We start from the raw sequence: 69,913 nt of genomic DNA, 5'->3' as shown, positions 1-69,913 counted from the left end.
CCTACCCAGTGACATGAATTCTTTAAGTTCTCATCCTCCAAGTTTCCAGAATCCCGAAGTGCACCAAAGTGCACGGGGATTCTTTTATCTTCAGGGGGCTTTCGAAATCACAATATCATTGGCAGGGATAAATCTTGAGAGTCAATCCATCCGCTCCCAGATGGTGAGAGAGAGCCGATAACGTCTAAGAGGGGTTTCGTTTTACTGTGAACAGGACGAATGGAAAGGAAGGGGAGAGGGGTGGACAGGAGACTGAGAACAGAGAGGAGCCCTCCTCCACCTGCCCTGCCTCTATTTTGCAGCCACAGGGTCCTGCTCAGCTGACAGTAAGAGAAACCAAAGTTCAGCCAGCTGTAGGTCTGAACTCCTAGCAGTCCCTGATTGACAACTGTCATTCAAAATGACCCTCCCACCTCAGAAAAAGATAAAGATGTGTCTGTTCAAAGAAACTGTGTATGAGCTTAGGGAAAGGGTTTCTAGTGGGGAACTCCAGTTTCTAGAAATTTTTACTGTTTTTCTAAGCAGTAGGAAGTCCGCTAGGTCTAATAGTTGCAGAGAATCAGGAGACATCCATCCATCGCCAGTACCCACAGACTAGACACACAGGCCAGGTTTGTGTTTCTGCCCCAAAGTAGAAAACACTGTCTGTCCCCAGTTATCAATTCCCGTTCAGCTTGACCGGGACAGGTATCCCCGACCTCACATCAGGGAGGGGAAGGGCATAGTTACCTTACACCCCCATGGGTGACCTCCTTGGCCAGGCAGATCTCATGTTCACCCGAGAGGAAGAGGCTGACAGACCTCGGGCAGGTGTAGTGGGCAGAGCCACACTGTGGGTCATTGTGCACCTGATTGGGGGTGGACAGAGCAAGGTGTTCAGAGGGACATCTGCAGCAACTGCCACAGGCGACCCTGAGCTTCAGTCCACTAGTGTGGGATGATCGTGTGGCCCCATGTGCTGAACGCTTTTCCTCCATGACCTTTCTCCAACACTGCAGCAGGGGAAGAGCTAGGACTGCCTGCATTTCATGATTGTCTGAGGAACAGAGAGAAGGGGCAATGGTCACATGCTCACAAGACCAGGAGTAGCAAGGATGGGATTCTGACCTAGGTCCAAATGGGTTGGATTGCAGAGCCCTTTCCAGACCACTGAGGCATCTCCAAGTTCCATCAAATCAAAGGACCAGGTGTGCACTCACCTTCTTCCATCACACAGGTGTGCGAATCCAGACACGCCAAGACACATGCTCACAGACACTTTCAGCACACTTACTCTATATCCTACACACTCATGGGATGCAGAAACTAGCCCTGCCCTGCACACGCGTGCACGCGGGCACACACACACACACACACACACACACACACACACACACACACACATCTCCTTTGCTGCTTGTTACATGTGCATCTTCTCTGCCATTCAAGAACTCAGACATTAAGGGCCATAGAGGTTGGGGCAGGTTTCTAATGCTTAGAAAAAATATTTTCAAATGTCACCTGCCAAGAGTGGAAACACTCTCCAGGAGCCAGCTTTCCACTCTATTACCCTTAGACGTGGCGGACCAGGCTGAAGCCCCTTGGACTAGAAGAAGAAATCATGAAAGCCACCTTTGCCCTCAGTTAATGTCTCTCAAGCATTGTTTTTGTTCAAATGGTGTCTTACAATGTAGTCCTGGCTGGCCAGGAACTCACTATGTGGAGCGAGCTAGCCTCAAACTCACAGAGATCTTCCTGCCTCTGTCTATCAACTCCTCTGTTTTGGGATTCAAGGTGTGTGCCACCATACCTCTAACAGTCAAGATCAAGTGTTTCTGACCATGACTCACAGAGAGAAATGCCATATGCAAACAAAACAAAATTCTTCTACATCTTAATATTAATGAGGACCTGTGTGTGTGTGTGTGTGTGTGTGTGTGTGTGTGTGTGTGTTTATTCTCTCCTTTGCTGAGGCAGGGTGTGACTCACTCCATTGATTTCATAACTCACTCATATGGCATCTCATCCAACCATGTAATTGTAACATGTCTGTTGTGAAAATGACACACTGCTCCAAGGAATGAGAGACCAGGGCGTAGGAGGTGGTGACACTAGTCATGGCATCTAGGACATCATGACCTTCACTCTATGCCTGAGGCAGAAGGATCACAGCCAGCCAGGAGAGGTGACCCCGAGTAAGCACTAAATTCCCCAACCCTATCCTCTCCACTGTAACCCATGACTGACCGAGTCACCATCTGTTAGAAGTGCCCACCACATCTGCTGGTCAGAGTCTCACATGGCATTCAGGTGTGCGACACTCATCTAGGTTCAGGGAACAAACCCAAAGACATGGTCTAGCCAAGAGAGGTCCGGGGTGGGAAAGGAATCCCACCAGGAAACAAGCCTTGTTAGACACGTGGTTACCCATAGAATGTCTCCCCTGTGGCTTGGGATGTCAAGAGACATAGGAAAGCCCGCAGAGAAAGGAACTGTTCCAAAGGCCACCCAGGATTCCCATGATCCTCTCTGAGGCACCATACTTTTCTTTAACATGAACGTTCCTCCTTCTCAAATGCCTTCTGTCACCCCACCCCCACGTGCCTTGGCTAGCTCCAATGAGTTTCCCCTTCTATCTCAATAGATATCACCTCCTATGTGAAACCTCTTGTCATCACTGTCCTTCACAATAGGCCACATCAGGTTTCCAGGACACTGCCTTTTAGTCTTTGACATTTTGCCACCTCAGCTCTCTGAGTCGCACTTGAAATAACTCATGTCATTTGCTGTGGTTTCTCTATTAAAACAAAGGTACTGTGGACAAAGACCGGTCTGTGCTGTTGTCCTAAGAGCCTCTGCACTATGAAACAGCGTACTCAGAAAAAGAGCACAGTATGTGCCATAAAAGAAATGGCCAGGGGCAGCAAGGGGCAGCAAGGAGCAGCCAGGAGCAGCCAGGAGCAGTCAGGGACAGTCAGGGGCAGTCAGGGTCAGCCAGGGGCTATCAGGGGCATTCAAGGGCACCCAGGGGCAGTCAGAGGCAGTCAGAGGCAGTCAGGGGGCAGCCAGGGGCAGCCAGGATGACTGGGTAATCAGGGGCTTAGAGACGATGGCTCTTTCTTAGAACACAGTCCTTGAGCAGGAACTGGGGAAAGTGGAAAAGGGAGGTTCCAGGTTCCAGTCCCCGGAGACTCCCAGGTTCTGATGGAGCCTGCATAGACCAGCAGGACAGGAGAGAGGAGGCCTCACCTGGATGGAAAAGCTCTGACCCTCAGGTTCGTGGTGTCCCACCAGCATGTAGCTGCCCTTTCCAGAAAAGTAGTAGTACAGGCCATCAAACGTCTCCACGTGATGCTGCCCCCAGGTCCGGCAGATGCTATCCCGCTCAGGACCTACATTATACACTGAGACAGGGCAAAGTGAGCCTAGATCTGTATGGGCACTGTGCTGTAGGCTGGTGGGTTCCAGATCTTGCAGGGCCAACCCTGTGGTCTTGGTCCTAAAGCTTTTCTGCACCCCCAGTCCCTCCTGGGGCTGGAGAGACCAGACCTACCCAACTGGCAACGGGGTCCAGTGGCATTGAAGCGTCTGCAGTCACAGAGAGCTGGGTGCACACACTCACCCCCATTGAAGCAGGAGAACAAGTCTGCAAGAGAGATGCAGAGATGTTCCCCATGGCACCAGTCCAGCAGAGGCAAGACACACACCTCCTCCCAGAAGGCACCAAGAAGTAAAGGTCTTGCCCTAGACGGACAGCCTGACGTGGGCCACATGGGGTTCATGGGGACACAACACAGTCCCTTTTCTGATGGGGATTCAGGGTGCGGTCTTAGAGCTTCAGTCTTCAGTATGCATGAAGTGGCCCTAAGGGCACTTGACCTGAGACTTCCATTCTGTAAGTTTAGCTCTTGGCTAGCAAGCAAGACAGCTAGACCAAGAATGTGAAGCCTTTGGTGGGTGGGAGGGAAGGGGAGACTGTTTTGAGATACTCAAGCATCCACTGTTCAAGAAGGAGGGACCAAAGTATGAATCGGGATTGGTGTAATAACATAGGTGAGAGAATGAGCAAATGAGAGGACAGAGCGTGGCAAGGGGAGTCACGGACAGGACAGACATGGGACTCTGATGGGGGCCCGCACAGACACAGGACATGGGACTAGATCACAGACAGAAAAGGGGGGATGAGAAGGCCTTAGATCTAAGGGAGGTGAAGAAAGAATTAACCACAGGAATTAGCACACTGAAGGATCATCCCACTGGAAGGAGGAAGCAAGACCAGAAAGAGTATTAGGTCAGGGGAGGAGTCAGCCATCTTGTGAGGCAGCAAACTCACGAATCAGACAATGTGAGCAGGGAGCCGGGACACAAGGATGTGAACAGGGCACAGCAAGGCTATGCAGATCAAGCTGGGGAAGATAGGAAGAGACTCCAGGCACAGGAAGGGACTCACAAGTGGTACCCTGGCAGGTGTTCTGTAGGCCAGACTCTCCTATGCATAGCCACAGAGAGGGCACAACTTACATGATGGTGCACACTTGGCACGGTGGAGCCGTCTTTCCCACGAAGACATGGCCGATGCGTCTAAGGCTTCAGCCTCCTTTTAGAAACAGAGAACAATTAGTTCTGTGCACCGGGCTATCTGGCTCCACATCCTCTTCCCCTACACCTAAACATGCCGAAGATGAAGCCTGGCTCCCAGCAGAGGTCTCACAAGAAAAGGCAGGTCCAGCCAAGCTTGCCACCCCTTCTTGGTACGTGAAGCCTGACTTCTTGCTTGCCAGACCCTCAAACCATCTCCTTCATGAGAAAGCCTTGACCCATTGTTTTTCAGTTTTCTGTGTTCTTGCCCCACTTTGGCCCCTGGATCCTGGGATCTCCCCAGAAATTCTTACCTAGCCCCAGGAATCCCGTGTCCCCATGGGGAATGGGAAGGAGCATGCAGAGAGGACACTTGCCACCCTCCTCCCATGGTCCCTGGACAGCTTCTGATTAAGCTTAGCTTCGTAAATGTACGTATCATGCCACCTCAGATATGGCCCCTGAGACCTTGCTGTGGTCTGAAGACAACCAGAGCTGCAGAGCACCAGAACCATTTTCTGGAAAATTCTTGGTTTTACGGTATTGATATTTAGCCACAGACTTGAGTTCCGGACCCTTCTGCCTCTACTCCCAAGTGTTGCAGCTCTGAGTGTGCACCACCACCCCGGGCTTGAAGAAGTCTTTAAATTCTGTCCAAATAATTAGTCTTCAGGACCAACCAGGGTTTGCAATCATTCTTATGTCATGAACGCCTTTAACAATCTAGCCAAGCCTGTGGTGGCACCTTCTCAGAAAAGCGTTTATAAATACATAAGATGTAAGACTACAATGGAAACTAGTTGTAATGTAAACATGAAAATGTTTTATTTATGTGTGCTTGGGTAAAATTATACTTCTTTAGTAACATATAAAATAAGACCCGTCAGCAAGTCTCTTCACCGACAAGACTGTGTAAGAGCAGCAAACATCAATGACATCTGCTGGTGCTAAGAAACGCCCCTGACTTCCCTCGATGATTGGCACTGCTAATACGCTTGTGGTTATAGTAGCAATAATCGAAAGTATACTGGATCTCACTTGGTGTCTCAAATAACAAGGATATTTTTTTCCTCAGCCTCGTGCATGACCTCCTGGTTACAGTTCTAGTCCTCTGGAGAATACCTGAGCTCTGCAGAGGCAGGGGGATCTCTGTGAGTATATAGTAAGACCTTGTCACAAGGTGGGGGGAGGGAGGGAGGAAGAGAAGGAGGGACGGGAGGGGAGAGGAAGGGAGGGGAGGGGAGGGAAAGTTAGCTTGGCTTCTAGCCTGGGACCTGCCCCCACTTTCTTAGACCAAGCATTCTGGCTAGAAGCCCTCAAAGCATCCACAGTATGTGGGCCTCGGTCTCCCACCAGTCACTGTAAAAGAAGACCACTGTCAGCCCTTTTAACTCTATGGAGTAATGGGTGGTGTCTGCCCATGTCACCTGGTCTAGAGCTCAGGACTTGTGTTGGTTAGTCTTATGTCAACTTGACACAAGCAGGAGTCATGTTGGAAAGAGACTCTCAAGTGAGAAAAATGCCCCCATAAGATTTGCCTGTAGGAAAGCCTGTGGGGGGATTTTTGATTGATGAATGATGTGGGAGTGCCCAGCTCACTGGGGGCAGAGCCACCCTTGGGCAAATGCTCTTGGATGGCATAAAAAAAGCAGACCGAGAAAGCCATGGGCAGCAGCACCCCTCTATGGCTTCTGCATGAGTTCCTGCCTTGACTTCCCTCCGCGCTGGGCTGTGGCCTGAGAATTGTAGATTAAATAAACCCTTACCTCCCAAGTTGCTTTTGGTCTCTTATCTCAACTTTTAGAACCCCAACTAACACAGGACCTTCTCACTGGAAAAGGGCAAGGCTGCCTAACCAGGAAACCAGCAAGGGTGTAAGAGTCTTTCTCTCCATGGAAATGTAGGAATTTCTAGAGTCCTATGGGCAGAAGGGGAGGTCTGGCTCCATCAGCGTGTTGGTCTACCTGCTCCTTATAGGTCCCAGAAAGTCAGCTTCCCTGACTATGCAGAGAATGCCCTTTCACCTTTCCACTCAAACTGAGTAGGACTCTGACCCTGAATCCTGAAGATCAGGACAATGAGAGGAAAGTCAGGCTGGGGGGCTCAGTGGGGAGCATGCTCACTTCCACCCATCCTGGGCTTCTGCACCTAGCTTTGAAGGGCAGATAGCAGGGACATGTTTTTACAGTATAAGTTATCACTCCGAACTCCCTGACACAAGGACTCTCCTGAGCTGATTACCAGGCTGGACACAGCTGAGGCTCAAGCCTCCTGAGAGAACATTGCCAGAGGCCGGCTGGTGTGTAAAGTGTCCGTGGTTGTAGAAGAAAGAAGACAATGTAAGACAGGATTAGAGAGTGAATCTGAGTCATCCAATCCAGAGATCAACAAAGTTTGGCCAATGGAGAAAACGGATTTTCAGTCCCTCTCACAAAAGCAGAGGATCCCAGGAGGGTGGGCCCCAGGGGATGGTCAGGAGTCAGGGGGCCCAAGGGGTGGTCAGGAGTCACTTTGTGTGTGTGTGTGTGTGTGTGTGGATGGGTGGGTGGGTGGGTGTGGGAGTGTGTATGTGTGTGTCTGAGCAAGTATGTGTGTGTGAGTGTCTGAGCATGGATGTGAGTGTGTATTGTGTGTCTGAACAAGTATGTGTGTGTGAGTATGTGTGTGTGTATTGTGTGTCTGAATAAGTATGTGTATGTATGTGTGTGTCTGAGCATGTATGTATGTGTGGGTGTGGGTGTGAGTGTGCATTGTGTGTCTGAACAAGTATGTGTGTGTAAGTGTGAGTGTGAGTGTGTGTGAACATGTATGTATGTGTGAGTGTGTGTGTGAGTATGTATTGTGTGTCTGAGCAAGTATGTGTGTATGAGTGTGTGTGTGAGTGTGTATGTATGAGTGGGTATGTGTGAGTGCATATGTGCATGTGTCTGAGCATATATATCTATGTATCTGAGCATGTGTGTGTGAGAGAGAGAGAGAGTGTGTGTGCATGCGCATGAACGTACGATAGTGTCTGTGTGCACTTGTGAGAGTGTGCAGGTCAGAGGACAATCTCAAGTGCTCTTCCTCAGGCTCCACCCACCACTACCCAGATCTCCCCCTGCCTCTCAGAGTAGCCTTCCTGTGGCAGTGCATAGGGTACAGAAAGGGCCTTTGATAGGATTTCCAGCTTCACAGGTAAGACTGAGAAGAGAACTCCACTCTCCTAAGCCCTCACTTGCCTGCTCTCCTCTGGGCTGGGGAGGACTCAGCTTTCTCCTGAAAGGGGAGATGCCTGTCTCTCCTAAAAAGAAATACTAGGGACCCAAGAGACTAGAAAAATGGGGAAAGAGGGATGTCATGAATTTACACACTCAGACACGCACCAGAGTGTTCGCTCCTCTCCACATGACCCCTGAGAAAATCTTCTATTATCTCAGGCCCAGAGGAAGTCCCTTGCCTGGGGACATGCCCTCCTGCCTCACCCCCACCCCCGGGCATCTCTTACCTGGCCTTCCATAACTGTTGTGACATCCTCCACTGCAAGGGACATCTCCTGGTAGGTGTGGCTAGATGAGAAATGAGCTCGGCATATGTAAGGAGTTAGGAGTGGCCTTGCTTCCACTCACCCCAAAGCCCAACCCTCCCGATACACTAAGTCCCTGGGGTCTTGTGTGCATGAAGGGACTGAGGGTGAGGCAGTGACTTACCTGGGCTCAGGAGCAGGCTCCTGTTGCAGCTCTGCACTGGTTTTCCATGTGAGTGCTGAGGCTGGGGAGGGACCATATTCTCCACACCACGTAAGACCCCATTTGCTGGGGGCTCCCACTGTATTCTCCCACTGGGCACCCACCCCACCCTCACCCCAACCCACCCCCATTTTCTGAAGCTCTTTCTTTCTCCAGCTCCCAGGACCCTTCCAGAGAAGGTCTCCTTCCTTCCACTCCTTGGACCTCAGTTCTCTCTAGTTCTCCATCTCGTGTCTCTTCTCAACTACCTTATCTGGGTCCCAGGCCTGGCTGTCTAGATGTCTTCCTCCCCTCTCACAGGTCTCTGCCCTTTCTCACACACCTTCTTTTGCTTCTCTACAACCCAGCCCAGACCTGTTCGCTTAAATGTTTTCCCAGCCCCAGACTCCCCTGGGTCACAACCCTTCTCACCCTGGTGCTGCACCTCTGCAGTGGACTCAACCCTAAATAGACAAAAGCAAGAGAGAAGAAGCAAGCATCGTCTGGGCATGTGGGCTCCCATCAGGGTGCCAGGCAATCGGAGAGCCTGGCCCAGGGCTCTGCTCCTAGGTGGGTCACACCTCCACTGGTGGCTGCAATCCTGGGCAATCTTGCTCTCTCCCTTAGGCCCTCCTCTCAGGCTCTTCACTCCTCCCCAGGCTAGGGTGACAGGCCTGCCCAGCTCATTACCATAAGTTGAGAACCAGGCTACAGACCAGTCTTTGTCCTTCTATGCCTTTGTAACTACCCTTCCCCAGGGAAGGCCTCTGGGGGAGCAATGAGACAAGCTGGGCAGACTCCAATTCCCTCACCTGGGTCCTAGAAGCCCCTTCCACTGGAGAGCAGACATTCCACTACTTGCTTCTCTCCTTTTACAGAGGGCCACTCCGAGGCCTGGGAAGAGCCACTCAGCAGTTAGAGACTGGGCTCAATCTGCAGAGAGGTTGTCTGTGTGTCCATAGCACCCCCATACCCCCTGGCTTCATCTGGGTCCCAAGTCCCCATCCTCTGTTCAGTAAGAGCTTGGATGGGCAAGGCTGTGCCTTAGTCCACAGGCTTGCAGGGAAATACTGTGTGAAGGACCAAGGTGCTTGGCTGTTCCCATCAAAGCCAGAGTGATGACAAGTTTGGTTTTATGAACAAGAGGTACTTCCAGGAAGGACGGGCTCCTCACAAGCCCCTGGGTAGGGCTAGAACTTGGGATGCACACATTCATTTAGCAGATTTGTTGAGAGTCTGTTTTGTGCCACCTACTGTTCTAAACATATGGTGGGCAAGCTGGCCTCTCGAAGACACTGGCTGAGAGTCAAGGAGAGCGTCCTGCAGAACACAGGGTGGTCTCAGAGTAGACATTTGTGGGAAAGGAACCCACACCCAGTGCCACACCAAAAAAATCAAATGGGAAGTCATTTTTAAAGGATGGCTATGGTGCCAGGAAAGGGGTTGGTGCCAGGAAAGAGGGGTTGAGTGGCTATGGGCTGTGTTCTTCTGGGTAAGGACATTCTCCACCCACCCCCCCCCCCGGTTCTAAATATGAAACCAACAGCCATGTGATATACTTTGGAAATTCAGAAGTGGCTAGAGAAGTGGCTCAGTAGTTAAAAGGACTTGTTGCTCTTGCAGAGGACTGGGGCTCTGTTCCCAGCATTCCCATTGCATACAGCTGTTTATAATTCTAATGCCAGGAACCCTCTTCACAGCCTTCACAGCAGCAGACATACACACAGTGTATGTATATATATATATATATATATATATATATATATATATGTATATATATATGTATATATATATATGCAAGCAAACATTCATATGCAAAAATAAAAATGAACTTCAAAAAAGAGAAGAAAAGGGGTTGGAGAGATGGCTCAGTGGTTAAGAACACCAACTGCTCTTCCAGAGGTCCTGAGTTCAAGTCCCAGCAACCACATGGTGGCTTGCAACCATCTGTAATTGGATCTGACGCCCTCTTCTGGTGTGTCTGAAGAGAGCGACAGTGTACTCACATAAAAGAGAAGAAAAAAGAGAATCAAAGATGTAAATTGAAAGAGGATTGCATCCCATATGGTCTTTTCTGGACCTCAAAATGCCCTATGAGCCTTTCTGTCCAGTTTCTGACTTACTCAGTTAATGACAAAGAATCCTAGTTAGCACTGACTGTCTACTTGACGTGACCTAGAGTCATCTGAGAACAAAGCCTAGGTCTGATTAACCTGTGGACTTGTCCGTGGGGACTGCCTCAAGTATTAATTGATGCAGGAGGCAGTAAAGGACAGAGGCTGGGCTATAGCCTGGCTACTGACTTACAGAAAGCCTATGGTGACCACAGCATCCCTCTACAGGTGGCCCTGAGCTGTATAAGCATGCCAGCTAAGCATGAGCCTGGGAGCAGGAGAGTCAGAGAGTGAGCCAGCAGGACAGGACGCATTCTTCCAGTCTCTGCTTCAGGATCCTGCTTGGGTTCCCGCCTTTGCCTCTGTCAGCAATGGAACAGAACCTGGAAGCCTAAGATGGAATAGAGCTCTCCTTCCCCAAGTCGCTTTTGAGCACAGTATTTTCCACAGCACCAGAGTGGTACTAGATCGGATGCTGAGAATCCGGATCATACTCGCAAGTTATTTCCCCAGGCATACATCTTATATTTATATCTTAGTCTAGGCCATCATTTAGCCACCATGAGAATAGGCTGCTTGCTGGCAAATGGCAGACGGATCTAGAGAAGAGCCTTCTTGTGTCTCTGAAGTTACAATTGTGCCTGCCTCTGCTACACATTCATTTCAAGGCCTGCCTGGGCCACATGAGATGCTCTTTCAGAAAGGAAAAGCAGTCTCAAACTACCCCTGATCCCTACTGCCCTGTGTCTCCTCCATCTTAATGTGTGTGGGGACCACTCTGGAAAACACTGCCAGCCTAACTAAGCCACCATTAGCACATCCACACAATGAGGCTTCTTTTCTTCCAGGGCCGCTGGGCTGAACTTCAGGACAGGTGACCCCGCCTCCGGGCTGTCCTTTCTCCTCCCAGCCCCACCCCTGCTTCTTCCAGGCCCCACCCCTAGCTCTGAGGGAGGCAGGTCCTGTCCTGGCAGCTAACCTGCCAGAGCACCGCAGCAGCCAGGCACCCTAAGAAGTGGACCGAGCTGCAAAGCAATTGGATCAGGCTCAGTCATGGACCGGAAGGTGGCCCGAGAATTCCGACACAAGGTCAGAACTGGGAGGGACAGACAGTGAGGGGGCCACATTGATTCTTCAAAGTCCTCTAAGACCTAATATGTTTTCCAGATTACAGGGTCTGTGGAGGCCACAGAAGGTCACTGAAGGACAGGGGACTCAGTGGTGGCCTCCTAGCAGGCCCCAGATGGGGGTAAAGCCATGTCAACAGCTCATCACAGGTCCTGCCCAAGGAAGGGATCTGTATACACACCCTGCCGCTTGATACCAAGCGGAACCCTTTCAGACTGAAGGGTCTGAGTGCCTAAAGCTCACTCTGGGTGTCCCCTCTCCTCCCTTCCACACAGAGACCCAGAGATGCCCGGAAGCCAGTCACTGTGGAACCACAGAGGCTACAGGGCCAAGAGCTCTGGCCCAATGTCAGGGATCAGCCAATCACTAACTTAAATGTGTCCTGAGCACTTAGCCATTTTGTGTCAGATCCCATCTGCACCCTAGCATGGCTTGCCCAGTGTGGATGGGAGGCAGGCCTTGGGCACAAAGCATTGGGATCGAGGTTCGGTAGGGGCCGCAGGGGTGAGAGCTTCCTAAGCACACGCAGAAATGCTCCTGCCCCCACTCCCAGCCGTGAGAAGTGGCAGAAAATTCAGCAAGGGGGGGGGGCTGTTGAATGTCAAGGGGACCATTTGTGTGATGTGCTTTGAGCCCAGAGATGTGTGTGGAGATGTGTGTGTTTCAGGGTCAGGGCAGGGAGGGGGGAGACAGCTCAGCTGCAGTTAACATTTGCTGAGTGTCGATTTCAGTCAACCCACTTTAAAGGCTCCTGTCTCCTGTCTGAGCTTAAATTTCTCTTTCCTGGCCTCAGGCTGGGAGTAACGTAAAGTCGTAAAGTCGGCTTCTCTTTCAATTTCTTGCAGTGGAGTTACCTACACGTTATCTCTTTGGAGAGGATCACCCCCAGGGTCCCTGATGTCTGACTTAACTGTACATTCACCTCTATTCTTCCTCTCCCGGTTCTAGAGGGCCTCAGGTCTCTGCATTTCCGTGTCTGGGCTCCTCCTCAGAGTCATTACCTATTAATGTTCTCATGTCACAGGCAGGGCAGGCATCCTAGCGAGCAAGGCCTGGGCTGGACTTTGTGCCCTGTAGTCTCAGACATAGCAACAGCCTTCCTCTCTCGTGCTGTGGATCATCCGGGCACTGAGAGGAAAAGTGAGGTTGAGAGGCAGGCGAGCTGGGTGAGATTTACAGCTTTCCAAAGACCCCCTTCCTGAGTGTTTTGGGGGAAATTCTCTCCTAAGCAGAAGTTTACAGTCTAAATCTTTAGTTTCTGGAGGTAGTGTTTAAGGTAATGTGTTGTCATGGCTGATACTGGGTGACCTCTCTGTGACTCAGGTCCCAAATTTGTGAATTGAGCATACTGTTTAATAACATTATCATGAAGACTGAATGAAGGGTGTGTGTGTGTGTGTGTGTCTGAGTGTGTGTTATGTAAATTGAACTCTTGGAGAATCCCAACACTGAGGGTCAACTCTCATTTCTGCCACTAATTGACCTTGAGCAAGCCACTGGATCTCTGAGCTTTTGTTTCCTTCGTTGTGAGGGGGTTGTGCTGTGCTGTGTGTGTGTGTGTGTGTGTGTGTGTGTGTGTGTGTGTGTGAGAGAGACAGGATTAGGTAGGAATTCGAGTGTGGATGCTCAGATCCCCAGTCAAAGTCTGTGTGGGTTACTGTAAATGTTCGCTCCAGTTCTTGGTCTGTTCTGGTTCTAAAGCAGTCAATGGCACCTAAAACACTAACTTTCCTTCCCAGATGGAGGGAGCAGCCTTGAGATGGAAAGGGCCGGGCCAGGATGACCAGGGACTAAGGTCTCTCCCTGGAGCTGTGTGGAGCATCAGCTTTTCAAAGCAGCCTCTTTGTTCCCAGCTGCCATGCTGAAACCTGGTTATTCATTTGCTCAGAAAACATTTATTGCCTCTCCAGCAATCACACATTTATGAGTAGCTCTGGTGTACCCTGCCCTTGGCCAGTCAATCAGGGAGGGGTGGGGTGAATAAGAGCGGAGGAGTCCCTCCCTTCTAGGATTTACTATTCATTAGTTCGTTCGTTCGTCCGTTCATTTGTTCGTGCGTGCGTGCGTGCGTGTGTGTGTGTGTGTGTGTGTGTGTGTGTGTGTGTGTGTGTGTAATAAACACTCTCTGGCCTCCTAATCTATACCAGGCAGAGTTTTGGCACCAAGACCAAAGCCTTGCCAATCATCAGGAGCATGCCCTGGTGGGGAAGACAGTTACCAAGGAAACTAACAGTATCTTATGATTAGGTGAGGGGCTGAATGCTGGGAGAACAGTAACCCTGTGAGGGGAGAGACCAGCAGGTGGTATGCTATGTAGCCAGGAAGGCCTCTCTAAAGAGGTGACATTTGAACCTAGAAAAAGAGGAAGGTGTCACATGGTGGATGAGTAACAGAGAGCAATGGCAGAAGCAGTGAGGGAAACACCTGCCTGCAGTGCGTTAGAATAGCAGGCGGGGCTCTGGGAGGAAATGCAGAGTGGAGAGCGGTGGGTGGGGGTGAGGTGCGGACAGTAGTGACTTGGGGTTTTCTTCAGAGTTCAGAGGACTCAGCTAAGGGAGAATGGTTTACGTTTGAATAGGATTGGTCCTGTGGTTCCTGGAGTGGAAAGAGGACTTTACTCTGGATTTGGGATATGAGCATCTTCCCTATTAATTGAGGCTGGGAGTGGAGCTGTTAGGCTATGGATAATGGCGGGGTTAAGGACAAAGCCAACCTAAGTCCCTTTGGGATGTCTGAAATTTGAGGCACCTTGTATGTAGCTACTGCTGATGGAGAGGACTGTGGGAGACTAGAGGGGAGCATTGTGGAGTTCTTGGGTTAAATGGGGCATAAAGCCCTGGACAGATGTGGTCACCCAGAGGAGTAAAGATGCCGGGAAGGTCCAGGATATCACCAGAGGCCCAGATTGGAGGGGAAAGCAAGAAGGAACACTGGGTCACACAGGGGTACCAGAGGTGCAATGGGAGGCCAGGCCTGGCACTTGAGACCTCACTCCCACTCACCCAGCTGAGCCACACTCAGCCCCTTTCACTTTAGTTTTGTTTTGAGCTGGCCTTGAACTCAAAGCCACTGCCTTGTCAAAGGACAGACCTTCAGCTTCTCTAATCCTTCTTCTATCTCCTAGGTTCTAGGGCTGTAGACACACACGAGGAGGTGTGTATACTTTTTACTTTGAGGCAGAACCTCACTAAGTTGCCTAGGTTGGCCTTGAACTCTCCCTGGCCCACATAGGACTTGAATCTGCAGCTCTGCTGCCTCGGCCCTGTGAGTATCTGGGACGATAGTCCTGCACCACCACCAGGCCCCACTAAGATGAGACTCCAGACAAGATGAAGGCTATGTACATGACCTTGGTGGTGAAGGTCTCACAGGGGTATTATCACCCGCAAACTCTCCTAGTTGTATATATTCAATGTAAACTGTGTTTCACATGTCAACCACACTTCCATAGTTTTGAGGTTTTTTTATTTTTTAATTTTTTTTAAGATGGAAGATGTTCCCTTTTGTTTTCAATGTCAACTTGCCTCAGTCTGAAATCACCTGGGAAGAGTCTCCATTGAGGAACTGAGTGGATGGGATTGCCTATGGGCTTGTCTATGGGGCGTTGTCTTGGTTGTTAATTGAGGTAGGAAGACTTGCCCACTGTGGGTGGCACCATTCCCTGGGCAGGAGGTTCTCCACAGTATCAGAGAGCAAAGACACCACATGAGCATAAGAAAGCAAGCATCGGGGATACATGTATTTTCTCTGCCCTTGACTGTGGGTACGATTTAACTAGCTTCTTTGAGTCCAGCCTTGACTCCCCACCAGTGATGAGATCATGAACCAAATTAACCCTTTCCTCCCTTAAGTTGCTTTTGGTCACTGGGATGTTTTCATCACAGCATCATAAATGAAATTAGAACAGAAGATAATAAAACAAGGGTCAAATAAAGCTGATGTGTTTACTGTGTGGAAGGAAGGCTCAGCCTTCACCCCACCTGCATCTGGAGGGCAAATTGCTGGCAGCTGCAGAGAATGTCAAACTTTCTTCTTCTCTTACCTAGTTTTATTTAATAAACATATGACTGACTGCCTGCTTTTCTAGGAACTAAATTCTTCCTGTATTAACTCACTGAATTAAAGATGAAAACAATCATCCATAATAAGATGAAATCTTTTTTGTTTGATTTTGTTTTGTTTTGTTTTGTTTTTAAGACAGGGTTTCTCTCTGTAGCCCTGGCTGTCCTAGAACTCTCTCTGTAGACCAGGCTGGCTTGAATTCACAGAGATCTGCCTGCCTGTGTCTCCTGAGTGCTGTGATTAAAGGTGTGCACCACCATTCCCCACCGGAAAACCTTTTTTCCCCTTAAAAACGGGGACTGTGTGACTATTTTACACACAGGAAACTGAGGCAGGGAGAGGTGCAGACACAGCCCAGGAGGGCTTTGATGACTGCCCTTCACGCTTACGTTCCAGTCTCTGTGGCTCACACAGGTGTGGAGGACACGAGAGAGTAAAGACAGAAAATCATCCAACTTGAGGGAAGCTAGGGAGAGATGGGCACAAAGAGCACACAGGAACTGATGGAGGGTGTGGCCATTAGGAGGCAACACTGGAGGCGAAGTTTCAGGGTCCAGGCACCATCACTGGAGAGGCTAAGCCCACCTCAGCCAGGGGTGCAGCAGGAGACAAGTAGCTCATGCCCAGCCTGGAGGAACTTGTAGGGAAGGGCAGGTATGTCTGAACAGCTTGGGCTGGTGCAAGTAGCCATCAGGGACCAAGGACACACCCCTCTCTCCTCACATTGCCGGTCTCCAGCTTGTATCTTCTGCCAGCTGAACGCAGCAGTGAGCCAGAAGGCAGGGGAGGCCCTGCAAGGCCCCTAGAACAGGGACTGGGAGGAGGCTGGGCTGGGCTGGGCACAAAAAGGGAAAGGCAGGGCTTGCAGGTGGAAGCCACACCAACTGTTTTACCTGTAGCCCGTTTAATTCCCTCAGCAGCTCAAGGAACATGCAGTGTGCAGTGTGATTATCACCCCTCTCTTCCTCTCCTGAGAGGTTCGCCCATGAAGTGGAATTGTACAAGATCTAATCCAGCCAGCCCCTGTGGACAAGCCCCAGGAGATGAGGCTGAAAGGCCACCAAGGTCAAACCTACATTCTCCTCAGTGTCACAGGCAAAGGGCTTGAGCACAGAGAGGGAGAGGTGCTCAGAGCACAGTAAGGTCTGTGCATCAGAGGGAGACCATTCGTACTAGGGGGGGATGTGGGTGGTAGTGTGGTAGAGACTCCTAACAGCTCCTGTGCACCATGAACTCTGTTTGGGGGTTTCTGCTTCCTACTGCAAGTGGGAGCCTAGGAAAGGATAAATTTACTAAATGTAATTAGAGAAAGAGGATTGGCATCTTGCATACAATAGGTGCTCAATAAATGCATATTGGACTAAGGAACTCAAAGGCATACACAAGAAGTGGATACCATGTGATAGATGGGTTTTTAGAGCCAGCAAGCTTAGGCTAGAGTCTCATCTTTTGGCCTCCGTTTTCTCATCTGCGAAATGGGGTTAATACGTTCTATCTCCTGGGGTTGTTGGCAGGGTAAGCTTGTAGATCAGTGAGCAGAATTAGAATGAGTGAGACAGAAGCCATAGGCTGGGGACTGGGGAGGGGACTTTAGGCTGGACCTCCTAGAGGAGGAGACTCAGCCCTCACCTTGAAGGAAGACAGGGTTCCCATGGGAGGAGGCAGAGCAGGCTGCCTTGGCTGAGTCTGAGACCAGCTCTTCTGCAAGGAGGAGACAGACGCAAGGCTGTTGCAGACACCCGTGTGTGGAGTGTTGCAAGATGGTGTCCCAAGATGACTGCAGCAGGACGGAGGGAGAACTTTAGACACAAGCAGGTGGAGTTCAGCCCTTATTCAGCAGACCCCGGAAGTGGGCATCTTCCTCCTTGGCATGCGCTCTGGGAACCACAGGGAAACAGATCAGAGACACAGAAAGGGGAGGAAATGAACTGTGGAGATCCTACTATGTGCTGGGTACATTTTATGTCCTTAGAATTACTCACAGTGCCTGGAGCAGGGCTTCATAAAGATAACTTTTGGAGTGACGTTAGGGGGAATCCCAGGAGGAGACAGTTCTATCGAATTTGAAAAACATGTTTTTCTTTTTTAATTTAATTTTTATTACGTGTGCATTGGTGTTTTACCTGCATGTATGTATGAGCGTGCCAGATTCCCAGGAACTGGAGTTACAGACAGATGTGAACTGTCACTCAGGTGCTGGGAATTGAACTCAGGACCTCTGGAAGAGCAGCCAGTGCTCTTAACCACCGAAACATCTCTCCAGACCCATAGAAGCATCCTTAGGGGCAGTTTGAGTGATGTTGCACTGTTACCACACAGCCCGACTTCCAGAGACTTCCATATTTCTTTCTCTTGTGCCCTTGAAAGTCTGCAGACTGAGGGAGCAAAGCTGGATTGTCTCCTCAGGTCTCCTTGGAGACATTTCTGGGGTGGGAATGGCCCCTCTATTTATAAAGCCCTCTTCCATTGCCTTCACATTCCTACCTCAGAGCAGTCCAAGCTAAGCCACACTGCCTCCTTGGTGTCTGGTTCTGAAGGGGTGGGTTAGACATTACCAGAGACGCTGTTGCTACCGGGTGATGGTGCACGCCTTTAATCCTAGCACTCTAGAGGCAGCAGCAAGCAGGTGGGTCTCTGTGAGTTCGAGGCCAGCCTGGTCTACAAAGTGAGTTCCAGGACAGCCAGGGCTACATAGCAGAACCTCCCCTCTCTCTAAAAAGAAGAACATAGCAGGGGTGGTGGTGGGTGGGGTGGCATTGGCTGGGAAATGTCTAATGTGTCCAGGGAAATGTTTGTCTAGCTACATCCTGAGATCTACACAGGATATGGAGACGGTCCTGAAGACGTAGATAAATCTGGACAGGGTAGGTGTGAGCTTTCTGTCGATGCAGAATTGGGCCTGCAGGCTCCTTCTGAAGTGGTAACTTATGTGTGGGGGCCCTGAATACAGCACTCATCATTTAAGAGCTGTTCACAAATCCTGGGCCCCAGGAACAGGCTGTTTTCTAGGAAGACCATCTCTGGGTGACTCTAGGAAGGAAGAAAAATAGACTCCTGAACCCTAAAGTTGCCAAGTCCTGTGCGGTTTCCTCCCCCAATGTCCTAGTCTCCCGTCAGTGGGTGTAAATGTCATCCATGAGGATAGCCCCTTGCTGCTTAAACCTAAGCACGTAGCAGATGCAATTCTCCAGAGCTCAGACCCTCTCCTGTCCTTGTCCTCTAGTCCTCAGCCATGGCTAGAATTGGACAAGATGCTCTCTCCAGCTTAAGAGACAGGATGTTATGTTCCCACCAGGGTTCAGAGCATCACTTAAAAGGTGCTCTCTTATTATGGACCAGATGAAGTGGTAGGTGTATGTCATTGAGGCGGGGTTGGCATCTCGGCTATCAAACCTAAAGCCTCATGTATGCTGGCAAGCACTTTACTGCTGAGCTCAGTTCCACACCCCCACCCCAAAGCTTCTATAACAGTGCAGAGAGTCAGGTGAAGTGGTGCACACCTTTAATCCCAGCACCCAGAAAAACAGAGGCAGGCAGATTTCTGAGTTTGGGGCTAGCTCAAACTCAAAATATTGTTTCCAGCCAGCAATGGCTACATAATAAGACCTTGTCTTAATAACATACACACACACACACAGATAGACACACACACACAAACACACACACACAGACACACACACAGATATAGAGAGAGACACACACACACACAGACACACACACAGACACACACACACAGATAGAGAGAGAGACACACACACAAACACACACACACACAACAGTGGAGAGGAGAGGATTAGAGATGCCTCTATGGTAGAGGGTTGGATGTTGCATTCTAAAGGGGACTTGGGTGCTCTTTGTCCTGGAAGGCCAAAGCCCCACTAGACATGGCACAACAGCAAGAAAGTGGTCTTGGCATCAGACCTGAGTTCAGATCCCAGCTCTGCTTGGTGGCTGTGACCTTGAGTCGCCTCTGCCATACTCCTTGATTATGGTATGAGAATAAGGGTCACCCAGGGCTGATGCTTTGAACAAATGTCACCATAGGAGCTCCTGGGAGCACTGAAAGAATTTTGCCATCCCTTCTGACCCCATAGCTCTTATTCCTGTAGGACATGGCCGGACCAAGAGGCAGAGAACTCATCAATCCACTCAAGGCTTATTTATTGGGTATTTACTCTTCCTTAGTCATGAGGACCACAGACCTGAGTTGACCTACTCATGAAGCCAAATTCCAAAAAGTTACAAACCTTAAATTACTGTAATATCCCAGAAGAAGGGATATTTCCCGGAGGTCAGAGTAGGTTGGTTATTAAAGAAAGTCTCTGTGGGAAAGAAGCCAGCCATGCAAGTAAAGGGGGAAGCAAAATATGCTTAAGCCTGGGGCTGGGGGGAGTCTGGCTCAGACATGGAGCTAAAAGGAGATGCACACAGCCAGAGAGTGGCAGCCTAGAACAAGGACTTGAACTAATCGGGAGAAGGGGTTTTGTGGGAGGTTTTTTTCCCCCCAATGATGATGGTTACCTCTAGAGCCTCTTGAGTGACAACTAAGCTCTCTGATACCGAGGTATATTTCCATGCCTTAGCTTTGATTTTACAAGCACCAAGAAGCTATGAAACACTCAACAGGCATGGTTTTATATCTGAAGATTTTTCTGGCGCTGTTCCTAGGTGATCTAGCACCATCTGTGGTGCCCTTTCCCCATCTCTTAGCTGCTGGGAGCTTTGTACAGTAAGGAGCAAAGGTGCAGCTGGGGGACCTTCGAGGGTCACTGTCACACACTCTTCAGGCCCTTGGAGCTCAGCCTGGGGCACAGCCTTCTGGGTTCCTCCTGTCCTCAGTCAAATGCTCATGTAGATATAGGGGGGAGAGGACTTCCAAATTGAAAGTGGGAATCTGCATTGCCTGCCTGGGTTCAAAGTCCCAAGAGCTAGGCCTCATGGTCCTCTACACTGGGACAGACAGACTCTCTGGAGTCTTTCAAAGTCCTTAAGGTACCTGTAGAGAAGGCATGGTCTTGCCCCAAGCTCTAGGCAGGCAGGAGATCACAGCTTCTCCTGTGAAGGGCAGAGACTGGGGCCACAACGATAATGATCCCTGCCTTGCCTTGCTGCCTGGTCTTGGGCTAAAGAGAAAGCCAGGGATGCAGTCCTCAGAGAGTCCCCCTGAACTTTCCCAAAGTACAGAATTTGGGACTCCTAGGTCTCCCATCATCTCCCCATCATCTCCCCATCTCCCCAGGGACAGAGGTGCTAATGAAACAGCTCCTGTACATGACCTCGGAGTCCTAGCTATTGACGTCAGCAAAAGCTGGAATGATGTAACCTAATCCCCCCTGGGGGGACACTAGGGATGGAGGAGTGGCCAGGAGGCTGACTAGTGGACAGAACTCCAGGCCAGGCCAGGGCCAAGTGTATAGGCAGCACAGAGGGATTTAGCGATAGGGTGTCTCTGCTGGGTGGGATGTGTTATCTGATTGAGTGGCCCAAATCCTTCCTCAAAGCCTTTATCCGCCACTACAGCCACCATCAGGTGAGACTGTAGCCTTCTTCCCAACACAGGTGACACAGCCGTGAGTGTGGCAGCAGTCACATGGGAGTATGTCAGTGTTGAATGGGGGTCCATGTGTGCATGTATGTGTTCAACCTGTGTCACCTTGCCTGGGGAGAAGATGTTTCTAGGCTATTCCAGGGTGTTATGTACAGTTCTGCCATGTCAGATAGTTTGTGGCCTGGTTTTCCCCCCTTGTCTTTCCATTCTTAGCCTTGGGAGCTGCTGTGGGCATTTCAGACAGTGATGTCTCCTCCCCAGGTCTGCTGTGGGCACGCTGGGTGTACAAGGGACCTGAAGCTGCAATTTTGCTCTTTGGATTTTTCAGGTGGATTTCCTAATTGAAAATGACGCAGAGAAGGACTATCTTTATGATGTGCTGCGGATGTATCACCAGTAAGTGTGTGTGTCTGTGTCACCAAGCCCAGGCAGGCCCTCTGTGCCACAGGAATTCAGAGTGGGTTATGCCCTAAGACAACATGTACTCCTGAGAACACATGAATAGGTTGTTTTTACTTGCTCACAGACTCAGTGTATGTTCATGAGTAGCTCCTACTTGGCTCTGGACTGGGGTTCAGGGGTATACTGTGAGCAAGAAGGACTGACCTCTGCCCTCAGGATGATTCCAGTCTGATGATTCCAGTAGCTACCCGGATAGGTTCCATAGAATATGAATGTTAGGACAGAACAAGAAAGCCATCTGTTCCCAAGCCACTTCATCTGTGACTTCCTGGTCATCCAACTTGCTTTGGATCATTCAGTGTGTGTTTATAAACTCTGTTAAGGCCCAGAAGTGCAGGGGTGGGTCAAAGGTCATAACCAGCTGATGCCCCAGACAGCCACCCACCCTCTGACATCTCCAAAGGACCATGGATGTGGCTGTGCTCGTGGGAGACCTGAAGCTGGTCATCAATGAACCCAACCGCCTGCCGCTGTTTGATGCCATCCGACCCCTGATCCCACTGAAGCACCAGGTGGAGTATGACCAGCTGACACCCCGACGATCCAGGTGCGTCCAGTCCCCAAGCCAGAGGCTAGGCTTGGGAGGGGCCAGCCAGGGTACACAGAGCTAGCTCTCAGGCTTGAGCTGGGTCATCACCAAGCCCCCATCACTGTAACAGGAAACTGAAGGAGGTACGCTTGGACCGTCTGCACCCAGAAGGTCTCGGCCTCAGCGTGCGTGGAGGCCTGGAATTTGGCTGTGGACTCTTTATCTCCCACCTCATCAAAGGTGGCCAGGCAGACAGCGTTGGGCTGCAGGTAAGTCATCAGAGCAAGCAGATTGGGGCCTGGGTCTCAAATGTCTATCTGCTTCTGATCCACTGTGTGATACAATGTAGACACACATTTTCTTAAGCCTTTGGGAAGGAAGGGAGTATTTGGAAGCCTTCAGAATACAGGAAAACTCTCTCTCCCTCTTCCCTTCCCCTCCCCCTCCCTTTCCCTCTCCCTCTCCCTCTCCCCCTTCCTCCCCCACCCCCTTGCTCTCTTGCTCTCTCCCTCTGTGTCTGTGTGTGTCCCTGTCCTTACACATACTAGCAAACACTCCACCACTTAACTCTGTGTGTGTGTGTGTGTGTCTGTGTGTCTGTGCGTCTATGTGTCTGTGTCTGCCTTCACACATAAACATTCCACCACTAAACTCTATCCAGCCCTTGCCTGCTTTCTTGGGTCAAGATGAGAAGCTGATGTTGCCTCTTGCTACAGCCACTGAGCCCCTCCCCAAGTCCCCTACTTCCTGAAGGAGGAGCAGGGTTAAATCAAGGCAGGCACCTTCAGCTTGCTACGGCCACCTTTTAGTCTAATGTATTGTCATGTGTAAGAACATAGACACTGGACCATCCCATTCTGCTCCTGGCCTTGCCTTCCTTGAGTCGTGAGACTTTAGTGAAGTGACCTGGCCTTGGACCTGACTTTCCCCCACTGTAAAGCCATCGGCCTGATCAGGCTGTTGGAAAAACGGGAGTGAATGAGACAGTCAGCACAGCTTCTTGATACACCAGGGCTGTGAGACTGACAGGTCCATACAGAGCAGTGAACTGGTGACCACCTCCAACCAAATCAAGTCAGTACGCATCAGATGAATCAGCCCCATTTGAAAGTGTTCATAGAGGTGCAGAGGTCAGTGAGCAGCAGAGCCAGGCTTTGAACCTGGGTCTTCTGGATTCAGGTCAGCACCCAGGCTTCTCCCATACAGTCCCCACACTTTCGTGTCTGAGCAGGGACAGGCAGGCCTCCAGGTCTGAGGGCTGCTTATGTCTCTCCAGGTAAAGAGACTTCCAGGGATTTTGTTATCAACATCCCCATCGGGGGACAAGCCAGGGGCTTCAGGGGGCTCTAGGATTGATGGTGCGAGACCAGGGAGGAGGGGGTGGGGACAGCAAGATGACAGTCAGGGCTTTGTTCGCAATCCCTGTCTCAGGGCTCCCGGTAGCATCTGAAATTTCAGCCCCCTCATTGTTCCTTCCCTCGGTGGCACATTTTCCAGCCCAGAAACACGGCCAGAGGAGAGAGCATAATGAGCTCCCCTCTTGGGGACAGCTGGGCCCCCCTTTTTTCCAGCGCAAGCTCTCCTCTGAGGACAAGTGCTTTCCTGCAGAGTCCCATGAAGGAGGGCATCAGGGCGCACTCAGGAAACCCAGACATCTAACTTCCCACCTGCTTCTCAGGCTTATGAAATAGCACTCCCCCTTTCCGGGGCCGTGGGGCCCATCTCCTCTTTGTCCTACGATCCCTCAGATTGTCATGTTACTATGAGCTCCGTACAAAGGCTCTTTTGCAGGGTTCTGTGTAGAGCAAGGAGGGAGAGGGAAGCTGATCCTGCAACCCTATCCAGGAGCTGTGGGGGAATCACTCTGACTAGGGTCCTGTAGTAACAATACAGGGAACTCCACTCAGGAGGAGCTAGGAGAAAATCGCCTTCATCCATTGACCAAACCAGGGTTCACGTTTCTTGTGCTGGAGGACAGCACAGAGAAGATTCTAGAAGTCAAGAGGGATTTGCCTGGGATGCTGCAGGCCCTGCAGGGGCTTGAACCCTCCAGCAGGTCCTGGTCCTGGGACTTCAGTCACACTGCTCTGTCCCCTCCTGGATACTTAGGTTTTTAACAATACCTTCTTTATGTTTAACTGTGTCCTTTATTCATGTAAGTATGCAACTAGCTGTTTACTTGTGTAGAAAATGATCTGCCCCTCCTTCCCTGGCTCTGCTATAAGATGCACAGGGTAATCTCTGCCTTCTTATGGAACTCCGGGACTCTGAACAAGTGGCAGGACTCCATAGCAGGCAATGTGCAAGGAACTGCAGCCAGGCTTGGCCACATGCCCTCCTTTTCCAGACACCCAAGAGCCAGCATGTGTTGTCTGTCACGGAGACCTGACGACACATCCCAGCAGCCTCTTGGCTCACTGGGTGACTTTGAACAGATCAGTTCCTCTAATGCCCCATCTCTTCACAGTGCCACAGTGGTCCCTACATAAAGGCCTTTTGGCAAGTTCTATGCAGAGCAGAAACACAAGTTCTTACCCTTTGGATTGAAAAAAACAATAGGTTCAGGAAGCTATCCGGATGTTCTCTTTGAAGTCAGTGTCCCCAGAAACGCAACAAGTTCTTTGGAGAGCCCTCCTATCAGGACACCGAGATGGGTGTTTGAGTCCCAGACAGAGGGGCACACCATTTCCTAGTGATAATGAGAGGTAACTGTAGATTGTAGGCTGGGAACTGACCTACAGACCATATGCCCTCAGAGTCTAACCTGAGGCCCCACATGTGCCAACCCTTCTCCAAGAGACCAGCAGTAATGCATGGGGTTTCAGGCAAAGTCACAGCCTCCATCTGCACGACACCTGAGCTCTGTCCCCGTGTGTTTTCGTGTCCTTGGGCAATACACCATTGTCTTGCACCCCTACCCTGTCTCTTGCCCATTACCAATACACCTCTGCCTCAGCTTCCCTATCTTATCTCAGGAGATGTTGATGTTCAAGGATCCTTCGGCTTTCTGGTGGAGGCAGCAGCGATGGCCAGCAGGGGGCAGTCTCATCATGCTCTGCCTCTTGGAACTGACTCAGTAGGCCTCCTTAATAGCAACCATTTCTTAAGAACCTGCTGTGGGCCCCATACTGGCTGAACTTACACATTTTACACATATGTTTGTTTAATCCTCAACAACTCCACGGTATTCTCTGCTTTATATATGAAAGAACCCATGGTTTAGAGAATCCAAAAGACTTGAATTTAAAAAAAAAAGATTTGAACTCAGAGCACCGAGCCCTGGGTTCATTCTCTGCTCTCTGCCTGCTTCCAGAATCAAGACTCGGAAGTCAGTTTAACTTCATTGCATTTCCATGGAATGGAACAAAAGAGATTATATGTTTGTGTTAGTGATATGAGCTTGGGTCAAGTGTCATGCGTCCCCATTTCAGCTCTCGGTAATTGGTAATTGATAGAGACAGAAGCCTGCTTCTAGGACAGGGAGGGACAAAGGCCAGACAGGGATGTTGGATTCCAGAACCTGATTGCACCTCGGTGGGGTGACAGAGGAACCAAGAGACGGGAACAGAGTTCCAAATCCTGCCTCAGCTCCATTACCCGCCAACTGCATGCCTCTCCCCAGCTCAGATCTTGCTTTCTCCATCCTGGAGCTGAAAAGTGTTGCCCGCCGCTGTCGGAGGGTAGTTGGGCTGCGACACAGTACTAAAGCCCACATTGAAGCTCTTGCTTGATGACAGCCCCTCTGGGGCGGGGAGCACCTGGGAATGGGCCTGCTCCCCTGCTTGGCACTCTCCCCCGTGCCTGTTGCGTCTCTCTCTGCCAAGGTAGGGGATGAAATTGTCCGGATCAACGGCTATTCCATCTCTTCCTGTACCCATGAGGAAGTCATCAACCTGATCCGCACCAAGAAGACCGTATCCATCAAAGTGAGACGTGAGTGAGGCCGCATAGGAATGGCGCTTTGGGATGAGGGTTGGGTGGGAGGTGGCCCCAACCCCAAGGGCATAGGAGCTTCCCTAACCTGCTGTTTCCTTCCCACAGACATCGGACTGATCCCTGTGAAGAGGTAAGCAGGCTTATCTGTGAGTCTCCTCTAGGCCAAGAGTCCTGGGATCTGCCCCACCCCCAGGCCCTGAACTTGCACTGCTCCTGGGCTGGGGAGGCGAAGTGACACAGATCCCAGCTCCCTCGAGTGTGCTTACTGGCTCCATCTTCTCTCTTGCCTTCTCCTCAGCTCTCCTGAGGAGTCCCTCAAATGGCAGTATGTGGATCAGTTCGTGTCAGAATCTGGGGTAAGAGACTACCTGCCATGGGGGTTCGGCAGCTGGCCTTGAAGAAGGGATGGCTCTGGGGAATGTAACCTTGGGGTCCCCCAGAGGCCACTAGGGTACCTGGTATGGCATGGTAGGCCTTCAGACTCATACCGCAAGGATATGATGTCTCCAGTCTCCATGAATATTGGGTACTTAATCTGTGTGACTCAAGCTCAAAGGGCCACTTGAAGGCATGTAGACCCAGTAACCTGATTCTGACTCTCCTTCAGGGTGTGCGAGGTGGCTTGGGCTCACCTGGCAATCGGACCACCAAGGAGAAGAAGGTGTTTATCAGTCTAGTGGGCTCTCGGGGCCTGGGCTGCAGGTAGGTAGCAGGCAAGTCTGGGCTCGGTCACCAGTCTCTAGGTGGGTGGCATGCCCAGGGCTCAGTGACGGCTGGTCAACCCCAGGCTCCCCAGCACTTCCTCTCCCTTTCCTTGATACTGCTTCTGAGGATTCTGGTCCGCTGGCTGTGGGGCTTGTGCACTGATGATGATGCAGAAGACAGAGCCAGGGATAGAACTCCATTCTATAGGAGCCCTTTCCTCACTGCGAAAGTACATTCTCCAGCTAGGCATCTGCCACAGTTCTCTTGTCACCGATGCTTCTGGGAACCATCCCATAAGAGGGGCCAGTGAAACCTACAACTCCAGCACCATCAGAAAGAGCTCTGAGGCTAGCCTTGGGTTGCTAGACCCTGTCTCATAAAATAAAACAATAAGCCGCCACACACAGGAGCTTTGGGCTCTGTGTAGTGGTCTTGTTGAGATGCGGGTGCTACAGTTGCTGGGAGATATGTTCCAACCCTGCCAGTCTGCCTCAGACTTGGAGCAGTGACTGAGCCCTGGGCCACTCTGAGCTGAAGTCTCTTCCTTTATAAGTACCGTGGAGGGATAACAGTATGTCACGGTTCTATTATAAAGGAAACAATGTAGCATGTTCTGTACCCAGCAGGTAGTAAGCAGCTGGTAAATGTTAGCTATTATCAGTTACGTTGTTCTTATTATTTATTTTCATTTGCATTTATTTAACACTTTTATAATTTTTTATTTTAAAATTTTTACTTATGTGTAAGTGTGTGTGTGCGTGTGCATGAATGTTTTTGTGGACTTGAGTGTGGGTGCCCACCAGGGCCAGTAGAGGGCATTGAATTCCCTGGAGCTGGAGTTACAGATGGTTGTGTGCTGCCTGCTATAGGTGCTGGGAACCAAACTCCAGACTTCCCTTCATGAGTATCAACTGCTCTTCACTGATGAGCAGCCATCTTTCCATCCCCAGAAATTATTTGTTTTGTTTTGCTTTGCTTTGCTTTGCTTTTGAGACAGGGCCTCACTGTGCAGCCCTGGCTGGCCTCAAACTCACAGAGATCTGCTGGCTTCTACATCCAAGTGCTGAAATTAAAGGTGTGGACCACCTCACCTGCCTCCATGAATGACTTTTAATGTCTGTCCTTGGGTCCTAAGGTTATAGCTTAGCTAGTACAGTGCTTGCCAAACATGCGCAAAGGCCTGGTTTCAGTTGTTAGCACTGTATAGACAGAGCATGGTGGTACACACCTGTAAATTTAGCACTTGAAAAATGGAGGCAGGAAGACCAGGCACCCAAGGTTAACCTGGGCTACATCGTAGTGCTTGATTTTAGTCTGAGCTAGATGAGACCTATCTCAAAAAAATAAAAATAAAATGTCAACTCCCTTCTTTCTGGAAGATGGCAGCCTCACATAGGAGTTAACACCACAGATAGTTACAATGTTGCCTAATCTAGAAGTTAACCACACAGATAGTTACAATGTTGCCTAATCTAGAAGTTAACCACACAGATAGTTACAANATAGTTACAATGTTGCCTAATCTAGAAGTTAACCACACAGATAGTTACAATGTTGCCTAATCTAGAAGTTAACCACACAGATAGTTACAATGTTGTGTGATAAAGATGCTGGTGGAGCTACGCCCTCCCTCAGGGGTGTTAAAGAAGTTTCCTACCTCTCATCAGTTAACAGTGGCATCCTGGAGCACACTTCTGTGAAAGGTTCTAAGTTGGTACCCAGCTGGGTGGGAAAGAGTGCGGTGATTGATTACTGATGTCTGCCACAGACCTGGGAGAGGAAATAACACAAGAGCCATTCTTGCTATTTGTAATTTGAAGCACTAGCAACCTTCAGGGCAATTAGCTTAATTGGGGTCTGGTGAAAATCTTATAAGGAATGAATGGGAAAATTCTGGAAAGAAAACAAAAAGCATGAGGGGCTGAGGAGATGAAATCACGAGGAGTTTCTGCCTAGGGCAGTGGTGAAAATAGGACTGGAAGGGAGGGTAGAGACAAAAGGCTTGGGCCTTGAGTTTATGGCAGAAGGCTACAGGATGGTCATTGAGAATGAACAGGGAGAGCTTCAGGGGATGAGCTGCAAGGGCAGAGCTTCACCCACATCTCTGCCTCCCGCAGCATCTCCAGTGGCCCCATCCAGAAGCCTGGCATCTTCGTCAGCCACGTGAAGCCTGGCTCCCTGTCTGCAGAGGTGGGATTAGAGGTAAATGCCGGGATGGGAGAGGGATATGGGGTGAGGTGGGTTTCACACACTGACAGATGCTGCATCTTCTCACATAGCCTTCTCCTGGCCAGCGCTGGCTGGTGACTCCCTAGTGGTCTCTCATGGGAAACCATTGTAGAGAAGTGGTACTAGACCCCTTGGTAGCCTTCAGCTTTGACAGCCAGTGATCCTGAGTTTGTAGTGATAAGAATTAGAGCTGGCATGCCGAATTCTAAGCCCCGCCCCAGCTCTGAGGATTAGATACTAAAGTTACTCCATGATGAGGAAACCAAGACCAGGCATTGTTTCTTCCAAGGCTATGTACTAGAACTTGGGGCTGGAAGCCAATCTCCACTGTGTCCCCTCAGAGATGTGACTCTTAATCACTTTTTGAGATGAATTCCTCACCTACAAGATAAGGATCCTAGAACCTTCCTTCCAGTGTTGTTGTGTAAATGAAGTGAGCATTTAGGCTGCCAGGCACATAACATTGATCAATAAATGTCAGCTGTGACTGTTACTCTACTGAGGGTCCAACATAGCCTACACTATATGGGAAGTCCAAAGCCTCCTGTGTCCATTAACTAAACCTTGTAAAGGAAATATTATAACATAGCAACAGATATTAACTTCTAATAACATGATATGTGATAGCCAATAAGACCATTATGGAATGGAGGGGTGCCAGGATGAGCTTGGGGCCCTCCCAGAAGAGCCCTGTCAGAGCTTGCCACCTGGTCTGTTAACTCAAAAAAGAATGTGGCTGTGGGATCACTGGCCTATGTGTTTAACATGCCAGGAGACCTTCCTGTAGATGAACGTAGGGATTACACACACACACACACACACACACACACACACACACACACATACACTGACCCTTTTTTCTTTCTCTCCCAGACAGGAGACCAGATTGTGGAAGTCAACGGCATAGACTTCACCAACCTGGACCACAAGGAGGTGAGATGTAATGTCCTCACCTGCTGTATCTCCTCTCCACACACTTCTTCCAGCCAGTGCCACAATGACTGAGATCCTTATGCTCTAGGCCTGCACTGCTCCAATCTGAGTGCCAGGTCCCAACTGACCATCCCCCTGCCTCCCTCCACAGGCTGTGAATGTCCTGAAGAGCAGCCGCAGCCTGACCATCTCCATCGTTGCTGGAGCCGTAAGTCCAGCATGCAGCGATAGCCCCCCAGTACTCCTGACCAACGCTGTAGCAGAGGATGCTCATATTCCCCAGGGCCTGAGCTTCCCTTCCCACCCCTGACAGGGACGGGAGCTGTTCATGACGGACCGGGAACGGCTGGAGGAGGCACGGCAGCGTGAGCTGCAACGGCAGGAACTCCTCATGCAGAAGCGGCTGGCCATGGAGTCCAACAAGATCCTCCAGGAGCAGCAGGAGATGGAGCGCCAGTGAGTGGCCAGCTGGGGACCTACATTCCACACCAGACACAACTGACTTCTGCCTGTTTGGCCTGGCCCATTTGAATTCTTTCGGTTGTGCTCTCAGTGCTAGAATAGGTGTCCATCTAGTTCCTTAGAAAGCCTGGTTCCTTGCTAAGGAGACCTGGCTTTCAGACACCAGTACTATACAAGAGAGGCTCCTGCCAGCCATAGTGAGCACCCACCTGCCTATTGTGTCTCATTGTATTCAGGACTTCGTTTATGTTGCTAGTTTAGCTCCCATGGTATCCCTGGGAGGCAGAGAGCATCAACCCATTAAATAGGTGAGAAGGCTGAGTCTTTGTAAGTTGAAGCTGCCTATGTTCAGAATCCTAGGAGGCCAGGCTGGGAGGAAGCAGTCTGGATCAGGAGCCTGGCAGTCACCATGGGGTCTCCTAATTGTGGTGATAAGCCCCACCCCTGCGTGTTTGAAATAGACTGAGAAAAGCAACTGGATAAGCAACTCAAAAATCAAAACCAGTGTCAGCCTACCAATCCTGACCCAGTTTGGGTGCTTACTAAGTGTTTGGAAAAGGGAAGAGAAGGCCACTCCCTCTCCTCCGTCACAGAATTAGCTGGTGAGCTTTACCTTCGCACAGGAGCTGGTCCTCAGGTGCCCCTGCCGCCTGCCCCAGTGGCACAGGATCCCCGCCCAGAAGCACCAGATGAAATTACCCAGGACCACGGGGCCTAGACTTCACAGAACCACACCCACAGTTCCAGCATCTCTGGAAGGTGGACGGCAGAGAACATTGAAAATGTCTCTCAAATCAGGAGTCGGGCACAGGGAGAGTTAGCGAGCGCTCTGTGCAGAGACTCACACCAGCAAACCTCTATCTGTGTTTCAGGAGGAGAAAGGAGATCGCCCAGAAGGCTGCCGAGGAGAATGAGAGATACCGGAAGGAGATGGAACAGTGAGTGTGTGGGGTCCAGCCCGAGTGCCCATGGCTGTGTGTGCTGAGCACGTGTAGTCAGAAACAGACACACCTGTCATTCTACGACATATAGAATCACACGAAATCCACAATGCATTGACTTCATTGGCTCAAATCCACCCAATAGTTCCAATCTCCCTCCTTTCTCGTGACCATAGTTACTATTATTACACCCACACATCATATTACATGCCTCACAGCAATGGATGAGCAGAAGCCCCAGGGACAGGTGAGAATTGTCTGGCTGTCAGTTCCTTGATGCGCGTCAGTCATTTGACATACACTGGATGGTCGGATGACCAAGGAATGGAACTGTCGCCATTACAGTGTCACGTGTCCTTCTCTTTATGGGGTCCAGGTTGGGGTGTTGCTCCCTTCACTATTCTAGTATACTGGGTGAGTTTCAGGGTTCACTCTAAACACCCAAATACCCATATATTTCCAGCCTACTTTGGTAGGTTTATGGTGGTACCTCTTTACTCTTAGGGGGAGCTACCACGGATAGCCCTGGACACGTGGTAGTGGTCGTGTCTACAAGCACAAACACATTGCCAAGTCATCCCACCTCTGCATTTTTACTCAAAACAAACAGAGACAAATGTTGCTTTGCATAATAGACTCCTCACTCAGGGCAAGGCACAGCCTGAAGCTTTTGTTCCATACAAGGTAGAACAACCCTCAGTGCAGGTTCAGCCTGTTCTTAGCACTGGACCTGATCATGCTCCTGGGAGTGTGGCAAGCCACCTGCTATGCTCGAGATCCTCACCACCCATCTATAATTCTAAGCAAGCCCTTTGTCTCAGTGGAACCAGAGCGTATTGCTGAAGCTGTGTGCACACTCCGCTTTGACACTCCACTGCAGTGGTGGTCCTCTTTCATGGCTAGAGCCATGAGGCCTCCCTTCCCAAGGGGGTCCTCTGGCAGCAAGAGGTGAGCCCCTGAAGGTTCTGCCATCAATCACAGGGGGTCTCATTTCAGGATCTCGGAGGAGGAAGAGAAGTTTAAGAAGCAGTGGGAAGAAGACTGGGGTTCAAAGGAGCAGCTCGTTCTGCCTAAGACCATCACCGCAGAGGTGCACCCAGTGCCCCTTCGCAAGCCCAAGTGTATGTATGACCTGTCCGGGATGGGCCCTTCCAGGGCCTGAGGCTAAGGGTGCTAGATAGAAATACAGTTTTCCTCCACTCATCCACCTTCCCAGGTGACTATCCCAGGGCTGTCTGGGCTGCGTTTCCCTCAGGAGAGGCAGTGTGAGTGGATGAGCATCAGCTAAAGCCTCGTAGTAGGAGAGTCTGCTCTCCTTCCTTGTCTGGAGTGGGGGATCTGTCTGGTTCATGTACCAGCTCCCTCACTGTACCGAATGACATAGATGCTGCAGAGGGGACAGAGAGCTTGGTGGATGTGGAATTGGTTTATAGGATGACTACCCGAGCTTGGTGGATGTCGTGGTGTCTTCTGGCCTGGTTCTGAACTTGGGCTGGGTTGAAACCAACATCGAGAAAGAGAGAGTAGATCTCTGGTAGTGCAAGGTTGACAGGCAGCTAGGGAGGAACTGGTCAAAGTGGCCCATCACCTACTTTCCCTCCACTGTTACTCTGACAATGGAGGCAGAGGAAGGAGCATGAGACCCGCCATGTACCCACTAGAGACCGGGGATTGTGCAATGCTGGGCCTAAGCTCCCCCTGCCCTTCCCATCTCTGCTTTAGCAGTCACGTGTCACGTGTTCTTCCTCCAGCTTCAGCTCAGGCCTCCATCAGAAGCTCCCCATCCATCTGCTCTCAGCCCGCCCACCTGCTCTCAGACCGCCCACCTGCTCTCAGCCCCGCCCACCTGCTCTCAGCCCCACCCACCTGCTCTCAGCCCCACCCACCAGGAGGTGGTGGAGGAGAGCTGCTTCAAACAGTGTAGCCCATGGCCATCTCAAGTCCCTCGTTCCTGGCTGGGTCTTCACTCCCACGCCCTATCTCTTTCTAATTATATGACACGGGCAGGTCAATAACATTCTTGTGCTCAGCCTAGACTGTGGGAACCTCTGGGTGGAAATATCCCTGGACCCCAGATCCAAGGTTCCACATTGCCATGGAGGTCTAGCTAACTCACCCAACTCCAGATTCCCACCTGTGCCTTTATAGGGAAGCCCCTTTGCCAACAACAAAACAGACGTGCACGACTTCTAGATTCCTCCATTTCACTCTCCCCCTAGTGCGTTCCTTCCTGGCAGCAGGGCACAGGTCTCATCTCTCAGGGACGACAAAGCACTCTCTCATCAGCCTCCCCTACGCTAGTCTGAATTTGCCGAGGATGTAGCCTGAGACAAATTTCCAGAGAGTAATTCGTATTTTAGACAGGAGCTAGTTTCTCTTGTGAGTGAAATGGGAGCTTCAGAAGGAGAGAAATCGATTTTAATTGCTTCTCACAAAGGTAATCTGAGTGAGTGTGGTACGCTTCTAGAAACTGGGTCTCAGGGCTTCACAGACTCAGGGATTGTGGAAAATAAAAGCCCTTTCACAAGCCTAGCTATTTATTTAATGCTTTTTAATTTTCCTGAATAAGAGGACAAGAGTGTTCCTTTTACTCGGGCTAGGCTATCCTGAGGCAAAACCCAAGCTCAGTTGATGACTGAGTCCTCTACCCACCTGGGACGGCTGGGCAGCTGGCTGTCTTCACACGCAGGCATTAGCCCTTTGTCTGCTCTTTCTCCTGTTGCTGTGACCAAAACAAGTTAAGGAAGGAACAGTTTGCTTTGACTCACAGTATGAGGTGGCTGGTCACATCATGAACATAGTGAAGACACACACACACACACACACACACACACACACACACGATCCTTTTTATTCAGTCTGGTACCCAGCCCATGGAATCCTCCCACGTGAGGACAGGACTTCCCACCTCAGTTAACCTAATCTAGAACAGGCACACCCAGCCCTTTGCCATATAGGCGCTTCTAGATCTCGCCAAGTTGGCAGTATTTATAGATGACAGTATTCAGGGCTGGTCCACAAATGCAGCCAGGCCTCTGAGAAGGTCCATTCTGTTTCTCACCTGCCCCGTCTACAGAGAGCCCCAGAGGTAAAGGAAGGTTGCAGAGCCAGCAGAAACTCCCCCAGACAGCTCCTCCTTGACCTCCATTCAACCTATAGCCAACAAGCTAGCTCTGACACAGGCTTCCATGCCTGTGAGGAATGGGCTCTACCTTTTTGAGCAACCAGAGAAGAGCCTGGAACATCCTGATCTTAGGTCAAGAAGCAGCCTAAGCATGGAGACAGCATTGGCAGCTCTCCCAAACCTGGTCCCCCATGGGGCTATGACAGCTACCTCAGCCGACTAGCCATGGCTGGCCAGCCACACACAACACTGCCCAGCACTCAGAGCTAGGACATACCATTCCAGAGATGCCAAAAGACCCTTCCTTAGCTTAACGGCAGGGTGTGAGGAAGGAGAGGGAGTTTTTCATGAAGGACTCCCCCTCTTAGTTAGAAGATGAGGGACTTTAATGAGACATCATTGTCCCTTCTCCCTCAAGGACACCCTCAGTTATTACCCATCCAACAGACCCATGACTTGAAAGTTGGTGGTGCCTTTGTCTAGTAAATGTGATTGGAGCTGACAGCAAAGCAACTGAATGCCCAGCCTGAGAAAGGAGACATTATGAAATATCAAAACAGTTAACAAGCAGGCTTCTGTACTTCCTGCTGGTGTCCCAGAGAGGCCAGGAACCAGGTTGTAAATAACTGGAGTGTATAGCTGGTTTTCCACATGGTGTTGAGACTCCTGTTATCCTAACGGCACATTCCCTGTGTATGTCACCTCCCTGGGAGTCCCAGCCTTCAGCTGCTGCCCACATAGCTCAGATAACTCTCCCAGAGGATGCAGAGCCCCTAGGGGAGTGAGGAGTAAAAAGATCCATTCTCCCATGAAAAGCCCTTCTCCTCCGGAAGTAGATAATTCTCAGAGATTGCCAGTCTTCTCCCTGCACCTCCAACTTTCAACCCTATTCCCTATAAAACAGTTCTCATGCTGATGTCAGATCGGAGGACCCTACTGTTAGCCCATTTTACAGACAGAAAAGTTAAAGCTACTAAAGTTCAAAGCACTGTGTGTACACACCAGAGCAAGGAGACCTAGCACTTGAGCCCTGCTGCTGCCCCTGACCCCACAGCTTCCTCGAGACAACTAGTCACGGGTTCCCAGACACCTAGAGAGCTCTTTTCTGAAGCCCCTTGGTTCACTGGCTTGCCCTTCTTTTCCCCTGGGTAGATGATCAGGGAGTGGAGCCTGCAGACCACTTGGATGGAAGCACAAAGGAGCAGAGACAGCAGGTTGGCACCCATGCTTTGCTCCCTGGCTTGGCTGCCCTGCTTGCTCTGCCTGTCTCCTTTGGATATAGTAAAGAACCAGCTTGAAAGAGCTGGACCATGGTGGGAACCCCTGGGGTCTGTGAGGATGCTCCAGGCTTGGTCCATGCACTGAGAACTAAACTTTAGGGACAAGATTCATGGCTAGGCTGAAAACTTATCGGGCATGTGCCAATATGGGGGAACCACTGGCTCAAATATTTAAATATTACCCACTCAAGTTTCCCACCCTACTGCTCTGGCCTCTCCCATAGTACTGACTCCCTAGCCCCTTCCCTCTGAGCTGGTGTGCCTGCTCTAAGTCTGAGCTCAACAGCACAGACAGCTAAGCATGGGCTATTAACTCTAGCCTTGATGGCTCAGGTCTGGGGTGCTGCCCCACTGTGCCATTGCCCAGGCAAGGGGACTATGACTTGTTTATCTGACCTGGGCAGGGGATTTGCTTTCTGGAAGCTTATCTCCTGCTTGCTGTTACCACAACTGCCCTTCCAGAACCTTCCAGAATGACTGCCTTTCTTTGGTATTAAAAGAGGGGCTGCGGTCTGTGCTCTTAGATACTTTGACTCTTTCTGGCAGTGGTTCCAGGCAGAGGCTCAAGCTGCCTTTTGTTTGAAGCCATTTCTTAGATGTGGAAAGCAGGCATCAGCTTAGGGAGTGTGCTTTTTTTTTTTTTTTTTTCTTTCCATGGGCCTTTGTGTTTGTGCTCACTTCTGTGATTTGGAAAAGCATGTCTTTCCACAAAGACAATCTTGCTGGTTTTCTGGCATGAACTTCAGAAGCCAGTGTTCTGGGGGAGATACATTGACAGTGACCTTGACCCTGGGAATCAGGATGGTACACAAGTGGTCTCTAGTCTGCTTTGGCCTAGATCCATCACCAGGTGAGGGGAAAGTGGGCCAAAGGGCATGATCTTGCTGTTGGGTTTTACAAAGCCACACATACCTTGGGAACGCAACCCCCAACTGTTGCCTGTGGATACTGCATCTCATCGTTTGTCTTTCTGTCATTGTAGCTTTTGGGTGGTTTTACCGTTATGATGGCAAATTCCCAACCATCCGGAAGGTAGGACAGGCCTGAGCAAGGCACTGTGTGATGCTGAGTTTGATGTGAGCTGTGATCCTTTCTGTCCATTTTTTTTGCCTCAAGTTTCAAAGTTGACCTTTTGATCCCTGTCTTCTGATGACCGGCAGGGATGCCATGATAAAGGTGTCAGGAGAGGGGAAGCAAGCATTCTTAGCATGAGGCTTGCCTAAGCCCTGGGTGGCTCTGATGGCCTTGGTCGGGAGCAAGCAGCTTCAGACTTGCTATGCCAAGCAGGACCAGAGCCATCACCAGAAGCCTGGGATAGGTGGGGTAAAACAGCAGGGTGGGTGACATAAAACAGTTCATGATGACCCTGCCAGATGTAGCTTGTGTGGAATTTGGCACCCCGGTCTGGGAATGCAGCCATACTAATGCCATCTATGGCCTAGACCTATCTCTGCCCAGGGCTAGGATTATGTATCTTTCCATTCCCTAAGACCTTTAATTTTCTCTCTAAATCTCATTATACTATCTCCAGGCCCCATAAAATACTCATCTTTTGTCTTACTAAATTTCATCAGTATTTGATTATGAAAATGCCACGCTTAATATCTGTCCTGCATGTTAGACATTCAAGATGGCTTGGTATTTAGAAATCAGGCTGCCGGCATAAATCTGAGTGAACTCATTGACCCAGCTCAGCTCTTTCTAGCAAGGGCCCTGGGAAGCAGGGCTGTGGCAGCAGCATGAGCTTGCGATACTGCCCACCACATGCGCCTTACATAGTAGCAGCGGGATTCCTGACACACATGTGCCTGGGATCGCAGAATTCCACAGCAGTGAGCAGGCTTAGGCTACAGCTCCCGAAGGACCCCTTTTTACCCTGTTTTGATCTCAGAGAGTGTGTGGTCTCCTAGGACTGTGGCCTCTGTGTCACAAGCTAATTCCATGGCTTGAAGTCATGTCCAACCTTTTGACATTGTGACATGGCACTGACATCTACAAAGTTCCCATACAATTGAGTTACAACGCCTTTCAAAAATAATATATTGTTTTAAGTAAGTTTATGGGTTTTGTATTGGGATATGTTTGTAGCTATCCTAGCTTCAGGCTAGAGGCTGGACTCTGAGGGGGAATCTCATGGAGATAGACTGCCAGTTCTTCCCATTATAGTCTCTATTAGACCTTGGCTAAAGAAAACAACATATTCCATACACCAGTGCTTGGACATGTGATATATATATATATATATGTATGTATATATATATATATCTCACATGTGTATGCACACACACACACACACACACACAGAGAGAGAGAGAGAGAGAGAGAGAGAGAGAGAGAGAGAGAGAGAGAGAGAGAGAGAGATTTTACTGGAAAATAATTAGTACAAATGGATAGGGCATGTTTTTTCCAGACATAAATAACTATGGAAATGCAAATGAGCTGGAATGCTCTACACACACAAACCCCATTCCTTGGAAGTTGCTCTTAGTGATGGGGTCAGGCTAAAGTCCTCGTTATTGGTTTCATTGTCACGATGGAAACAGCAGGTATTTTGGTTTCCGCTCTCACTTCCCAAGGAGAACAGTTGTTGGTCGGTCGATAGAATTTCTCCTCTCAGCCTCGATGGAAACCTATGAATATAACTGACGATCAATAAGACAACACAAGCTCATCCCTCACACCAGATCCGGAAACCCATCATCACCCTGCCCAGAGCCGCTGAACATGGCGTGTTTCTTGGTAGCTGGAGCTAAGGAATACAAAGGTGTATCCACAGCCGTGGGCATCAGTAGTCAAACCCTTTACATGAAAGGAGAGATGTCATGCCTCCTAGCCCTGTCCTGGAAATGAGTGTTCTCAGTTCAATGCCACCAATTCATGTTTATGGAGGACTCATAATTAGTGAGCTGAGGCTGAGGAGATGGCTCAGTGAGTAAAGCACTTGCCTCCCAAGTGTAAGGACCTGAGTTCAGATCCCAGAATCCACATAAAAACTTGTGCATGGTAGCATGCTTAGCCAGATGTACAGGAACTCTTAGGCTGGCAGGGAAGGCAGATTCACGGGCCGCTAAGTTGTCTGTAGAGGGGGTACAGTTGCTCACGGGCAGTGCTCTGTGGAGGTTTGCCCATCTCCATCTGTCAACAGATACCCTTTACTGAGGGTGACGCAGGATCTGTCACTGCCCTTCTCAGGAGCTCACTCTGGCTGTGAAATCTAGACATCATTGTAGGTTTGGTTTCGTTTTCTAATCAATAGAATGGCCATTCTTATCTCGGTGACCCCTGAGGGCGCCATGACCTTATTTAAGCTGGTGGCCACTGAGCAGACCCTTTCTGGTTCCTCTTGAGGACTGGCATCTGAACCTACAGCATGGTGTGAGCATTTGACTCTGAGCTGAGCTAGGGGCCTGGTGAGCAGTGTAGGCCATGAACTGAGCAGAATTGAAGGAAGGAGAATCTCCTCTTTGAGATGTTGTGGGCCACTCTAGACATGGGTGCCAGAAACCAGCATTTCCAAAGCATATTAGCCATTATTGGAGATAAGGTTGTCTTCAGTTGAGTCAAGATGAGTGCATCAAAGGTCTGTAGACACTTACTACCCTAGGTTGACATGAAAGGTTTGCATCCATTGCTGGGAAGTTCAGGTCCTCACTCCGGGCCTTGGACTCTAAGCTGATTCAGAGCAGCAAAGCAGGAAACCTTGGTAGGTAGAGATGCAATTATTCCGGAACTCACCCTGAGTGTTGACTTTCTCTGCATACTCTTCTGAGTGCTGGCTCTGTGCTCCCTGCTGTGTGATGGGAGTGATCTCCCATCTGCTGTGTCCCTTTCTCCCCTGCTTATCTGAGCTCAGTAGCAACCTGAGACCTGGAGGATGCAGGTCTGAGCCTGCATCACTTCCTAGATGTCTGACTTTGTGGAAGGGACTTCACCTGTCTAAGCTTTGACTTTAGCCTGACCCTGCATCTCCCAGTCCCAGAGTCTTCAGATAAACCCCCAGTTTAGAGGGAACCCTGGCTCTGGACTCTCTAAGTGATGACGTGTAGAGCATCCAGTATGCTTGGCTTAAAACCCCACGTATAGACCATGACAGATGACCTCTGCACATCAGGTTAACCAGCTCACTCAGACTTTCTGGAACCTCCCAGGATGCATCTCTGGCATCTGAACAGGAACCATTCCCCCACCCCTTGCTGCCAGGGAAGGCAAGCACCCAGGTCCTAGGAAGTAAATGCAATGCCTTTTGCTAGAAAGAACTCCAAAGCCCTTTCATGGTGTTTCATGGGCACTAACTGGAAACCTGGATCAGCTATTTCTCCCACTTTAGAGATGTGGGGAGTCCAGGCCTAGCTGGGTTACAGAACTTAGCCAAAAGGTCACACAGCTAGTCAGTGAGCCAGTCAGCCAGTTCTGGCGGATGAGGGAGTATGTCTCCCGCTCTCCAATGGGCATCCATGGCCTGCCTGACCTCAGCCTGAGTCTGACGCCCACTGTGGTAGGACAGAGCTGGGAGTGGGGCTCACTGCGGCTGGCAGCCTTGTCTTGTCAGAACTGCATGCCCTGTTTGCTGTCCTGTGTTAGTCCTAATGCCACCTAAACAGTGACCCTCTTACCACATGCACAATGCTCATTCTGCTCAGAAAGCAAAGGAGAAGAAGAAAGCCAAGTACGATAGCCTGCAGGACCTGAGGAAGAACAAGAAGGAACTCGAGTTTGAACAAAAGCTCTACAAAGAGAAGGAAGAGATGCTGGAGAAGGAGAAGCAGCTGAAGATCAATCGGCTGGCCCAGGAGGTGTGTGCACTGTCCCGGGACACAGCTCACTCCCCCAGCATACCTCCAAGGGCCAGATGGAGTCCAGAGAGTGAGGCTGCCCCCCGCCCCAGGATCATCTAAGGCCAACTCTAGCTTAAGTGCATGTTTGAGACTAACACTAGTCTCCTGGTTTAGGGGCTGGGTCTGAGGCTAGCCTCCCTGCCCTGACTGGGTCTCAGGTTAGTCACTGATATATGTATGAATCTGCCCCCTTTACTCTATCCTACTAAGGTATAACTCTATGGCAAGGCCCTTCCATCCTAGGTATGGCAGTGGAGCTGGTCTTCTGGCTCACAGTCTATCTGAGGTTTACCCCTCTGCCTCTCTTGAAAGTTTGTTTGGCCTTCCAGTCGCCTGCCCCATTCAGGGTGCTCTCGCTACCAAGTCTCACCAAGCTGGCTTGGCTCTTGGTGTATATGGTCTAACCTTTCAGTGTAGATGTCAAGTCTGAAACTATCTCCAGTAGATCAGGCTTAGAGTCTGAGGCTTCTCCCATTAACACAGTGTGTCCGAGGCTGGACCTCTATAACCTGGAGATATATCTAAGACTAACCATGTCAATAGTGACCTCCCAGCACCAGCAGTTTCTGTGTCTTGGGTGAGATTGTTGGCCTGAACTTCCTGCCTGCAGGCAATATCCTTTCTGCTTCTCTGTGATGCTCCTATGACTCACAGTGCCAGGTTGATTAGATTATAAAACCAGAGAAGCCCTGGGAAATGCAAAGCCTATTAGGTCTGGCATCGTGAATAGATTAACTTCAAAATGAAGAATAAGGTTGAACTTGCATTTCTAAGGACAGGACAGCCTTGTGGGGAAATAAGAGCAAAGTTAAACCCATGGGTGTGGGGGGGGGGGCTGAAGAGGCTAGGGAAGAACCCCAAGAGACTCAGGGTGATGCAAATCCTGGGGGCCAGCATTGCCAGGCAATGTGTGAACCCTGCAGGTTTTCTGGTCATGCCGACACTCCAGCCTCTACCTTCTACTTTCTGATCCAAGGTCCAGGTGGAAGAAGCCTGGTTCTTTTTCTGTGTGTTGTCACACCAACCAGTATTTGGTAGGGGAGGGGCTAAAGCAGTGCCTCTGTGTGTGGCTGCCCTTGTGACTCAGTGTGCCCCTTTGTTGCCTCCTTTTGACATGGGTCCTGGGTCCCAGGTGTCTGAGACTGAGCGGGAAGACCTTGAGGAATCGGAAAAGACCCAGTATTGGGTGGAGAGGCTCTGTCAGACGCGCCTCGAGCAGATTTCCTCTGCTGAGAATGAGATTCCTGAGGTAACAGAAATGTCTCTTCACGTGGACCCTCCTGACAGTCACCTTCAGAACAATCCTTTCTGGGGACAGTGGGAGGCATGGTGGCCATTGGTGATCATCACCAGCCACACTGGTGGACATTTCACTGGCTACAGCCCAGCCCTAACAGCTGCTGTCACCTCCTGTCATGAGGAAGGGAGATGAGTCTGTCTGGATGACTACAAGTCCCTTCTGTACCGAGACAGTCCCCACTGGGCTTGTTGTGCCCTGCTGTAGTTACCAAGAGTCCCCTAACATCTCAAACGTGTCCTACTTCAGAGGGTAAATGGCTATAGCTCAAACCTCTCTTGTGTTTAGACTACTCCCTCACAGACCTACTGGCTAAGCTGGGCAGCTGGGTGGCAGTGCCCACGGTTCTGGTTTGAGTGATGGGGATCCAGCAGCAAGAGAAAAAGAGCAGAATATTTCTGTTGCTTTGCTGTGGAGTTTATAATGACAGAACTTCTTCACCCCCAGATGACCACAGGGCCCCCACCTCCCCCACCTTCTGTGTCTCCTCTGGCCCCACCCTTGAGACGATTCGCTGGTGGGATCCACCTCCACACCACTGACCTGGATGACATCCCTCTGGACATGTTCTACTACCCCCCCAAGACTCCCTCAGCACTGCCCGTGATGCCCCACCCTCCACCCGTCAACCCACATTCCAAGGTTCCCGCGCCCCCTGTGCTTCCCTCATCAGGTCACATGAGCAGCTCATCCTCACCATGGGTGCAACGCACTCCACCCCCAATCCCCATTCCTCCCCCTCCATCCATTCCCACCCAAGACCTCACTCCTACCCGCCCATTGCCCTCAGCACTAGAAGAGGCCCTGGGCAACCACCCCTTCCGCACTGGGGACCCAGGCCATCCAGCAGATGACTGGGAGGCAAACACCCACAGTGGGAAGCCCTCCAGCTCCCCCACCACTGAGCGGAGCTTCCCACCCGCCCCAAAGGTACCATTTTATTCTGCATGTTGTGCTTGCAAAGGAAGTGGGGTGTGGGTGGATGCTGTTTCCCATGCCCTCTGCTGCCCCGGTGAGTGGAGATGGGAGGAGACAGCATCTTGCCCTGTTTCCCAGGTGTCATGTGCTGTCCTGCATGCGTGTGCCTTCTACTGATTTTGAAGTCCTGTGTTTACATGGTGAATTGCTGTGGCCATGAAATGAGCAACAGTGAGTCTGTCAGGTCCGTGTCAGCAGCCTCTGATGATGTTAGCCCCTGAGCTAGTGAATGCTGGTGGCCTGCAGGGTAGTGCTCTCTGGTTGTGTGGAATAGCCAGCTGTGTCTTCATAGGGACCAAGAAGTCCTCATGTGTAGGAAGTGAGCCCCTGGTTCAACTGGAGAAGGGGTGCGTGGGGGAAAGCTGGGGCGTACCTAGCTCTGAAAATAAAGGGTAGTCTTAGGACACTCCAGCGCCTTTCCCACAACACGAGCTGGCAGCACCGGCCTGGTGTGTAATCGTCAGACACGTCTGGCCGGGACCCAAGTTAGAAACCCTGAAGATGAGAGACTTCTTAGAAGTTCTCAACTATTAAAAGACAAGAAATGTTTTTCTTGGATGTTGACAGATTGAGCGGCGGTATTTTCAGAAAGATCTATTTCCCATCAATTGATCTTTATTCAAAGACTGCTTTGGAAGAGTCGGTCCCTGGGCACCATGTGAGACTTTTGAGCCTAGTAGACAGTGGTCAGGTCCGACTCAACTGAGGAGGCTCCAGTCCACTGGGGGTGAAGGGCTGCAGGGGTGAGGGCTGCAGGGAGAGGGGCTGAGGATGAGGGGCTGCACAGTGTTGGCAGCACCTCCCCAGTGGCTTTCATCGGCCTCCCACTCAGTATCCCAAAGGGAGCGTGTATTTAGTAGATTAGATCACTCAAGGGCATCAAGGAGATGCCAGGTGCCTGCTGCTGACTGGCTGACAGTCACGGCTGGAGGATCACAGGTGGACTGGAATACTATGGACCTCTAGTGTGGGGCCTTGATTCCTAGACCTCAGATAGGGAGAGAGATGTCTCCTCACTCTGGGAACATCTCCCCAGAGCTCAACCAGACATCAGGTTTAAGAGACTGTGTTAGCCTGGCACGGAGGGACCCATCCTTCTCTGTAAGTGACCCCAGAAGATATGCAGTAGCTTTTCCCTAACAAATCTGATTCAGAGATCTGAGGCCAGGCTCAGGCCTTGCAGCTCTTGGTAGATGGAGCAGAGCTGAAGAAGATTCCAAGCAGCAACTTTCCAGGGATTTAACTTTTGAAGGGAGAGCATCTATATATATATGGGTCTTCTCTACGCTAGCACAGCCTACATGCTCCAGCTGAGGATACCTCTGCCTTGCTGGGACTTAGAGCTGAACCTTGAGGGGTACAGTACATGAGGGGCAGAGGAAGGGCTCCAGAGCAGCAAGAAACCTAGTGATGGCAGGGGAGACAGTAACAAGTCAGACCTTGGCTTATGGATCATATTCTGCTGTTCCCTGGCTAAATGACTTCGGGTACCTGATACTCCATCTCTGTGAGCCTGGACACCCTGGTCTCACTGCATAGGAACGCAATGGTACCTATCTACTGTGAGAACCAGACAAGTTAATGCATGAAGGGGGAGGTGGGTGGCATATAGTCTGTAATCCCAGCACTCCGAAGTCTGAGGCAGGAGGATCACAGAATGTGAGTACAACCTGATCTACACAATAATTTCAGAACAGTCTGGGCTACAGAGTAAGACACCAAAACAAAACAAATCCCCCACAAATAATCATAAAAATAAATAGGGTCTCATGTTGCCTAGGCTGGCCTTGAACTCATTATGTAGCCAAAGATGGCCTTACGCCTCTGCTATGCCTGCTTCCACCTCCCAAGTGCTGGACTTACAGGCACATGCCACCTGCCTGTGTTATGTGGCACTGAATATATTGACCCTAGGCTCTTGTGGGTGCCATGAAGCCACTCTACCAACTGAGCTACAGCTCCACCCTGAGCGAATGCATTCTGAGTTAAGACTTAAAAGAGTTGCAGGTGCATGCGCAGTGCTCATTAGATAATAATGGCTGCTAGTCAGGGTCCCTAGACCAAGTAAATTAGAATAAAGTAAATTAGAACAAAACTATGAATGGGGGGGGGGAGGAAGGGATCATCTTAGCAAATACTGAGTCAAGACTCGAGACAGGCTCCACTCTCTCTAACTCTGCAAGGAATGAAGAAAGCCACAGTTCGCTCCTGTTCGGAGTAAAGAAACATTAAAGTCCCCACATAAAGTCCCTTAAAGGACTGGACCACCATGAATATCTCAAAACACCCGGACTGTCCTTGACTCAAAGCTATCTCATTATGCTGGCCTCCATCCCGTCCATCCTGCCTAGTCCTCTGCCTGTGTGCCCCTTGTAAGTTCTCAATGTGTACAGCAGGAAATGTAGGTAACATGTCTGCATAGCTAGCCTTAGGTAATAGAATCAGGTACTGTGAGCCTGCCACCCAGCTCCTGCCCAAGGAAGGTTCCAGAACCATATCTGCCAGGCACTGCATGCCATGCCAAGTATGCTGTTGAGTTGTTTGTTTATTCAGTCAATACTTACCATATGCCAGACACTCTGCTGGGCACTGGGACCTAACATTAGACAGACAGCCATAGTCTTTATCCAAGACAGTCTAGTGGGAGTGTCTAGTCTGAAGGTGGGGGACCCACAGATATCTGGGATAAGTGTGAGCCAGCCTGATTCACCAGCCTTAAAATAACTCCTGTAGACATTTTGTCCAAGCCCATAGCCTCCACGAGGCCTTGGCTTGTCCAAACCTGTCATGGTCCACCAGGAACTCACCTTGGTCTACAGACCAGCTGTGAATGAAGTCTGAGGTCCTGGGGAGGAGAAATGTCAGGACTGGACTGGCTAAGTGGAGGAGCAATGGCTTCGGGGCAGTAGAACCTGATGTCTTAGAGCCTGATGTTGGGCAGTCTGAGGAGTCTGGGACAGAGACAGTGGGAAGATAGAGAATCTCATGAAGGGTGTTAGGAGGCAGGACGATAGTGTTGACAGTCTCTAGGGACCAGTCAAAGGGTTTGGGGACAGGGCTGTGCCCTGATGAAAGATGTTTTAGCAGGAAATCAAGTGTTAGAGTGAAGATGACCTGAGGGATTCTGGATACTGTGCCCACACACTGGGAACCAGAGTTGCCTTGTGTCACACTACAGGGCCTTGAATATATCCAGGGGAAATGGCCCTTTAAGGAAGGGGATATTGGGTGGTCAATGTGAGGGAGCCTTGAAAGTGTGTCCTCTGACTCAACTGGTTGATTCCCTAGAGCCACTCAGCCACACTGAGGCCGTAGAGTTCTCTTTAGGTGACGAGCCTACCCCAGGCCTCCTCTGTCTGAGCAGATGAATCGGGCTGGCTCATGTGCATGGGAGTGACTTGCATGTTTGTAAACATACCATGGCTATCCCTGGCCACATCCCCTATGACGCCACATGGGTCTCTCCTAAACTAACCCCCGTAGACATTCTGCCCAAGCCCACAGCCTCCACGAGGCCCTGGCGTGTCCACCATCTCCAAACCCGTCATGGTCCACCAGGAACACAACTTCGTCTACAGGCCTGCTGTGAAGTCCGAGGTCCTGGTAAGCCCCTTGGGTCCCTCCCGGGTGCTTCTAGAGCAGCAGTCCAGGGTCATGTCACCTGGTTTCTGACACCTCTGGAAGGGAAGTGAGATGTGACACAGTCAAATCCTGAGTCATCTTGTCACCTTCTTATTGGTCAAGGGATGAATCCACACTATTTGCAGTGGGTATGGACCCGTACAATTCTAGTTCTTTCGTTGACCACACACAGCCTGAAGCTCCGTCTAAAGATGGCAGTGTTGAGCCTGGGGAGGTGGCTGAGCTGGTGCAGTGGTCACTGTGTGAGCATGGGCACTTGAGTTCAGCCCCAGGATTCACATTAAAAAAAAAAAAAAAAAAGTTGAGCTTGATGATGTAATCCCTGTTCAGAGGAAGCAGGCAGGTCCTTGGGGCTCACTCGCTGGCCAGCCTAGCCTACTCTGTGAGTTCCGGGTCACCGAGAGAGCCGGTGGCACCTGAAGAATGATGCCTGTGGTTGCCTTTAGCCTTTATGTCCATGCACACACCTCATTTCACTTCTCAGCTATCACTAGAACCAGCTGCTGGGGAATGGAAAGGTCTGCTCACTCCAGTCCCCACAGTGAAGGAAGCTGGGGCTCACAGGCACCCCACAGGGTTCCGATCTCTGACTGGCCTCACACTGTGGAAGCACAGTCATGGCAGAACTTATGTTCCCTTCCAAGAAACCCTACCCAAATGTCAGAGCAGGGCACTCCGGTGCTTATTTTGAGCGTTAGCTGCTGTCCCGTCAGCTCCCCCAAACGGCAAAGGTCATGCCCTGGGCCAGCCTGCTGAGTTCATGGTACTTGTGCTCTCTGGTTCATGGTACATGGTGTCAGTGCAGCTTCATAGCAACTGCAAGGTGGGAGGCCTAGAGTGGTCCCCGAACATCAGCCTATCTGGGGAGGGACACAGTAGCCTCAGGCTGGCAGCGCCAGAACCTGGCGCCAGGGGGCAGACGATACCTATTTTTAACATCCGGTGGGGAACTGTCTTTTTATTCCTGGCAGCCGCAGGAGATGCTGAAGAGGATGGTGGTATATCAGACAGCATTCAGACAAGTAAAATGAGACCCGTGTGTCTGGTAGTTGTGTATAGCTGATCCTGCCCCACCCGTCTCACTCTGTGTCTGACTCCTCCTCCTTCACTCTAGGTCTTGGCAGTTTCAAGGTAGCCCAAGTACCATCTGCAGGGAAGCCTCAGGCCTGCTCTGTGTCCCCCTCACCCCCAGCAAAAGGGGACCCAGGGCTTTTCAGAGCTTAAACACGGATGGAGAAAGCCATCAGCAGGATTCCCCACCCCTACCCTCTGGTGGCCCAAGGAGGAAGAAGATCAGAGGGCTAAGATTATTAGCTAGGCTAAGATTATTAGCCCTGACTCCATCCTTGGAGAGAAGGAGGAGAGGGGCTGGATACTGCCTTGCTTCTTAGGCTATACTTGCTCCAAGCAGACCACAGCCTTTCTTAGCCTCAGGAGATGGTGGCAGCTTGGCTTCTCCACCTTTCTGGGCTTCGCTGGGATCTGGGAGTCCCTGCTGGCATCTGAATTAGGTTAGGTAGGGTAGAGTTAGCTTCCATCCAGAGCTAACTATTGGATTGACAGTTTCATCCCCATTGAAAGAGGCCCCCCAAATCAAAGGCAATCTGGCTAGCAGGCTCTCCAATGCCCCCACTCACAAGCCTGGATAGGCAGGAAATAGTGTGGGTAGGAGGCATAGGTGGAGTGTCTGTAAAAGAGGCCGCTGACAGCCCAGGACCCGAGATGGTCAGAAGACCTTAGAAGGTGTGCCGGGCAAGCCCCATTTCTAAATTCATCAAGGGTCTTAAGTTCAACAGGGTGGGGGGCTCTATTGTCTTCCCCGTGCCACAGAAGTGAGGCAGTCACAGGAGCCATGGAGCACCCCTGCTGTGTCAGACCCTGGATTTAGATCTAGGACACTGGTTCTGCTATCTGCTCGCGAGCATTACATTACCTGCCTCTCAAAGCACAGCCCTTGCCCAATAGACCCTGAAGGACCCAAAGCTGAAGACACCAACACCTCTCAAAAGCAAAAGGACACCAGCACAGGGATTATAAGGCTTCAAGAATCCAGTTAAACCCTTGGCCTCCTCCTCTGACTCATGACCTTAGGCATTAATGTCACCTCTCTGGCTTTAGTTTCTCCATTTGCGAAACAGAGGGTATGGCTCTCTTAAGGCAAACCAGCTGTAATGTTTCAGAAGTCTCAGATTTTTCACAAGTCTCAGATTTTGCCACCCAGCCATCCCCGAGAATAGTATTCAGGGCCTGACAAAGGGGAGTGTGGCCTACATGACCCAGTATTCCAAAAAGAACACCAGGGATAGATAGGCCTCTCTTAGTGACAAGGACATAGGTCCCAGATTCTGCCTAGTAACCTCTCTGGTGCTTAGATGTGCTGTGTCCCTCGTTCTGTGTGCTGATTGACAAGCACAGACCGACCGCTAGACAGATCCAAGGCCTCATGGGGGTTCAGCCTGGAAGATAAAAGCCTAGGGAGAAAGGGTGCAAGCAGAAATCCAGGGGCCCAACTGCTGCCCTCATTCTTGCTCCCAGTGTCTCATAGCTGCAATCTGGGCAGGGGCAGGATCTCTGGCCCACTCACAATGCTGCCTGCAGTCCTCAGAGGAGACTTGGTGCAGCCTAGGGAACTGTGTGGCCATTTTTCCAGTGGGGACTGACTGTGGTTTAATTCAGGATTAGCACCCTGGCTTCTGAGGCCTGTGGGTACCCTAGTTTGGCTCACTGTGTATGTGACCCCTGGACCAATTGCCCTGGATTCGCCCCGCTTCTTCTTACCATGATGTTTCCAAGACCTGGCTCACTTCACCCCAGCAACCCCACCGAGCACGGGCCCCAGAGCTGTATGTCCTTTCCATCTCCCTTGGAGAAGGAGGCTTTGTAACTCCTAGATCAGTCCGACTCCTACTCCTACTCTTACCCCACCCCCTTCTTCCCTTGGTACAGACTGACACTTGCCTTCCTCAGTACTTTGTGGCTGTGTTCTCCAGGCCAAGAAGCCCCTTAGACAGGCCTGCTCCCCTCCATGAGGTCAGAGTACTGAGTGGAAAGCCATGGATTCACTCTTTTGGCCTGGTCACAGCCTCCAGTGGCGATGTAGAAGGCCAGCTTGGGCCAGCAGAACGAGACTTCTTGTGAGACATGGGCCAGCCACCTAGGCATCCAGACCCCTGTGGTATCCCTGGAGCCACAGTGGCCACCACCAGCTGAACAAAGCAGGGACAGGGACAGGCTCCTCTAAGTACTTCCTGTGGCTTCTTGCTTGCCCCACCCCTTTACTCCATCGCTATGGCTGCCAAGCTCCTCCCTCTGCCCCTATCCCAACCACAGCTACTCTCTACCCCTTGCTCACCTCTGGCCCCTGGAATCTGGCTCGCTTGCCCTCTGCCCTGCCTGCGTGAGCTTATATGCAGTGTTCCTCCATCGCCCGCGTCTCACCATCCTAAGGCCCTTTCTTTGCCTCCAGGATTTTCGAAAATACGAAGAAGGCTTTGACCCCTACTCCATGGTAAGAGGGAACTCTCCAGCTCAGGCGGGGTGGGGCAATGAGAACCATGGTGTGTGTTCTGTGTGTGTGTGTGTGTTGCCTGTGTGCAATGGGTCCATCATCGAGGCCACACATGCTCTCACCCTTCAGCTCACAGTTGTTCCCATTTTGGTTTTCTGTTTCTAGTTCTCGCCTGAGCAGATCGCAGGGAAGGATGTCCGGCTTCTGCGAATCAAGAAGGTACCTGGACACGGGGCAGAGGCTGGTCACCAATTCTCTCTGCTCTGCCGTCTTGGTTCCCTGATTAGTCTACTCCTAGGAGACCTAGCAGGTTCCTGCTCCTCTCCTGGATCCCCTGGGGATGCTGCTCCTTGTAGGGGGTAGTCAACCCAGATCTTCTTTCTCCCATGGCTCTCTCATGGCCTCTGTACTGCATGGTCTTGTGCCTTCTCCACCCTATAGCTCTGTCAGACTTCCTGGTGCTCTGCAGGCTGCTGTCCATGTGGCTGCCTGAAACCTGCTTTCCTCCACCCAGGAGGGGTCTTTAGACTTGGCCCTGGAGGGCGGAGTGGACTCCCCCGTGGGGAAGGTGGTCGTCTCTGCTGTTTATGAAGGGGGAGCTGCGGAGAGGCATGGTGAGTATGGATGGGCTTTGCCTGTTTCGGGGATGGTGTGGTGGCTATACCAGATGCCCCAGGAGAGCAGACATCCATCCACTTGGCTTCAGATGGTCTCATAGTTGTTCAAGGATGTCAGGTCCATCCAGCAAACCATCAAGCTAGTTTCAGCCATTATCTGAGGCTGTGCCATGGTGCCAGGACCTGAGGTGGCATACCCAGATGCCACCCTGCCCTCTAGGGACTCCCAGGTTAGTGGCAAAAATGGGCCTAGAGCCTTATCATAGGACTCTCAGCCAAGGATTGATGGGGAATGCTGGTGGAACCAAAGCCATGAGGACCCAGGAAGGGGGAAGGGTATGGGATACAGTGAAGCCTACAAAGCTGACTGGTGCAGCCTGGGAAGGGAAGGAGGACTTCCCGGGAGAGGAAACATGCAGAGAGCAGGCAAGAAGCATCCTCACAGAGCGGGTGGTCTGTGGGATGAGTCACAGATCAGGCTTTAGTCTGTGGACCTGGCCACAACTCTGGGACTAGGGATATCACAGTATTCTAGAATCCCTAGTAATCAGTATGGTATATACCATAGTGGTTCTCATTCTACAGCTTAGAGAAAGGATCCCCAGCCAGTACCAGATGCCAGGCAGGACTTGAATCCAGGCAAATCGGTCATTTAGTTTAGTGCCCAGTATAGGTAGCACCTCTAGGTGCTTCCTCAGCCTGGCCCCTCTCACAGGGCCATCCCTTCCCCCATACACGCTGCCCCTCCCCCATGCTGGGGCTGGGGATGTGGCTCAGCTGGCACAGTGCTTACCTAGCGGGCATGAAGCCCTGAGCTGCAGCCTGAGCATTGTATAAAGCAGGATCCGTGACCTGTGTCTGTAGTCCCAGCACATGGGAACTGGAAGCACGAGGAGTAGACGTTCAAGGCAACACGGTGAGTTTGAGGCCAACCTGAGCTACACGAGACCCTGCTTCAAACATAAATGGAAACCCAGAACTCACCATTTACTGGGTCAGGATCCGGGCTGTCTCTTGCTTCATGCTGTCAGCTCACTCACCTGACAGCCTTTGAAACCCTGAGTCTGGAACTCCACTGTTACTGCTGCCTCTGCCACCAGCTCAGGCTCTGCACTCCGGGAGTGCTTTGTAGAGCCCAGGTCCCCTTCAATCCTAGGCCAGAGCAGGAAATTCTGGGATCACATCCTTTCAGGCTAGAAAAAGGCTGCCCCATAGCCAGAGGGGCTTAGGATGGAGGGACAGAGGACACGAGCCTGAGACAGGAGTCTGGAATGAAGGACCCCTTGTCACTGACAACTGGGCTTCAGCAGTTACTAAGGCAGGCAATGTACTCTGGCTGCCCTGGGCACTCTTTCCACCTGCCAACCATGGCCCTGGCTTCAGAGATTCCTCTAAGTTCCCCTTGGAGCCTTTACCTCAGCTCACAGAGGCTTCTGCTTACCCAGGCAGCTGTCATAACTTCCTGTGATGGGGCACTCTCCTCTTCCACCCCCCATTTCTGTGCAACCTGAAGGATGCTTTGCTGCCCGTCCCACCCGTGTCTGTCAGGGAAAGATGAAAGAGGCCCTGTGCTATTCCCTGAGTCCCTTGTGACTTTACTGAGAGTCACTTATCCTCAGTCCCTCTGCACAGGGAAATCTGCTGTATGAGGTTTAGACCCTTGCTGATTTAGACGTCCCAGGACATTGCCAGGAACATGAGTTTCAAACCTTGCTGACACACACCACATCCCCATAGTCTTCACACTTTCAAGGCTTCCAAGTGATTGATTTCCCCGCAAGCCAGAATTAAGTGCACATCAAAACCAGGATTCTTTACAAAAGGAAAAGAAGAGGGACATGATGGGCAAAGGTGTAGGAAATCACACATAATCTGTCAGCTTACAGAGCCACAGTACATATTAGCATGTCTGAGACTCCCTGGTCTTCTTGCTGTGAAGGGGTCCTTTTCAGTCTATACGTGATGACTCCTTAGCATCACTAGATCCCAGGACAGCTTACCCAGCGGCACATTCCAACAGTGTTCTTTTTAATACTCTTCCGTTGAGACCCTATTGTGTTAAGTCCTATGAGAAGCGCCAGGGTGAGCAGGGAGCCAGGAAAAGTCTCGCCTTTGTGGAGCTGGGAGGATGGCTGGAGGGGTCATCCACAAACATTTGAGTAGCTGTAGTCACACTGTGAAAACATACTGAGCACGGGGGAACAGGGCACTGGGAGGGAATTGAAGGGACTGGTTTCTGATGGAGAGTGTGGTGGGCATGGGAGAGGTATAGCTGCCCTTGACGGCTCAGGCTCTCTAAACTGCATCAGAAATGCTGGTCCGTCTGACTACAGGGTGCAGATTGGGCATGCCAAGGACTCTGCTCTAGTCTAACGGCTCTGCAGAGCCTAGAGAGGACCTGTGGGAGGGACCTTTGAGGACCTGAGCTCTTGCTTCTCAAGAGCTGTCTGAGCCCAGGATGCGGCCTCTTCCACTCTCCCACAGTAATAAGTCAGACAGTCCTGAATCAGGCACAGGTCACAAGCAGTCCAGATGAACACCTATCTACTTCTTCCTGAAGGTGGCGTTGTGAAAGGGGATGAGATCATGGCCATCAATGGCAAGATTGTGACGGACTACACCCTGGCTGAGGCAGAGGCTGCCCTGCAGAAGGCCTGGAATCAGGGCGGGGTGAGAGTGAGCCCCTTCCCTCTTCCCTTACCGCCTGCCTTAGACCCTAGCCTTACAATGGAAATGACCAAGTCCAGGGCTGGTACTCAAGGTCCAGACAGTGGACTGGACCTGAAAAACCCTCCAAGGTCTTCTCTAAGTGAGTGCTAAGGAACAATCAAGAGGAATCAAGAGAGTATTGGGGGCTGCTAGAGAGTGAGCAGACCAGAGGTCATATGCAAGTGGGGCTGTAGTCTGCTCCACGCTTAGCGGATACCCACATGGACCAGGGCTCCCACATGGAGTCTCTGAGGATGTGCAGTGCACCGTCTGAGGGGGTGCCCTCCTACAGACTGTGATGTAAATGGTACCCACTCATGCTGTGCAGTGCACAACCTGTGCCACTGTGTGCAGGCAGCTGAGCCTGAGGTATTAAGTTCAGTGCCGAGGAAGCAGACCAGATGGGCCTGGGACCCACATGAAAGGATGTGGAGAAGAGAAGACCAACGGGTAACGCGATAAGCATCTGTGGACAGAGGGAGCGGTTGTGTTCTGTGCTCCCTGGAGTGGGGGGATGGGAGGTCACAGGGTGGGGAAGGTGCAGCTCAATCTTAGGAGCTCTGGCATGGGGGTGGGGACCGGTGATCTTTCAAGACTTGCCACCCAACGCCAGGGTGGACAGTGATGGGCAAGCCAGCAACGGCGGTGATGCCATCTAGGGGACGGTCAAGATCAGAGAGGTCAAAAGAGCCCATGTTTGCTCAGGGTTAGGGATGCTGCTTGTCGGTGGTAGTCATTCCTGCATGTACTCGAGACTATAAGGGGTACAGCTATGAGTTCTGTACAGTAAATGATTCTGAAGTGGCTGCCCAGCCCTGGTCCATAGATCCACAATTGGGGACTTGGTAGCATCTGAGGGTCTAGCAGCCCTGCTTCTGAGGCTTTTCCTAGAGTGTGGGCCTCCAGAAGGGAGCCCTAACCCTCACTGTGCCCTGGCTGGCCCTGGGCTATGAAGCCCAGGAGTGGGTTGGGTCAGAACACCAGGCAGGTTCACCATGCATTTCTCCGTGTGCCCTGTGTGGTCACACGGTTTCTCCCTACAGGACTGGATAGACCTTGTGGTTGCTGTCTGTCCCCCTAAGGAGTACGATGACGAGCTGTAAGTGTGAGAAGGCACCCTGCCCTTGCACCCCATGCCCTCCCAGGATCCTAGCCACCTTTCTCCAGCCTCATTCAGGGAAAGGGATGTCCTGGGCATGTATCTGCTGGCAGTCATGGGGCCTAGAACACCCCGGGCTAGGGACACCCTGAACCAGAGTCATGGGTCTTCGTAGTCCTGGCTCACAGTCATCGGCCCATCCTCCCCCGCCTAGACTGGTCCATTCCACATGACTTGAAGATTCTCCAGGGTCTCTAGTGGAACCAGGGCTGGGGCAGTAGTGAAGAGGCAGGCACGATGCAGGAAGAGCGCCTGCAGAACCTCCCCCAGCAGTAACTGAGCCCTCTTGTCTCCTGCTCCACTCTGCATGTGTAGCTCTTCTCTTCCCTCCTCTGCAGCCGAAAGCCCCCAGCTGGCCCGAAAGCAGCTTGAAGCCTATGAGCCCGTGTGTAGACACGGGTTTTTCCTGCAGCTGGAGCCCACGGTGACTAGGCAGGCAGCCGCAGGGCCCGTCTGCCCATGCTGCGTGCCATGTGCTGCCCGTGATCCTGGAGGTTCTTTGGACTGGTATCTAGAAAGAGACAGAGGCAGCCTGCAGGGGTGTCTCTCTTGAGGCTGCTGTCAATGGCTGAGACACTAGAGCTTACGGAGGTGGGGGTACACAAAGACCAGCTTGGGGCACTGGCTTAGAGTCCTGATGCCCACAGGCTTTGGGACCCGCTCTGGGTCATACTCAGAACCTAGTTGGAGCAGGGTAGCACTGAGCACAATGGTGTCTCCCTGCTGCTGGACTAGGCTGGAGCACACTAAATCTGCTGAATCTCCTCCCAGGGGCCTATTTCCCACGAGGAGCCCTGAGAAGCCCCAAGCCCTGCTTAGGCAGAGCCATGCCATTCAAGTTCCTTAAGCTGGTCCAAAGAACCAGGGTTGGTGGGTTCCATTGATGTGCCCTGCTCAGCTCACACTGTCCTTGGTTTCCATCCCACCTTGAGCTGGGCTCCCTCTGGTACACCAGGGAGCCAAGCTATGGAGTGCTTCCCTATCTGTGTTCTGGGTTTGATGGCTGTGACTCTGGAGTTGATTGTGGCCCGAAGCCCACAACTAGGGAGGCTCCAAGCATGGCTGTGTCTGTCACAATTTCCCCAAAATATTGCTTATGCTTCATGTACCATGACAGTGGACCTGGCTACCATGTCCTCAATGTCTGCTTTGTCACTGCTTGCTCTTCTTGACAAGTGACTCCTGTCCTTCCTGCCGCTCCCATCCCCCCTCAATCCTGACACCCCTTTGACTCTCCCCCCCCCCCAGCTTCCTGTGTGCTGTGGCTGGTGTGTTTCTACTCGGGGCCGAACTGAGAGGGGGTCCCTGAAGGCTGGAAGGCCTGAGTGCTGCTACGGTGGGGCCGGCCATGGATAGAGGGTCATCTGCAAGTCCTGCCCACTTCATCTGTTTCCTCTTCTCCACAGAACCTTCTTTTAAAGTCCAGAGAGAGAAACCAGACAGACCCATCCTGGAGGCCAGCGAGCTCTGCACCCAGTCCCTGAGCTCAGCCTGAGAGACGCCAGATGAAGAAAGTCTCCCTGGAAACTGCCCCCCAAAGCCCTGTGACCTGGCCCCTCCTCTGAAGGCCAGGAAGAGGTGGAGCAAGGATCAACTGCTGTTCTGGAGTAGGGTTCCATGTCCCATTTCTTCCAGCTCTGCTAAGTTGGCCCTCCCTGCTCTCGAGTGTTCCATTCTTGAGACCTCAGGGTGCCCAGGTCCTGCATCTCTCTATTGCCCCACCTCCTGCTGTAATCCCTGATGAAAACCTGATAGTGAACTCACTAATAAACAAGACTGACTCCTTCTTCAGCTTCTGGGGGTGAATTGTGTGGACAGCAGAATAGAGGCTGTTAAATGAAAAACTGGAAGGTTGTGGCCCTAGGGCTGCGATCTAGACATGATCTGCAGAGGACGGGCACCCAGGGCTGGCTCAGAGCTCTAGCAGGACCCAAGCTGGGCTTCATGGTGTCCCTGGCAGAGAGGTGGGAAACGAAGGTATGGAGCAGGGTTTTGCCCTCTTCCCTCAAAGGGGCACTGGAGGCGTAGAGTGGCCCAGCTGCTGTCAGAGGCTATGCTGTGTCTCCTAAGGTTGCCAGGATAGGATAATGAGGGCAAAGGTTTACCACTGCACAGAATATAGCCCAGCATAACCTTAGGGAAGAGGAAAGAAGATGTCAGTAGCGACAAGACAGGACCTCTTGGATAGTCCCTGGAGAGAGTTGTCATCTCGTATCAAACCCAAAATACGCAGCATTGATCAGATAAGAATCGGAAAGATCCAGAGATTGTATATAAAGTAAGGCTTAGGGCAGGTCCCAGGGGACAGCTGAAGCCGAATCCACAGGGGAACTGGATCAGGTAGTGGTCAGTCCTGCTGGGGCTGAGGATTTACAGCTGGTCTTAGCAGAGTTGAGATCTGTTGGCTACACAAAATCCCCATCTTAAGGAGGTTCCATTTATATAGTTCAAATTTTACCCTGGAGAAAAAAGGCTATGCTCATTCAACAGAAACCAGACAGACTTCAGTGTTAGTCTCTTCCCTGGCTAGCGGAGTATATGGTGTGATGCTCTCTGGTAATGCTCTGCAAGGAAAGAAGCCGTAGCCAAGACAGCTACCAGGGTGGGGAAGCACCTTCACTCTTCTGTGTGCTGTGGTTGATGCTAACAGTTACAAGTGTGTATTGCTCGCAGTATTTTCCACTTACACTGGTACTATCCTTTGGACCAGGAAGGTCTCCATAAGTCCAGTATGCTCTGTTTGGGGCTACCATGAAGTAGAGAAACTAAAAGGTGGTGCCTACAGGGAACTTCTAGGCCTTTGAGGGTTTATAGGTTGGAATGTCAGACATTTTCTGGTTTTTTTTTTTTTTTGGCTTTTGTTTGTTTTTGTTTTGTTTTGTCCCCACTATGTGGGAAGTCGGTAACACCAGAGTGTCTCCCCTAAGTAAATTATTCCACAACTGCTTCTTCCTCTTTTTTTTCACTCCAGCCCCTCTGCATAGTGTTCCCACCACAATATCCCGCCTCACCACAGGCTGGAAAGCAACCAATCACAGACTAGACTGAAGCCTCCAAAACTGTGGGCCCAAACAAAATCTTCCTCCTTTTAATGGATATTTTGTTACAGTAACAGAAAGCTAACATCCAGGTGTCTTGTGGCGCATGAGCTGCAGGTCCGCTTGTTACCGGTTGAGATAACTTGCATCTAGCATTGTGCAGGAGTCCAAACCTGGAGTCAGTGCCTTACCCTTGCAGAGGACCAGAGGAGGGAGATGGCTCTGTTGTGTTCTGTAGGGAACTGAGGCAGCCTGTATCAAGGCCGGGCTTTCACAGGGAGCAAATAGAGAGCTAGGATGTAGATGCAGACACCACAGCTCGAGGAACTCTTCAAGTAAATGAGAAAGATTCGGCTGCCATGTGGAATTAGATTTTGGGAGCTTCTGTTTCCCTTGGGTCATCTGTCTTTCCACTGCAGAGTTGAGCGGATGAACAAGCAAGAGAGCAAGCGAGCTAAAATTGCAACCAGATCATGCCTACTACATTTGAAATGTCTTCAAGGTCTCTCTCCTATCCTAAGAACAGAGCCCATACTCCTACCTGACTATCAAAGCCCTATATCACCTGTTCTCTTCTCCAGCCCTATCTCCTGTGAGTCATCTCCTTGGCTCTGGCCACACTGAACTCTGGTTTCCCGATCTGTCCATGTTCTAGTGCACCTCTGGATCCTTGTGTTTGTTTGCTCTGTTCATTACATTGCCTTCAAACCCACATGGACTTTCTGTGCATCCTTCAAGGAATCATCTGTGGAAAGGAAGCTTGGGGTTTGGAGTAGCTGAGAACTCAGTGAGATGCAAGCTCGCTGTTCCTCTGACTTTTAGGGCTGGAATTAACAGAAACCCAACTCCAGAGAACAGCTTAAGTAGTGAGACAGAATACAGGAGTGTTTGGGGAGTTTTTGCTGAGCCAGAGGCTAAAACAGAAGCATTGGGAGTCTGTTCTAGATTCCTGTATTAGCCAAAGTTCTCTCAAAGAACAAGGAACACACAGGCACAGACACTGACACACACACACACACACACACACTGACACACCAGGTTAGGGGAAGATAGAGAAAGCAATACATGTATGTCACATATATAATTATATGTATGGAAAATGTTTGATTGGTCACTGTGTTACTTTTTAAATTTTTAATGTTTTATGTGTAAGGGTGTTTTGCCTGAATGTCTGTGTACCACGTGCATTCAGTACCCCTGGAGGCCAGAAGAGAGTGTCAGGTCTCCTGAAACTAGAGTTACAGATAGTTGTGAGCATCTCTGTGGGTGCTGGGGAGATCAAACCTGGATCCTCTGTTAGGAAGTTATAAGCCCATGCTTATAACTTCTGAGCTGTCTCTCCAGCCCTTGCTTGTGGGGGCAATGGGCTATGCACAGACAGGCTGGTCTCCAGTGGAGTTGAGGTCGTGAACCCCGGTAGGACCCAGTGGTGATAATTTTCACCTACATGGAATGGAAGGTGTTCCCTCATGTCTCTTGGACCCTTGCTCCTGTCAAAGTTACCGCCCCCCACACCCACCACAGGAGAAGCATGGCTAGTAGTCATGTAGACAATGTCCCAAGCTTCTGACCTTCAGGCTAGACACCACACAGCTAGACACCACACAGTTACCTAGCAACAGCAAGATAACAAGCCCACTATAGGAGGGGATGCTTGGCCCCTTCTTGCTCTCATAAGCTTTTACTTTCCTTACTCTCTCTCTAAGCTTTTATCTCTCTCTCTAAGCCTTCAACTTTCTTGCTCTCTAACTCTCTTTCTCTCTTTCCCTTCCCCCTTCTCTCCTCTTGGCCATGGCGGTCTCTCTCTCTTCTACCTTTTCTCTTTCCCCCTGCCTTTCTACAATAAAGCTCTAAAACCATAGACTGTCTCTGTTCATCAAGGCCTGCTGTGCTTGGACGATGGGATAGGCTTTCTTCTAGCGATCTGTGCCTAACCTCTTATCAGAAGGCCTTCCTACACTCCAGCCATGGACCGGACTAAAGACTCTCGCCTGCGTGGGAACCTCTCTCCCTCTGCCCTCTTCCCGATTCCCCCTGACCCCTACTCTGTTCTCAGCTCTTCTGCCATATCCAGCTTGGGATGCTAGAGACTGAGAACCTGGTATCAGGGGCTGCCCCTTGTCCACCCACAGCCATGTGGGGTCAGTGGCTTCACACAGCCAGATGCCCACCTGAGGCTGAGTGGAAAGCATTTAGCAGTCCTCCTGCATCCACCTGCCCAGAGCACAGGAATTCTGGCCGGATGCGGGTTCTCTCCCTCCCACCTCTTTCCTTACACCCACAGCCCCACACTTACTGTGTTAATAGGCTCACACAGTATTACCTCAAGCAAGTCCAAGGTCTCTAAGGCAGGCCAGCCTGACTGGGGTATATTCAGTCTGATCACCTCGTCCTTGGGAATGTCAGCATTTTTAAGTGTGTGTGTGCAAGGATGAGGGTATGTACACATATATATGCAGGGGCTTTTTACATAGTGCTGAGAATTTGAGCTTGGGTCCTCAGGCCTGCCCACTGAGTCGTCTCTCCAGCCCCTGGTAGGTTCTTCCTGTTAAGACTGAGAACTGATTCAACAAGGTGAGTAAGGTCCATTTACATTATGGAGGGAAAACACTCAAAGCCCACGCATTATATGTTAATCTCACCTCAAAAACACCTTCATAGATAAGTATCTAGATGTATTTGCCCAAATGTCTGGGTTCCATGCCCTGCCAAACTGACACATGAAATTAACCACCATAGCATTTCTTAGCTCTGCCTGTCTCTGGCCTGCTTCATTCTCAGATGCCAAGGTAGCTGCTGGTATTCCAAACCTGTTCTTATAGCTCAACACAGAATATGGCCGGCCTGATGGGCCAGATTTGGGTTACCTGTCCATCTGTGGGACCAAAGGTCAGTGCCACTCCACCATGTGGACTCTATAAGTGGGGCAGGGTCTGTTTAGAAGGAAAAGGGAAGTGGCCCTGAGCTGCTGCTAAGGGTATCTACAGAGGGTCTTATCGCAGAAGGGTCTTCCATCCCACCTTGCCTTCCCTGTGTTCCTGAGCCAGGAGGGCGCCGTCTTCCCAGTGTGTATCACCAGCTTCTAGGTGACATGGCCAGTGCTTGAGATGAGATGTGGAGAAACAGGAGTGGACCCTGTGACTTGAGATCCAGGACATGGATGCTGGGGTTTCCAACAGTCGGTCCTCAAATGCCCTGAGAAGTGAGACTTGAAGCCTCACCCAAGTCACCTTCATTCCCACTTTCTTAGCTTCTTTAGTCATAAGAGAGATTAGCACTGAGTTGTAGGATTGTGATGGTTAAGAGTCAGAGATGACCAAGCTTAGAAACCTTCTTGCCTCATCAATCAGTATAAAGTCCTTAAGAATCTGGGGTACACGCCCTAGGAAGGGTAGGGTGGGCCCACCTCAGCTGAGGATGGAGCTTCCTAAAGCTCTAGGCCAACGGCAGTCCCTTATGCTGCTCTGGGCCCTCACTTGCACCTGCATCAGGGGCAACCTACACCCCTTACCCTCTCTGTGCACAGCTCAGTGCAGAGCCTTGCACACGCGTGCACACACACACACACACACCCACACACACACACATCTCTCCTTCCTCTAAGGAGCAGGGCTACCGCTAGCTGAGTGTACTTACATTCATGAATGCATTTACATTCATGCTCACATGTGTATGCTGGCTTTTAAATATTCATCTCTTCATTAACTTTAGCCCGAACCCACAGAGCCTCTGGCAACCATCACGCACTCTCTGCCCCCATGCGCCTGCTGCAGGAACCTTGTATGAGTGGACTAATACAGCATTTTGCTTCTTTGTTGTTGGCTTGTTCTGCTTATTAAAACTCCTCAGGTAGAAAGGAAATGAAAAGGAGAGGAAAAAATAGTGAAGAGAATAAAGGACACCTGTATGTCGCACACCTGGAACCTCAGCACTCTGGAGGTCAAGGCATTGAGGCCAGCCTAGGGATCCCTGAGTTAGATCAAAGCGAACACAAGAAACAGAGGGGCTGACTATGATTGAAGTGCAATAGGCCCATAAAATACAAACCCTTATTCTATAGAGTTAATATGTGTTCATAAAAATATCTAAAGTTTTTACAATTGAATTTCTTTGGTGTTCGCATATGTATGTGATGCCTGTGTACCATAGCACATGTATAAGGGTCAGAGGACAGTTTTCAGGAGCCAATTCTCTCCTTCTACTACATGTGTCATGGGACCCAACTCAGGTCACAAGGCTTGGTGGCAAGCCCCTTTACCCACTGAGATATATCACCCACCCTCGTTAAAAAAGAATTTTTTGCAAGAACAATTATGCCCTTGTGGTTCACACATTTGTCCCTGTGTTGGGATTTCCATCTACTTTCCTTCTTCCTTTCTGTGGTGCTGGAAATGGTACTCCGGGATTTCACACACTAGACAGACACCACTGAGGCTCTCCTCCTGCCTGGAATGCCCTGCCTGCCTTCCTGTGAAAGACTGGATACTGCATACCCCGTTGTGTATGCAGAACACACTTTTTCTAACCAACCTACTTTCCATGGGTGTTCGGCGGTTCCTGCCCCCGGCTGTGGAAACAGTGTGAATATCCACCCAAGCTCACCCAACTCTTCACACTGCTACCAGCGCCAGCGTGTGTTCGCCTAGCTCTTTGTGATCATGCTTCAGCGGTGGACAGGCTTGGAAGGTGATGTCTGACCATGTTGGAACAGAACCATCGCTTAGACAGACAGCTCCAGTCTGATCCCCGTGGCTGCAAAGGGCAAAATGTCTCCAGGGAAAGAGAAAGCATTATCCTCAAGCCAGATTTCCAAGTCTCTGAGGCCCCAGGGCTTCCTACATGAGCATGAGGAATCCAGAGGTTTGATCTCTGCACAGGTCACATACTCATGGAAAGTGCGTTGGTGGGAGGTTGGCAGCCTATCCTTGGGCATGCTGGGAAAGCAACCACAGCAGAGATTCTCCCTCTGCCTGCTTGTGGCACAAGTGCCCACTCTGACTGCGGACTCTATCAGGTAAGAGGAACTCGGGCCAGGGAACCAGAGTCTACTGTGTAGGCTCTGCGTTAAGTTTACAGGTACCATAGAGCCAAATGCTACCTGATACGGAGCAAAACAATTGATACTATCCACCAGCCACCAGCCTCCAGCCTCCTGGCCTCCACAGAACTGCTGTTTCCAAGTCAGTCCACAGAAGCGTTACAATCTCAGGAGGGATTGCAAGACTTTTACCAGATCTTCAAAAGTGCCTCTCACTCACAAGAGCTTGTATCCACCGGGATAATAAAACAGGATAAACAAAAGCCTGAAGCACAGGGCTGGGCAGACAGCTCAGGGAGTGAAGCACATGCCGTGCAAGCACAGGGACCTGAGTTTGAATCCCCAGAGCCCACAGAGAGTGGAGTAGAGTGGAGAGGAGAGGAGTGGAGTGGAGTGGATCTGTATCTTAGCCATAGTGAGACGTGAAGTGGAGACTAGAGAATCCCTGGGAGCTTTCAGGACAACCTGGTATCTGTAGCAACAAACAACAAAGGTATTTTGTCTCAAACAGGATGGGAAATGACACTTGAGGTTCTCTTTGGACCCCATATGTTTGCAATGGCATATGTATGCTCACGCCCACATATACCTACACACACACACACACACACACACACACACACACACACACACACACACCACGCGCATACTATTTTTTAAAAGCCTGAATAGTGAGTGTGGTGATTTGAATAGAAACAGCCGCACAGACTCAAGTGTTTAAATGCTTGGCCCACAGAGAGTGGGTCTATTAAAGGTGTGGCCTTGTTGGAGGAAGTGTGCCACTGTGGGGGTGGGCTTTGAGGTCTCCTGTGCTCAAACTATGCCCAGTGTGGCACACAGTCCCCCGAAGTCTTCAGATCAAGACATAGAACTCTTGTCTTCTCCAGCACCATGTCTGCCTGCACACCTCCATGCTTCCTACCATAATGATAATGAACTAAACCTCTGAACTGTAAGCCAGCCCCAATTAAATGTTTTCTTTGGTAAGAGTTGCCGTGGTTATGGTGTCTCTCCACAGCAATGAAACCCTAAGTAAGACAGTGAGGAACCGAAAACATCCCAGCAGTGAAACGGCTTCTTAGATGCATGCACTATGCACCCCAGTTTTTCTCCAAGAATTAGTACGGCGCCCAGCACACAGCGAGCACTTGGTATAAATGCAGCACAAAGTAAGGAGTGGTCTGCAAAGAAAGCACATAACGATATAATGTGTATCAATGAGAACGCTGAACCGGGTTGACAAACATCAATTTTCCACTTCACTGAGTGAGCAAACAGATGTTACACCCAAGGGTAAATACGGTCCCTGATCGAGTCAGTCACTCATATGCCCACTCATTCATTCATCCAGCTAACAAATATTGATTGGGATTATTTAACTCTGTGCCAGAGACAACACGTCATGAGTCTCAGCTACAGCGCTATACTCCCAGGACAGCAGGGGAGACCAACCTGTGTGTGGATCATTGCCATGCTGGGTGATAAATGTTGGGGACTGAACACAGGGCTGGGGACTAGGGCAAAGAAGCCTTCAGTTGGAAGGGACACATGAAGCCAGTGTTGAGGACTTAGAAGCTGGTTGTTGGATGGCAGGGAGAGCAGAGATTCTGTCCCCTCAGCAAGGGCATCTTGGTGTCACGGGTGATTTGTGCAATGGATGGTGGGCATTTTGTAGGGGCGGGGTCTACATGGGGAGGCCTCAGTTGGACATTATGGAGCACCAGAAGTCTAGCCTCCTCCCTCCCTCCAGCAAGCTCCATGACCTTTCTCAGAGTTCTTCATCCTGCCAAGACTCTCACGCTCACTAGTGTGTCTGGAAACGCATCCCAGCTCCGTGTGTGTGTGTGTGTGTGTGTGTGTGTGTGTGTGTGTGTGTGTGTGCATGCATGCTTGCACATGCTTCTGCAATTCCTTCATAATCCCCCTTTTGTCACCTGGGCAGACTGGGCACCTGCCGTCACCATGCTCCCCTGAAGCTCCCAGCAGGCCGTGTCTCCAAGCTCAGCCTCCCTTCCCTTCCTTTTCTCTTCTTTGCCCAGCCAGGCTGTCTCAGTTTGGGATTTATTGCTATGAAGAGACACCATGACCACAGGAACTCTTATGAAGAAAAACATTTCATTGGGGCTGGCTTACAGTTCAGTGGTTTAATCCATTATCATCATGGCATGGCAGCATGCAGGCAGACAAGGTGCAGGAGAAGGAGCTGAGAGTTCTACATCTGGATCCGGAGGTAGCAGGAGTTAAACAGGCTTGAGCTTCTGAGACCTAGAAGCCCACCTTCCCTGTGACACGCTTCCTCCAGCAAAGCCACACCAGCAAAGCCACACCAACTCCAACAAGGCCACACCTCCCCATGGGCCAAGCATTCAAACACATGAGTCTATGGGGGCCACTCCTATTCCAACTGTAGGTGCTGAGAGCAGGGACTGACTTCCAGTTATTGTCCATATCTAGTTGGCAGGATTGTAGAGAGCTGCCCCTAAAATGGGCACCTCCAACAAAGCACCAGTTAATGCTAATGGCTGGGGATGCTTTGAGAGCCACTGAGGCAGAAAGCATACAGATTCTTGACTCAACCACACTGGGTTCCAACAGAAATTCTGTCTCTTTCTGGGCTGTGGGAGCTATGGCCAGTCACTTAGCCTCTCTAGGCCTGATTTTCAAGGACAGAGTACCACTCACTTTGTGGGTCACAGAGGAAGCCAGTCTGTACACAGCAACCTTGACGGAATGAACACCTATTGCTGCCTTCCCCTTTACAGTTCATACACACCCACTGGCTGAACCAGGTTACTCCTCCCGTTAGATGAGCAGGCAGTGTCTCCACCTACCCTGCCCTCCCCAGCACCCTAATCCCCATCCCTCCAGAAGCTGGCCTCTGCCACAAGAGACAATTTTGGTGTGATTTTTCAAGCTCCCAAGGGAAGGGCAACATTTCTCTCGAAACCACTGGGGTCGCTCTTTACCTTAACGTTAAATATATTCTCCGTTTAAAATTTTAATGTACACATTACAGCTAAAAATAGATTTGGCTATAGGTCATAAGGGAGCATTTCAGCAATATGGTTATAGAGCAGATATATGTTAGCTCATGGCTGTGAGTCTGCCTCAAATGTGTACGTCCATTTGAGTGGAGGAGTCTTCGGTGAAGGGGCTTCCTCCAACACAGCATCACAGTCATGGGGCTGCCCAGCCTCAATACTGCTATACCCACACTGTTATCAGGGCACAAGCATCTGAGTCCATTCTGGCCCCTAGGACAGAGGTACCATGAACTGGCCTGGAATAACAGACTTAATTCTTGTTGTTCTGGTGACTGCAAAGTCCAAGGCCAGTGTGATGGTTTGTATATGCTCAGCCCGGGGTGTGGCACTGTTGGGAGGTGTGGTCTTGTGGGTGTGGGCTTTAAAACCCTTGTGCTAGCCACCTGGGAGCCAGTATTCTGTTAGTGGCTTTCAAATGAAGCTGTAGAACTCTCAGCTCCCCTGCACCATGCCTGCCTGTGTGCTGCCATGCTCCTGCCTTGATGATAATGGACTGAACCTCTGAATCCATAAGCCAGCCCCAATTAAATGTTGTCCTTATAAGAGTTGCCTTGGTTGTGGTGTCTGTTCACATCAGTAAAACCCTAACTAAGACAGCCAGGAAGAGATTCTATGCCTATTTTAAACCTGCTTCCTCAGACAGCTGCCTTTCTCTGTAACCCACATTGGGAGAAAGTCAATGAATGTTCTGGAACCTTGGGAGTTCAAGCATGAGGTGCCTGCCTCTCTGTTGTTGTGGCTTCTGATTTATGAGCCATGTGAGAGAGATGATTCCTCCTGTTTATAGCTGAAGCTTGAAGAGGTTGATGTGCCCATGGTCCCATAGCTGGCCTGATACCCTGCTTCCATAGTACTGGAGCCCAGGAAGGCCCAGGAAACCAGAGCTAAGGTAACCTCTGACAGAGATGTCCTATCTTGGGACAGTGAAATATGAATTGTCACCAATAGATGTGTTGGGCTTCATTCACGGCCATCTTGGCTTTCACGTGGCTACCAAGCCACAGGTCAGGCACACTTGCTAGGAAGAAGGAAAGAGGTGGAAGAAGGCAGGTCACTGGTCTCAGCCCATCTCTGGACCAGTCCTCCAGGCTGATGGCTGAGTCTGTGGTAGGCCTACTAGAGGCACACGTCAGGGGTCAGAGGGGGACGTCCTCTTCAGCTTCACCAGTCGGCACCTTCTGGGATCTCATGTCACTGAACGAGCCTGGGAATTAGATTCTAGAAGAAACAGGAATCTGAACCTTAAGCGTCCTCAAGCTGGTAGGGAGCCAGGATGAAGGGTTATTTGGGCCCATGGTTTAAGGAGCCACAGTGTTTCATAGCAAGGGCCTTGGCGGTAGGGACATGAGGTGGCTGGTCATGTTGTATCTGCAGTGTGGAAATAGAAGGACAGGAAGTAAGGCTAGGTCTCTGCTCTCCAGCAACTCTGCGGCAACCCACTCTTCCTCCAGCTAGGTGCCACTTCCCGAAAGTTCTATCACTTCCCAAAATACAGGGGACCAATGGTTAAACCATGTGAGCCTGTGGGGGCATTTTCCATTCAAAGCACACCACAGAGTGTGCACAGGAATTGCCCTTCTTGGTTGGGTGACTGTAGAGAGATTGCCTCTTAGATGGAAACACAATGATACTGGGTGTGGTGACATATGTCTGTAATCCTAGCTCTAGGCACACGAAGGTAGGAAGATTAGGAGTTCAAGGCCAGCCTTAGTGAAGTGTGGTGGTTTGAATGGGACTGGTCCAAATAGGCTCATAGTCTTGAATGACTGGTCGCAAGGGAGTAGAGCTATTGGAAAGGATTAGGGGGTGTGGCCTTGTTAGAGGAAGTGTGTGGACTTTGAGGTTTCGAAAGACCTATTCCAAGCCCAGAGTCTCTCTCTTCCTGCTGCCTGCAGACTCAGATATAGAACTTTCAGCTACTTCTTCAGCCTGCATGCCACCATACTTCCTGCCTTGACGATTATAGACTGAACCTCTGAACTGTAAGCCAGCCCCAATTAAATGTTTTTCTTTGTAAGAGTTGCCAAGGTCATGGTGTCTCTTCACAGCAATAAAACACTGATTAAGACAGCAAGTTTGAGGCTATCCTGGACTACACAAGACCCTGTCTCAAACAAGCAACCAAACACCCTTAACTGGCAAGAGCAACATTTAATTTGTATATACACGAAGCCCTTATCGAAAAAAGCCAACAGAAAATAATGTTAGCCTTGGTTGTTGTCAGGAGTTCCCTCCCCACTTCTCCCATTACATGGTGTCAAGAGACTAAGGCAGGCTGACTCACCAACCGTCCATTCATGTACAATTGAGGATCTCGTGCCTCTATCAGTCTGTTACTCTTCCTTGGGGTGAAGGAACCTGGCATGATCTATATGGGATATCTAGTATAATCTACCTACACCATCATTGGCAGCTAGGTCCCCAGCCCCCTATCCATTAAGCAGATAGCTAGGCACCAATTGTAGAACTTTCTCTTCTCTCCTGACATAGGGAGAGTGGGGCTGAGAGAGGAGATGCTGTTGCTCCCAGATTCACAGACAGAATGTCTCTACCCAGTCGTCTAGTCTATTCCCAGTTCCCCTGAGGAACCACAGAAGCACTGTCTGTCTGTCTGCTTCCAACCTAGACCCAGCTTCACAGTCAGGGGGTAAAGGGAGCAGGAGGAAGCGTCTTTCTCCACTGGTACCGATGGCCCCACGTTGATCTCCATCCTTCTGCAGCGATGTTCTACAGCATAAGAGTGACCATTCAACACCATCTTCTTGCCAGGATTTAGAATCCCCAAAGAGGAGCTGGGCCCCTTGGCACACTTGTGAAGGAGGTTTGAGAATCGGCTGACATGAAATGTGAAGACGCCCCTTCACATTTCATGGGTGGGTGGCACCATCTCATGGGCTAGGAGTCTGGACCAAATGAATGATAAAGAGAAAGATGAGCACCAGCATCCTTCTCCCTCTGCTTCCTGACTGCAGAAGCAACTGGACAGCCACCTTGTGTTCCTACTGCCACACTCCCCTGCCATGAGCCACCGTGCCCTCAAGCCACAAGCAACTGTAACACGATGGCTACACGCTGAATTTTGCTTTTGATTTCAACCAGCCCATTGGTTGGGATTGTTGGAAAGGTTCAATTCCTGAATTGCCACCTATTCCCTTGCTGGCATTATCATCATGAGGAAGCCCTCTGCCATGGTCACAAGTTACCCAGTTAGCCACACAAAGGCCTGAGCAACATCGACCCCAGGAGAGCCACTCCCACCGCGCCTGCCAGCGAGTGAGAATCCAGAATCTTAAATCCAGGTCGGTTCTTGTTCTGCCGCTGGATGGTTGAGAATTCTTCAAGTAGGGTACCTTTGCTTAAAGCACTCTCCCAGTGCTTACTGCGAGAGACGTGGCAGGGTCTCCGGGGCTAGCAAGCCCAGAGGCTGGCCCCTCACTGCATGGACACGAACAAGTCCATTTCGTCCAAAAAGGATGCCACGAAGCATGCGCTCCTCCAGGCCTGTGTCCATGTTCTCTGCACCCGCCCCACTGAAGCCCCAGGAAGGACCACACCATGCAGATTGCTTGTGTTTTCAGTGACCCTGTACTGATGGGCATTTGAGGTGATTCTAGGGCCCAACTACAAAGCAGTCCTATCACACATCCTTGGCAGCTACAGAGAACCTTCTTGGGCAGCTGGCACCATGTGTTCCAAGAGAACTCTCAAATCCATGTGTCAGGCAGTGGTCTGTGTGGTCTGTGTAGACTGCTGGCAGCCACAGTGTCCCTGAGGTAACCGGGTCCTCAAGACTGCAGGCTAAACATGCTCCAGCCACTTATAGCTCTCCTCACTAGAACGTTACACTGGACCACACCTTTTGTTTCCTGTAAGGACCCAGGAGAGGCAAGTTTAGGGTAGTTGTAGACACTGAATGGGCATAGAGAACCTGCCTCCCCTGCACGCTAAGCCCCTTTGATCCTGTGACCTCATCCCAGCTCATATGACTTCCTCTCCCCACTCACTTAGAAATGAGAAAAATTAAGCTCAGAAAGGTGACTGGCCACATAAGAAGTTATGTCGGAGTCTGGTCATATGCTATCTCACGATGGGGATGTCCTTTGAGAACTGTCACTAGGTGACGCCACTGAGCACACAGCAGCAGAACCTCTGGTCACTGTACTGAGATACCTATGACAGCAGAAGGCAGTCTAGTCTAGTATGCCCTCTCCCCGCCCCGCCCGGTATAGATGCAGTCCTCAGTTGCCTGAAAGGTTGTGCATCCATGACAACATGGCTGAGCATGTAACTGCACAAAGAATAATGCAGAAATGTAGAGAAAAATCTAAAAT

At 50.7% G+C, this 69,913-nt stretch overlaps 2 protein-coding genes across 6 annotated transcripts in view; one reads left to right on the top strand and one right to left on the bottom strand.

Annotated features, from left to right (window-relative positions):
• Positions 1-8,807, bottom strand: part of Otog (otogelin) — a 69,673-nt gene extending 60,866 nt beyond the window's left edge. Inside the window, exons 1-7 of the mRNA XM_021168148.2 lie at positions 8,697-8,807; positions 8,247-8,307; positions 8,045-8,105; positions 4,501-4,576; positions 3,533-3,625; positions 3,229-3,383; positions 730-848 (exon numbers count right to left, since the gene is read on the bottom strand). Coding sequence (XP_021023807.1) covers positions 730-848; positions 3,229-3,383; positions 3,533-3,625; positions 4,501-4,576; positions 8,045-8,105; positions 8,247-8,307; positions 8,697-8,787 — 656 coding nt within the window. The 5' untranslated portion in view covers positions 8,788-8,807. The remainder of the gene's footprint in view (positions 1-729; positions 849-3,228; positions 3,384-3,532; positions 3,626-4,500; positions 4,577-8,044; positions 8,106-8,246; positions 8,308-8,696) is intronic.
• Positions 8,808-11,360: 2,553 nt separating this feature from the next.
• On the top strand, positions 11,361-56,253 carry Ush1c (USH1 protein network component harmonin). Of its 5 annotated transcripts, XM_021166991.2 has the most exons (27): positions 11,361-11,467; positions 21,445-21,512; positions 21,982-22,125; positions 22,238-22,376; positions 25,932-26,040; positions 26,149-26,173; positions 26,342-26,399; positions 26,651-26,745; positions 28,866-28,950; positions 29,851-29,910; positions 30,062-30,118; positions 30,224-30,366; positions 31,245-31,310; positions 32,310-32,434; positions 36,700-36,749; positions 40,358-40,510; positions 41,685-41,801; positions 42,297-42,779; positions 46,311-46,430; positions 47,441-47,491; positions 49,936-49,977; positions 50,143-50,196; positions 50,492-50,591; positions 53,155-53,264; positions 54,347-54,402; positions 54,778-54,886; positions 55,869-56,237. In XM_021166991.2, the coding sequence occupies exons 1-27, from the start codon at positions 11,432-11,434 to the stop codon at positions 55,944-55,946; spliced, it is 2,733 nt and encodes a 910-aa protein (XP_021022650.1). In that variant the 5' UTR covers positions 11,361-11,431; the 3' UTR covers positions 55,947-56,237. The 5 variants fall into 5 exon arrangements, with proteins under 5 accessions (XP_021022650.1, XP_029335800.1, XP_029335799.1 ...); XM_029479940.1 differs by lacking the exon at positions 54,778-54,886 and having other exon boundaries at positions 55,869-56,252; XM_029479939.1 differs by lacking the exons at positions 36,700-36,749; positions 54,778-54,886 and adding an exon at positions 35,590-35,651 and having other exon boundaries at positions 55,869-56,252.
• Positions 56,254-69,913: the final 13,660 nt, after the last annotated feature.

The sequence above is a fragment of the Mus caroli genome, chromosome 7 (genome assembly GCF_900094665.2).
Source record: "Mus caroli chromosome 7, CAROLI_EIJ_v1.1, whole genome shotgun sequence".
Taxonomy (NCBI): Eukaryota; Metazoa; Chordata; class Mammalia; order Rodentia; family Muridae; genus Mus; species Mus caroli.
The sequence above is the reverse complement of the archived record's forward strand: the minus strand, read 5'-3'. Positions and strand labels throughout refer to the sequence as shown.

Bases quoted from the DNA above. Each gene is read 5' to 3' on its own strand.
- Ush1c (XM_021166991.2), top strand. From the start codon at position 11,432: ATGGACCGGAAGGTGGCCCGAGAATTCCGACACAAG. The intron at 36,750-40,357 runs GTAGGACAGGCC...CATTCTGCTCAG, and splicing joins AATTCCCAACCATCCGGAAG to AAAGCAAAGGAGAAGAAGAA. The intron at 54,887-55,868 runs GTGACTAGGCAG...TCTTCTCCACAG, and splicing joins TCCTGCAGCTGGAGCCCACG to AACCTTCTTTTAAAGTCCAG.